We start from the raw sequence: 72,089 nt of genomic DNA, 5'->3' as shown, positions 1-72,089 counted from the left end.
TATATCAGCGCTGGCACATACAGAAACTGTAAAAGTTTTCAGTTTATTAGGAACAGCTGGTTAAAACTAACAGTCTAATGAAACTATCCTGCAAGAACTACCTGTAAAGGTTTAGTTTTTGCTGAACTGAGACAGGTGCTGATTCATCATTGTTTCGCAAGAATTCTGAAGACCACACTTTGAGGTGCTGTTGACCTGTGTTGCAGTTAACAGCTGTTTAGTTAATCTATCCGTATTTACCTGTTAACAAGTAAAGTGGAAACACGCTATAAATCAATGCTTAAATTTAAATGGAGTTGTACTGATATAGAGCTTTCCTAATGACACTTCTCTATACACACTTCTTGGTCATTTCGAAATCTAGAGGTGCACCTGTGGTGTGTGCAAAAACACACGCCACAGGTGCTCAAAATCATGCTCAAATCATGCATGATTCATTCAGTGCTCTTCCACGTGTGACCTGCTAAAAGACGCCTTGAAGGAGTTTTCAGTTGAGTCTGTATATGTTCCCTCAAATACAGGATTTTTTTTAATGACACTAAAATAGAATTAGATGTTTTGCAGCTGCAGTCTGGCCGCAGAGAGACCTTTGTTCTCGCGTGCTGTCACATGACGATATTGGACCGTGAGATCCTGCGTTAGATATGTGGAGAGAGTTGCAGTGGTTTCAACATAACAGCACCATTGTGTGTTCGAAACGCAACTTGGAGCAAACCTGTTCAGAGTCGAGCCACATTTTGTCCTTTTCAAAACGTGAGCTTTTTCATATTCAGAAAACTGCATATTCACAAATCTGAAGGAAGTTTTGTCTGATCCTGACAAAAGCAATTTCTTCATAAAATTATAGCTTACTTTGCAAGCTGGACTGTCGCCTGGAATTGGTTAGCTTATAGTTAAAGATTAATGGCCTCTCAGTGAGTCAGCAAAAAGGCAGCCTAAGGGGAAAAAATCCAGTCATCGGTGAAAGAGGCTCGAGTGTCTTAAAAAGCAGCAAAAGAGGGGAAAAAATAAATAAATGTGAAGCAGAAAATCTGAGCTGTTTCAGAAATGCTCTCATAAAGTTAACATCATGTGATGTTAAGAGAGCAGGTCTGAAAGATGCTACTCTGACCTTTATTATAAATACACAGCACCATGCTTAAAGTACATGTGCCTTCTGCTGTCACAGGGCAACACTTCCTTTAAAAAACGTGTGCAGTAGTGAGCTTTAGTCCACCCCTCCCACGCTGCTTTCAGGTTCCTCTCTTAATCTAGATAACCGTTGATTACACATTCAGCTTAAAAGAGTAAAGTGTACATCGGTGTTCGAGTAAAAGATGAAATACTATGAAATCTTGGTTCTGTTTTATATAGCTGCTTTTTCTTCTTTACTAATATATCTTTTAAGCGCGCAAATGTACGATTTCAATTAAAAAAAAAAGACAAAACTATGGGGCTGATGAGAATGAAAGAAAGAAACAAGATGAGGAAACAAGCGTGACTGATTTAGAAGGAAGAGATATAAGGTGGAATAAGACCTTCCTTATTTGGTATTTGCCTTTCCTGTCTCTCTGGTCACGTCCTTCCCGTTCCGTTCTGAGTCATCTTGTCCCTTTAAAATGCTGCGTTCAGGTACGCAATAAAGCAACCTGGGGCTTCTAGATATTTCCAGCACGGATGCACTGGTGTCTGTTTGGTAAAACTGTGTTGATTAAATGTTGTTAAAAGAAATGTTCACTTCTTTGTTAGATGTAAATTCATGGGAGAACTTTATGAATCAATGTCTGAACATTTATGGCATCTAAAAGAGAAAGAATTGTCCATAAAATAGCATAATGTTTGGCACCTTTAATGTCCTCTTACTTCACATTATGCGGTAGGACGCCACAACACTAATGCTGAAAGTACTCATAAGTTACTTTGAGTAGAGGCAACAGGTATATTGCTGATTTGCCAATAATCTAGTCTGAGTATTATTGACACTTTTTTTCTTTTATAGAGACACAGTGCTGTTCCAAAGCTCTACTGTAGAATTTTGCTTGTCACCATCTTGGTTTTTGGGAACCAGAATCGGCCCAGAGGAGAGACTGGTGGATCTGAAACTGAATATTAAGTAGGTCACGTGTTGCAGAAACAAAAACAGACCACATGTATGTTAGTTAAATTTAGCCTTGAATCAAACTTTCACTTAATAGTTGCTATTACATTAATGTATGCCTTAAAACCAGGACCTAAAACCTGGGTAATGCAAGTAACTAGACACGTGGAGTAAAAGTAGTTTTGACAATATGAAAAAATAATGGATGGTACAGAAAAAAGGTGACTTCTTGGATTTTCTGTTAGTGCAACCAAATGCTGAACAGAATCCTTTCAGGTGACCTAAATAAACAAATAAGTAAAATAAAAGTTAGAATTAAAATTAATTAAAAACAACACAGTACCACAGATAAGCTTTGCCATTGCCATATCCTGACTAAATGCCATGGGCTATATGCATTGTGCTGTACTCAAGAGGACTGAAGACTAGCAGTAAACCCATTCTGAGTGATTACTGGGGTAATAAATCAACTGAGAAGTAGGGTCACTTTGTCACACACTTCTCAACAAGTCACTTCTTGCTTTATGTCAACAACTATAAAGTCAGTGCAAGAAAAATCGAGCTAAAGTAACACTACTTAAACTGGACAATATATATAACTGTACTTAAACAGAAAATTTATGCAGATAGTTAATGCGTGAAAAAAAATAATTAAAGTTCCAAAAATACGTCAAACGGAAAAAGACAAACAAGTTTAAAGGGTTAATACTTAAGTCCACCATGGTCAATAACAGCAGTGGTTACGCTCTATCAGTGATTTCATATTTAAAAACATGCTCAGCTTTTATTATTTACCGCTTACTGGACAAAACAAGCCCATGTCCTGATAAATTCTTTTTCCACCGATCATAAAGGCCATTATCGCCGCTCACGTGTATTTCGTGTGCTTCGACATGATTTCCAACTGTTACGAGGTGTTCTTAAACGCAGCGCCAGATCGCTGTCGGAACAAACGACCTCACACTCGCTGCCCCGTGAGTGGCGGAGGCGGAGGTTTGATCGTCGGGTGAACGGACCAATCCCGTGCGCCGGTGAGCTCCCGTGCCCCTCCCCCCTCCTCCGCAGCTCCGCCGCCTTCCCCCAGCTGCTGCGAGCGGACAGTACATTCCTCACACTTCGGCCGTCTACAGCTCAGGAACGGGACACTGAAACGAAACCAGCCGAAGACTCGACGGATTCATACCTCCCATGACACTTCCCAAGGGCACGTGAGGTTGGTTTTTCTGTCGTCTTCATGTCATTCTCTTAAATTGAACTCAAGTTTGCCCTTTAAACTTGGTTCAAATTGGATCTTAACGTTCCCGCTGAAGTACGGGAACCGTCACGGGGTTAAGGGGTGTTCTCGGGGGTCCTGAGCTAAATAAGTAGTGTAGAGTGACCATATGATCGTAGTTAGCGATTTAAAAAGACTGATTTTTGCTAACATGTTTATTATCCGCGTATTTTACTTTGTTGAGGCTTCTACCGACATATTAAATTAGACCAAGCAGCTTTAATCTCTCCGACGAGGGTCAAACTCACCAAATGGGGCTTCGTGTGTCCTCTTTACTTTTGTAAAAGGATCAGAGAGAAAGTGATCCATGGCGCTACCCATCCCTGTATGGATGAGTAAAGTCTGTCAAGCCTGCTGGGGTGTCTAACAGTGAGTCATAGTTGGTAAAATGCGCTCTTTCAAATGTCTTAACTCAGGGGAGAAAAAAAAATCGACTATGTAAAGGTGCATAATATATTCAGTATCTGCAGCTTTATGCTTTATGTGTTTTCTCCTGATTTGAAAAGGCTCTGTGCCTGACAGTGTCTCTGAAACTAAGCATGCTCGCTTGCTTTGTGCTCTTACATAAATTGAATGCAAGGTTTATTGCCATGCCGCCAGATCAGAGATCCAAGCCCTAAAAAAATAAAATAAAGAAAGAATAGACACACCATCTCAGCAACTGCTGTCAAAGGTTTGTGTCTCATTTTCTTTCACTTCAACAGGAGGAAATGCTCCGATTGGTGACTTTAAAAAAGACAAATGTTTAAGACCAACAGTCAGTTCAAGCCCTGGGAAACTAGCCTCTCTACCTAATTTAGTTTTGCAGAACTATTTGTTGTGTTTTGCCATGTAAATGTAACTCTTCATTACACGTTGTACCTTATTGCAACCTAACAAATGGGCTCTTTATCCCCTGATGCAGGCCAATGTTGGGTCGAGGTGTGAAGCGGAAGTGGAGCTGCTTGGAGGAGCTGGAGGCTGAGGTGGTCGCGGAAGCCACTATTACGGAGGAAAAGGAGCAGAGTGGAAAGGATGGCCAGGAAGACGAGGCCGGGCTTCTCATTGACCCGTCCAAATCGGTCATGAGCCACCTGCAGCAGCGTCAGCGGGTGCTCGGCCTCTGCTTGGAGAAGCTCCAGCGTTATCAGGCGGGGATGGAGCTCAGCCTGCGCCGCTCCGTGCTGCTCATCAATACTCTCAGGCAGATTCAGGAGGAAATACGGAGTGACGGCGTGGGAACCTGCACCTCAGATTCACGTCTCAGCATCAGCGGCGTTCATGCAGATGACTCCTGTCTACTCAGGGACGATTTCAGAGAGGACGTGCCTGTTACGTGCCCTGGGTGTGCCGAAGGAGATGGGGAAAGCCTGTCTCTGTCTCCCCCACTGTCTCCCGAATTCCCCTCTCAGGAGGCAATTGACTTCCCCGACCAGCAGAAATCTCTGCCCGCTGCAGCCATCAGTACTTTCAGCGATGCAGTAAATGCCATGGGCTACCTCAGCGACCTCGCCCTGGATGATATCTTTGAGGACATTGACACATCGATGTATGAGACTTCAGATCTGCCGTCGGCCTGGGCGACAGGGTCTCTGTGGCCAGTCAGCGTGTCGCTATGGCCGGACGAGGACGTGAAATTACGTTCTTCCAGCCATTCCTCAACCGGGAGCCTCCAGTCTTGTCTCGTGGACCTGAATGACCTGGACCACATCATGGAGATCCTGGTAAAGTCCTGATCACCGAGATGAACTTCTGAACATTTCCTGTCTTTTTTTTAGGAGCTGCTCCGGCTGAATTAGGGCTGACAAACTCTTTCTGATGAACTCTGTCTTTTTTTTTTCTTTTTCTTTTAACGGTCTATCTGATAGTTTGGCTGAAATTTTTTCTCAAGGTTGAGCCAGTTTAAGGTGGAATGAAACACTAATTCTAATATGCACATGCCTCTTATGAGGACCTAGTTATGCACCTATGCTTGTGCCTCAAGAGATATGAAATATTTATTGTAACAGATGAAGAATAACATTCAGAGCGTCTTATAAAGTTAGACATCCATGGTACAACTCTTTTGCACTGTTTTTAATAGTTATCAGTCCAAAACTGCTATTGACAGGAAAAGTGAAGATCGAAAACTTGACACAATTTGTCAGTTGAGCAAAAATGGAAAGAAATTATTTCTGTCTTTGTATTTTATTTAAATTTTTTTTAGTATTTTTATGCTGGGGTTTTGGGCTGTCAGAAAAGTAGCAATTGAAGAGCTAATTTATGACATTTTACTGGCAAACAAAACAAAAATGCAAAAAAAGATGTACCTTTTATTTGTGTAACCAATCAATATTAATCAAAGAATTTTATTTTTAGCTGAAACTTGGTATATAACAATGCTACAATCAGAAAGGCATTTTAGAAGGGACAGGAAGACCTGGAATCAAACCGGGCAGCGCTTTAGCTTTCCAGCTGGTTGTATTATGAGTAGGAGGTGAATAATCTCTACTAAGAGTAGATCAGACATGTTTAGACAAAGTTGGCACACCAAAAGTATATTGCAAAACTTGCAAGAGAAGTGTTGCAATGGGTGGTACTGGACATGAAAAACTGATGGCATACGGCAGTGTTTAAGGTGAATTTTCCTGGACGTGGATCCTCACGTTTCCAAGTATTTGTCACTTTGCTCTCCTGCTTCTGTAACTGCAGCAGTCGTCAGAAGAAACCTGAGCTGCCGTGCTTCGTGCGGCACTCTGACTGTTAGATCAGGTCTGGGTTGATTATTAATTGAAATCCCTTCAATTACTTAAGAGGGCGTGCTTCTGCCAGCCAGGAGAGCCCAGGCCCGAGTTTCTTTTTTTCAGTTGTAGGACCGAGCAACTCCTGTTGAGGAAAGATGAAAGTCTTTGTGGCCGTACAGCAGTCAGAGCATGGACTATTTATCTATCTGTATATTTATTTCCTTAGTAGAAAGGAGAATGCAGCCGCTTGTGAGCACTATATTGAAGTTGTATAGAAAGTGTGTGTGTGTGTGTGTGTGCGTGCGTGGGGTGGGGGGTGTAGAGAGGACATCTCAATGCTCCAGTATAGAAAGGGTAAATTGTTTTTCTTGTTGCCTTTTTATCTAATTGTATTTTTTATTTGTGAATGACAACTGAACAGCAAACCATATTACTGTTCTTTCTACATAGAGTCTATAGGTTAGGTGTGAGTGTAACTTATAAATTAAGGTTCTTTCTAATCTCGGACTGTCAGTGTTGATGCACTTTGTGACACAAAATGGGACAAACAGTCAGCACCTGTATGACAAATAAGAGTTTTTCCTTCTTGGCAGCTTTTTTTTTTCTTAGTATAGTAAATCCAACATGTCATTAACTCAGCATACAATATGTATTTTTAAATGGTAATGTAATCCCAGTCTGGTTCTGACTGAGGAGCCAATCACATCAAGTCAATGGTCAGGGCACCTTTGCCGTGTCTCAGAGTTTAACCTGAAAACAGAAGCCTTTGTATTTTGATGGGTTTTTTGTTTATTTCAATTTTTACACGCAATGTGGGAGTTGAGCAGTTTTATACGCGTTTCTACCTGAAACCAATTTCCTGTCTAGTAGAAGAAATCCAGTGAGTGAAAGGTCACAGGGAATCTGACGCCTGACCTTCGCTGTTTGTGGTTTACTCCTGTTCTACCTCCTGATGTCTGTCTGTCTGCCGGTTTACCTGGAACACTCCTGTTTTCACCCAGAGAGCTGTCGTGTGTTTGTCGCTGATCGAAACGGTGTGGTTTATCATTTTAATTGTGCTGAGAATCTAATGCTCTCCTGTCAGACCAAAGTGATCCGTCCTCATCTCCATCTCATTTCATGTTGACAACGTGCCTTACTACTGATTCTAATTTTCAACTGCGCTGAGGTGTTGTGTCTGTGTGAGCTCGAGCTTCATTGATATTTTTTGTTTTTTGTTCTGTTTTTTGTAAACCAAAGGACTGCAGAAAGGTGTTACCTAAAGCACTCAGAAGCCACGGCTGTCATGGTTTCTTCCCTTTACTTGGCCTTTTTCTGTGCTCGCTGAACACTACAGGCATATGAGCTTAATGTATCCTGACGGGCTGACAGTGAACTAGCTGAGGGAGGAGGTGGCAGCCAGAGCCAGAAGGGGGAAAATAAGAGGAGGAGGATGAGGACGTGGAGGAGGGTGGGAGGAAGCAGATTGCGTCACATGTTCAGTAGGAGGGGTTTGGAGCTTGTTTTGCCCAGACTAAGACTACAGACCAATCACATGAGATGTACGAGCAGCGCACTGCTGCTCCAACAACAACTTGTTTTTGCTCCTGATGCCTCTGCACAGACACAGTGTGAATTGGCTGTTCTTCAGCCGGTGAAATAAAACCACTTTTCTGTTTTTTATAAAATAATTTTACATAATCTGTCTGACAGGATCGAATATAATAAGCAGGAGGTTGCAGTGTTATTTATAATTGTGTGAAAGCACAGAGTGTCAGTAGGTTTTGCAAAGCACAAAGTGTATGTTGTCAATGCTGAACATGAAAAACAACCCCCCCCCCCCCTCCAATGTAACTGAAGGAAGACTTTGTTCAGTGAAAAGATGATCGTTCATAATGTATTGTATTTGTTTTTGGAATATTTTATAGATTTTATCCAACAATAAAGAGAAAATACTCGAACCGCTTTGTGTGAGTCTTTTAATCTTTCATTGCAAAACATCATGCAGACCTGACTGTGTCTTTGGCACAAAGACACAAACGTCACATCTCTATTACAAAAACTGAACATGAAGTATTTACTATACAGACATTCCTGCCGACCTCTGCACACCAACCACGTACACACAACAGGACATTACTCAATACGCAACTGACTGCATGTGGTCTGTGGACCTGCAGGAGTATCTTGTCTTGTGTGTTGCCTCCAAGGCAACAGTCCCTTTTGAGCTCAGCCAAAATCCTTCTAACCTTTAACTGCTTAACCTCAGTTATAGTATACATGTATAAGCTAAAGCATGTCAATGATACATCATGCAAAAGGGCATTGCAGCCTGGAAAGCAGGGCTGAGGGCAAAATTTCCCTCAGCCCATATATGTATATGTGTATATGTGTATATATATATATATATATATATATATATATATATGTGTATATGTGTGTGTGTGTGTGTGTGTGTATATATATATATATATATATATATATATATGTATGTGTATGTATATATATGTGTGTATATATATATATATATATATATGTATATGTATATATGTATATATATTTTTCCCAAATGTGTCTAGAGAGTTAAATGGAAGCCAACACTTCCCTCTGGTGGTCATTTGATAGAAAAGCAGGTGTTTGTTTATGATGAGAAAGACAATGCACATTCAAAAAGATCGGTCCTGCAGTGTTTGTTGGTGTTGTAATCAGGTGTTTCTGCAGCTTCATCACTAAAACTTGGTGTCATTTTCAGAAAACCTGACCCGGCAATGAAGCCAGTACAGTAAGTATCAGTGTTTCTCACAGCAGGGGACTAAACTTCCTGTGAATCTCACTCAATTCACTGGCAACTCTCTTAGTCATGGAAATTCTGGACAGAGGTTTAATCTCATGTTTCACCTTTACCTCTGCAAATGCAGTGTAGATCTCTATAAAGCATATGCAACATTACAGATCAATACTGGTGTAAAAAAAAGGAAAACCTTGAAAGCCTTTTATTTATGTAAAAGCAGCAATATTATACCAGAAAAATATCATCAAAAGCACTGCTCTTCTCCTCTGCCTTCTCTTTCCCCTCCCTCACCCTCAACTAGGTTGCGTGGAGGAAGAGCTCCTGTTAAAAAGGAGATCTTCCTTCCCACTGTCGCAAAGTGCTATCAAATAGTGAATCAATGGGCTTCTCTATAATCTATAGCAGGGTCTTCACCTTACATTGTACAGATCCTTGAGAAGACTTCAAACATCAAAACTTTTTCAATTTCAATTTTCAATGAAAAATTAGTTGCATTATTTTTATTAGATATTTTCAAGAGAAGAAAAGCTAAAATGACTGGAACCGAAAAGTCTCACAAATGAGAAACAATTACACAGCCTGTCATTCCATTAAACCTGAATATGAGTACTTTACTATAAAGCGAGTTCTCAGCCTCCTTTGTTCCCTGTCAGAGAAGCATCTTTTTGCTTGGGATCAAATATAATTACGCATCACTCCATGAAGTGCCCCTTTAATGGCTTGTTGATTTATTACGTTCGGTATTCATCTGTTTCCATATTAGTTGAACTATAACGACAGAAGACAACACATGGAAAAAAAGAAAAGCAACATATGTTCTATATATGGCAACAGACTCAAGCTTAATTTTAGCCTCTAGCCCTGGATGGGATCGAAGGACAAAACATCACGGCATACAAACGGATAAAACCCACGATGTGTCAGATTAAAATGCAGCACAGTATGGATATTCTGCTACATTCTTCCCTCTCTCAGCAAAATTATGGGTTTGATCTCAACCCAGGAGAGAAAGCAGTAGAGTAGATGTTGTGAGTGAGAGGCCTCTGGTGCAGGAATTCAGGGAGTGGCCACACACAAGGAGGAGCAACACGTGCACCACTGCACACAGCCACAGCCAATACTACCATTTTAACACACCAGAACTGCACATCCATCCATCCATCTATCTATCTATCTGTCGGTCTGTCCACCAAACCAAAGATTTTGTGAAAGTATAACTGTGTATCTATGGCCCAGCAGAGTGCTGTGGTGTGTCAGTCTGGGTTTACTGTTTCTCTGCAGGCAGGCATCAGTCTGCTACGGTGCAGTAAAGCCAGGCTTTGGCTCAGAAAGCCTCGGTGTACCAGGCTGACTCAGCACAAACGCACACACACTTACACACATTTGCACAATAAACCGCCTGTTCTGCTACAAAACAATGGGATGGACCAAAGAGCGATGGGCAGATAGAGCCAGTAGCACTTCATAATCTATTTTATTTTCTTTAATGCAAAAAAAAATAAATAAATAAATAAAAAATAAATCAACAATTTATGTGAGGTATGAGGTGCACAGTGGGACTGCATCTACAGTCTTCTCTTTTATTCTCCGCGCTTAAAATGCATAATGGAAAATGACTCAACCAGCAAAAGGCTGTAAGTTGTCCAAAAAGCTGTTAATGCTTGTATGTTAATTAGTTTATACTATCAACACAGCAAAACAGTAAGCTAATAAATAATTATTATTCAGTGACATTCAGATATTTTTTCAGAAAGAATGCGGTGTCTAGCGGTACATTCCTCATATTGTAATTTTACAGACGTATTAGTCCTATATGTTTTCACTGACTGCACATGCTCACTCTAGCAGAATATTATTATGAAGCTAACTGACTGCTATTTTTACATCAAAGCTCATACACCAGATGATAACTTCAAAAGAAAAAAGTTCTCTATTCTACTTTGTGAATTATACTTTGTATCTAATATGTGAAAAAAGCTTTATTTTTCTCCAGGAGTCACATGGATCAGGACAATTTCAAATCATTTTATTTATACAGCACCCAATCACAACAACAGTCAAAGTGCTTTATATTGTAAGATAGACCCTACAATAATACGTACATAGAAAAACTCAACAATTATATGACCCCCTATGAGCAAGCACTTTGGTGACAGTGGGAAGGAAAAACTCCCCTTTAACAGGAAAAAGCCTCCAGCAGAACCAGGCTCAGGTTCAGACAATATAGTAAACATAAAAATGAAATTTAACTCTTTACAGAAGAAATGTAGGCTATCAGTTCTAAATGACATAAGCTGTGAAACAAAAACACGTGTGCCTTGCATATAATTTGGCCCCAAAATTCTCATCAACCACACGTTCCCTCTGGGAATAAGTGAAATAACTAGCACGTATGCTGCATCAGTCCTCTGCACTCTTGTGCACCGTCACGTTCTTTTGCCTTCTCCTTGCTACACCACCGCACATGGTTATTCCCCTTACTCTTCCATCAGCAGACCACTCTTCCAGTTTTGGGGTTACACTTCCTCCTGCTGCTGTGACTACTGGGATCACTGGGACCGCCCACCTCTGCTTTTCTATTTTCTTGTGCTCCTTCTAACTAATGTTGGTATTCCCTGGGGTCTTCCTTGTCAACCACCACTATGTCTGGTTTGTTGGCCAGCAGCTGCTTGTTTGTCTGGAACTCTCTCATTGTGTCTCCCATTGGTACTTGGGACCTTCTAGTCTATTTCTACCACAGATGCACCTGTGCACTACCTCAGCCACTTGGTTGGTTCTTTTAGTGTGTACAGTCCTAGCTTGTATCTTACATCCTACTACTTTGTACTGCATAGTCTCTGGGGCACCAACTTGGGTCCTGTTGGCTGTGGTAGACTCCTGTCTCTATGGATCTGGGGCTTACGGCCTGTTCTTGTGCTTTCATGATCAGAGTCTCTGTGCTGTCCTTTATACTGGCCTCTAGCAACTTCCTATATCTGTTAAATGTACATCCCATGCAGGGGCTTGGTCATAATGATAATTCTTTAAGCTTCCGTGTTCTTGGAGGAGCTCATTTTGGTGGGGGGGGGGGGATCTGTTAATATTTTCTTGATAAATTTATTGTTTAAAGCATAAAATGCCAGGAAGCAGTGAAAACACTTTGTTTTGACTAATAAACATTCGTAAATCACGTAACTGAAAGCAAAACAGCTAACTCTTAAGAATGGATAATGGAAAATGGATAGTTCTTTTGTTTGCAAAGTGACTTAAACATCCATACACATATTCAAAGACACACAATATGCATGCTTACACATAACACTGCATATTCTTAAACATATTTTTATTTTGGGTAGGAATGTGGGGGATCAGAGTAAATAAGTGATTCGTGTGCTCTGCTTGAGCAATACTTGTTTTGATTCAGCCTTAGTATTCAGCAGAAGGGACAGACCCAAGTAAGTAAAGTAGTTACACAGGCTAAAGACCAGCCTGCTAAAACTGTATCAAAAAGCTCTTTTATTCAGCTCTAAGGATGTAAAGTAGGTTTGTTAGTCAAAGAAAATATTAGTACAATATTACTACAGCAATTGTTAGCAACTATTAACATTTAGCTACAAGCACCATTGTGCTTACAAAATCAGAGATGTGTGTTACATTGTTAAACCCATTAATAATTATCTCTAAGCAGTTTCAGAGAGTCGGTACTGTTGAACTAACGACTACCTTTTTTCAATAAGACCTTGATTTGGCTCAATACTTAAAGGGATACAGCTGCACATTACACATCTCTACTGCTCAGTCTAATCAGTGCAATGTATTCCACTGAGCAGGAAATGAATTATTTCTTAATGCACACGACATGACTTCATTCTCCAAACACATAAAATCTTAACTGTGGAAAGAAACATGGTCAAACTCCTGCTGTGTCATGCATGATATGGATTGGTATGGCGGTGAAAAAAAGTCAGATGGTTTCCTTTAAGTATTGTTATTTATAATATGGTTTGTAATTAATTAGCAAATAGGATTTCTAGTATCTCAAAATATTATATATTGTCCTAATTTAGTATAATAATCAATGATTTAAAGTTCTATAATAGACTTTTAGCCAAGTCAACATTTTTATCTGTATCAAAGGTGAGCTGGCCACGACCATTTTATACAGATTTGCATTCTGAGAGCAGCATCTTAACTTTTCTAAAAGGAAAACAGTGACTGACATCTTTTTACTTGCCATTACCTCTGCAGGCGATTTGAAAAGGTTAAGCATTTTATGCCGTTATTGTTGACTGCATTCAGGTTTTATTGACAAAGAAAGCTAGACAGGTGCACAGAAAATGGTCCAAATAACTCTTTAACCGCCCCCTAAAGGGTGTAATGACTTCATTTTAACGAGTATAGTCTGAAAAATACTCAACCTGCAGTCACTTTTGTCACCATCTCTCACGTGCCTACTTTATGTTGGTCGGTGACACATGCTGGTAAAAACCCCCAAACATCTGTTATTTGAATGTGTCTCATCTACATGCGACCACTGGCAGACATGGTAATAGCTTCTAGTCTGCCTTTAATTACCCACATTTATAATTCATTTGCAGCTAATTAAATTGAACTGAGTAGCGAGTAGCAGGCATGCATGCAGCACAGTATCACTCTTGTTCATAGACTTTGGTTGGTTTCCAGTCAAGACCTTCCATCTTCATCATTATTACTGTCATCATGTGAAAACCATGTAACTTGATTCTTATGGATTCTTATGTTGTAAATTTGAGAAATCCTACAGCTGTTGGTTTAATTAAAATTAAAATATCACAAGTTAAGCGGAAAACAAGTCAATTTAGAGCAAATAATCAAATAAGCGAGTCGCTGACTGAAAGAACATTAACTGGAAACTATTTAATTAACCCTTGAAAATACATCTTCAAACAAAATTACCCCAAATTTGCTTGATAATTTGATTTTTATTTTATTATTTTATAATTAAAAATGAAATAAAACAGCTGACTTGTGAGTTTGTAGTCTTGTAATCATGTTTGAACCTCAGGGCTTTCATGTTGTAGCAACAGTATTGATCAGGGCTTAAAGTAGTTTATGTTGGTTTATATTAACTAACCTCAAAAGGACTTCTGTCCGTGCTATTAACACAAAACTAATGAGATCTTTTACCTAGATCGTGGTAACAGTATGTCAAGTTTAATTTACTTCATTGTGAGTGTAAGTCATACATTTAAAAAAAAAAGTCAAACATAATTATACTTAATGACACAACTCTTAAAAAATATAAATGTACACAATATCCAGTTACTACAACCAATACAGTTAGTAGAGACAAAAAGCAAATATTTCCATTTTAACCCTGGAGAACCCATGGGGTCAGATCCGACCCCATGGGTTCTCCAGGGTTAAATGTAAAACAAGTATAAGTATAATCACCTACAATTAACGTAAATAGTTGGGTAAATGTAAAACATCATAAACTGAAAATCCAACAATAAAGCTGTATTTCTTGATTTTTGTTTGTCGAAATGTAAATACTTTCTGGCAGGAGTCTTAGTGACTGACCGGGTCACTAACTTCTCCTTATTTCCCGCTTTTCAATTAGCTGGTCCACATGGTCTGAGGTCAAAAGCTTTCCAAAAATGCCCTGTTACAAATCACCACAATCTGTGCTCTGTCTTACAGTCAGTATGTACTGGTAGTCTAGAAAAACAACATACCAGCAGCTAATTTGTTTCCCCGTGAAAAATGAATGGGGGTCTATTTATTGGGACGATACCCTTTCAAATGAATTTCTACTTAAACAGGAAAGGTCATGTTGCATCTTGGGCCTATGCTTGAATCAGCGCACTGTCCAGAGGACCTTGGCGAATAAGCAAACAAAGCGGAGTTTATCCTTCAGGGACATGAGGTTTGTGGACACATTCACATCGGTCTTCATCTGGAAAGAAGTCAAAAGTGAGGCATTACCAAGCGGGTCACAAGATTTCCGCTGTCACATACGGATACACTTGTTTCATCTCAGACTGGTCACCTGATTAGGTTTTAATGCTTTCCTGTTTTTGATTTTCTGTGATCGTTCAGTGAGTCGCTTCATTCATGTCACATTTGAAACCTTATGTATGTGTGTAAATGGATTTAAACCACATTTAAAAAAGAAAGTGGAGGAACGTTTCTTGAACAATGCATTTCAAAGGTACAGGTGCAAATAAAGGACAACGGGATGAAAACATCTGGAAAACTATTAGTCAATCAACAAACTAAAAGCAAACAAACAAACAAACTACTACATGTGATGCTGGCTTTCTCTGGTATCATCAGGTCTGCATTTCACACTAGCAACATGTTCTTCTCTGGGAACTGAAATGCACTCAGCTTTTCACAAAATTGCTCATTAACTGCATCAAATCCATAAGCACGGCTTCAAAACAAGAATTTGGCATCTTGAATGTGTCATGAGCCCAACAGAATGTGCTATTTTTATTTGTTTTAAATGTTTAAGATTCTAAAGTTGGTACATTTTCAACATTATCGCTTGAGTTTACTTGGAAATACTCTTTTAACTTGCACTTTAAAGCAGCCACAGTCATCAGCATATTAAGCTTATACTATACAAACAAATTTTGGGCCACTGTAACAAGGGCGGCTTTTTACGGCAGGATTTACAGTGAGGCATTTATTTGCCCATATAACTCTACAGCTATGACAATGACTCACACGTCAAGCCTTCTCACAGCACAAACAATCACTCCTTCTAATGACAATTGGCAGCCTTAAATACTCTCAGCTGTTAAGGACTAACCCATTATTTTACTGTCAGGTGAGTTCACCAAATTCTAACCTTCCACCAACATTCTACATCACACCATTTTATTAAATAAATATATACATGCACTTGACCATTTTCATATGATTAAATATTTTACATTTAAACTTACACCTTAACAATTATTTTAAAAACACCAACAACCCCATGCACAGAGATTCCCCCACACTCCCTTAACCCGTGGTTCTCCTGGAACCTTTAAATGGTGTCTGGATCCCTGGGGGGAAGCATTTGCCCAAACACCCTGGAGAGGGCACAGAAACAACAGGTGAGTAATCACATTTCAACGGCCACTTCTTTGCACCACCTTTACCTCTCGACTTTGCACACTTTCTCCCTAATGGTAAACCTTATTTGCTCCCAGTGTGGAGGTAAGCATCAACGACACAGCTCTCAGTTCTCACTCCTTCTTTATTCGTCTCCAACATCAACTGCGCATATCGCGCCACAAAACACAGGAACACACTTCCTCTACACTGGGTGTGAGTGGAGCCCTCTAGTGGTCCACCACACATGCCCCCCCCCCCCCCGAACACCCAGCAGAACTAGTCCAGGACCCGGGGCTTAAGCAAACGGCCGGAGCGGCTGAACTGGGAGGGTGGGAAACTGACAGAGGGCAACCCAGCCCGGGAGCGAGGCTGGCACTGGCGGTCAGAAAAAGCTGAAGACGACTCGGACTCCGTTGATTTTGGGTCGCTCCTGGGGGAAAAAACAGAATCCATCAGCCCGGTGGCAGGTGGGCGGCCGCGGCGAGGGGCCTGGGCCGGGACCACCTGATCCTCTTGCATAACATGTGCAGGCTTAAGTCTGTCAACAGAGACAACTTCCTGCCGACCGCCAAAGTCCAAAACGAAATGTTTGTTGCCTGGTTTAAGAACCCTGTATGGCCCGTCATATGGTGGACGCAGCGGAGTCCTATGGGCATCGTGCCTGACGAAAACGAAACGAGCAGAGTCCAATGAACTCGGAACAAAGGTGTCAGGCAGGCAGTGGTGCACAGGACCAGGAACAGGAAATGAGTTTCTTGGGGGGCGAAAAGGCAACAAAGAGGTGTCGAAACATGGGGGAGGGCTCTCAGGTAAGAATTCCCCGGGGACCCGGAGAGGCTGGCCGAGGACCAGTTCAGCCGGGGAAACCCCGAGGTCTTCTTTAACCGCGCTACGCAAACCCAGCAAAACCCACGGAAGACGGTCGACCCAGTCGCCACTTGTCAAGGAAGCACGGAGCGCGGCCTTAAGTGACCGGTGAAACCGTTCGCACATCCCATTAGCTTGCGGGTGGTATGCTGTGGTGCGGTGGACCTTGACTCCCAGGCCGTCAGCCATAGCAGACCAAAGCTCGGAAACAAACTGGGGCCCCTGTCCGAGGTAATGTCAGCAGGGGGGCCGAAACGTGAAACCCACGTTGACAAAAATGCCCTGGCCACCGTCGCCGCTGTCGTGGACGCCAGGGGTACCGCCTCCGGCCACCTGGTTGTGCGGTCCACCACAGTCAAAAGGTGCGTGAAACCCTGTGACTGCGGCAAGGGACCAACCAGGTCCACATGAACGTGATCGAAACGCCTACCCGGGACACGGAAAGGTTCGAGGGGTGCCTGTGTGTGCCGGTGGATTTTCAAGCGTTGGCATGGGATACAAACTGCCGCCCATTCTTTCACCGTCTTGCGAAGGCCCGGCCAAACAAACCTGGCGCTGACCAGCTTGACCGAGGCCCGGACGCCGGGATGAGAGAGGGCATGCACCGAGTCAAAAACACGACGACGCCACGAAAGGGGAACCACCGGGCGGGGGCGGCCGGTGGAAACGTCGCAAAGAAGGTGCGGACCGCCGTCCCACACAGGGGTGTCCTCCAGCACGAGGCCCGTTTTTGTTGACTGAAGGGCAAGGACGTCCGGGTCAGCACGTTGCTCGGCGGCCATGGCAGCGTAGTCGATGCCGACATACACCGGAGAAACCAACACACGTGAGAGACAGTCAGCGACGTGATTGGACTTACCAGCCACATGCTGAATGTCTGTGGTAAACTCTGAAATGGCCGCCAACTGGCGCTGCTGGCGTGCGCTCCATGGGTCAGAGACCTTGGACATCGCAAACGTCAAAGGTTTGTGGTCAACGTACGCAGCAAAGTTGCGACCCTCGAGGAAAAAACGAAAATGTCGTGTCGCGAGGTGCAGGGCCAGCAACTCCCTGTCAAAAACACTGTACTTGCGTTCAGCATCCCGGAGCGTACGACTGAAAAAGGCGAGCGGTTGCCAGAGACCTGAAACCCGCTGTTCCAACACTCCGCCCACTGCCACGTCCGAGGCGTCGGTGGTCAACGCGATCTCCGCCGACGGAAGCGGGTGGGCCAGCAGGGCGGCGTCAGCCAGCGCAGACTTGGCTGCGGAAAACGCACGGACGCGTTCAGGCAGCCAGTCAACCGGATCTTTGGCTGTTTTACCTTTTAAGGCAGCATAGAGTGGCTGTAGCAGGTGGGCAGCTCTGGGGAGAAAGCGGTTGTAAAAATTTATCATCCCCAAGAACTCCTGCAACGCTTTAACCGACGTGGGACGCGGGAAAGCCGAAACGGCCTGGACTCTGTCGGGCAACGGAACCACACCTTCAGCGGAAATGCGGTGCCCGAGGAAATCCAGAACAGGCAACCCAAACTGGCACTTGGAAGGGTTGATGATCAGGCCGTGCGCTTCCAAACGCTGGAAAACCTGGCGCAGATGGGACTCGTGCTGGCTCGCTGAGCAGCTGGCCACCAATATATCGTCCAGATAAACAAAAACGAACGGCAGCCCACGCAAAACGGAGTCCATCAGCCGCTGAAAGGTCTGGGCGGCACCTTTCAGGCCAAACGGCATGCGCAAAAACTCGAACAAGCCGAAGGGGGTAATGACAGCAGTTTTAGGAACGTCTTCGGGGCGCACGGGAACCTGGTGATACCCCCGCACCAAGTCAATTTTAGAAAAAATCGACGTTCCGGCGAGATTGGCAGAAAAATCCTGAATGTGGGGGATGGGGTAACGGTCATTCTCCGTGGCATTATTTAAACGGCGGAAATCTCCGCATGGCCGCCACCGACCGTCCGATTTGGGCACCATGTGAAGCGGAGAGGCCCATGCACTGTTCGAACGCTGTACAATGCCAAGGCGCTCCATGGCTGCAAACTCTTCCCGAGCGACGGACAGTTTCGCGGGGTCGAGGCGGCGCGCGCGCGCGCAAACACCGGGGGCCCGACCGTGGGAATATAATGCTCAACCCCATGCTTCGTTACCGTGCTAGAGAAATTAGGGACAGACAGCGATGGAAACTCTAAAAGCAAACGCTGAAAAGCATCCCCGGAGGTCACTACATTAGCCCGAATCAGGAGCTCGGCGGGCCGAGTAAAACAGGGTAGCGAAGAAAACGAGAGAGCATCGATTAAACGTCTGTTAGCGACATCGACAAGTAGTCCATGAGCACACAGGAAATCAGCACCCAAAATAGGTACAGAGCTAGCAGCAACAACAAAGTTCCACTGGAAATCCCGGCCATGAAAACAAACAGTCACCAACCTTTCCCCAAACGTTTTGATGGGAGAGCCGTTAGCTGCAATGAGCTGCGGCCCACAGTTCGCTGCTAGTCCATCGGCAGCGGTAGGGGGAAGGAGGCTCTTCTGGGAGCCGGAGTCCACGAGAAAACGTCTCCCGGAGCGCGAGTCCTCTATGAAGAGCAGCCTTTCTGTATTGCCAGCGGTCGCGGCTGCTACGGCGCGCTGGCGGGTCCGTTTCCCTGGGCCGTGAAAGCGCAAGGCGGCAGGCAGCAACGCGCTCTGTCGCCAAAACGCTGATGGTAGAAACAGATGCTCTTTCCGCGGTGCCGGCGTGTAGCAATCCCTGCCGTCAGCAAGGGGGCGGATGCTCCGGGGGAGGCAGGTGGAGGCGTGGAAGGTGCCGCCGGCGTGTCCGTAGCCAGGGCGTGAACGTCGAAAGTGCGGCTAGCCAGGAGAATGCGATCCGCTTCTTCAGCCAGGGAGCGATAATCCTTCGCAGGCAGAAGCGGAGAGTTCGCGAGGACAGCTCTCACGGCGGCCGGTAGTTGGCGAAGGAAGAGGTGCACGAAGAGGAAACCACCGTCATCCGGCCCGAGCAACGATAGCATGTTCTCCATGAGCTCGAGCGCGGTACCGCCACCCAAGCCTGACAGGTTGAGGAGCTTTTCGGCTCGTTCGGCGTCAGAGAGGGCATAGCGCCGAAGAAGCAGCTCTTTGAGGGCGGCGTATTTCCCTTGGGTGGGTGGGTCCCGGAGGAGCGCCATCGCGCCACGGGTGGCCAGCGGGTCGAGCGAGGCCACCACATGGTGATACTTCGTGTCGTCAGCCGAGATGCCGCGAAGGGCGAACTGAGCCTCCACGTGTACGAACCATGACGGGGGGTCATGGAGCCAAAAGTCCGGCAGTTTCAGCGCCACAGCGAACGTAGCTGCAACAGGAGGCGGAGGTCCGGCGGCCGCTGATGCATCCATAGCGGAGTGTGCGTTATCTACGGCCCGTTGCATGCTCGAGTCAGGGGTCACCAATGTGGAGGCTTGTTAGGTATTTTAGTACCATGGTAGCATTTACTGGATATTGTTTTATAGTGACATTATGCAGGAAAACTCTGTCATTCAATAAGGCCCCTTTGTTTTAGTTATTTTTCTCTTTGACCCAAGAATTGATGTGTGAGAATCACAGGCTGGTACAAGGTTGAAATACCACAGAGATCACTCCCTCAGCTACATTAGTTTCTTAATCTTTTAGACGCCTGTTGAAGGCCAAATGGTTTGTTTCAGATTTCACTAATGAAAGAACTCTTCGTTTTGTGCCTTGAAAATATGTCGCTGAGATAATCACAATTGTAGCTGAACTAATAAACTACACAAAGGATGCTTCTTCACCCAAGGGCAGGAAGACGCTGCCTTATCTTGGTCTGTACTGGTTTAAACTGATAATCTGCTGTCTCATGAATTTTACCCTCTATATAAACTGTTGTACTTGTGAATAAAGTTGAGTCACTTTGGGAAGACAATCTAAAGCAGTCTCTGTTTTCTTGTTCTCCCAAGCTGCTCCCGAGCTGCTCGTACTAACACGCTGAATGGCATGCTTGAATATTACTTGAGAATATATTTGACTGTGTTACAGACTAAGGGACATTCTCTGCTGATAGGTGAAGGTACATTCTCTGCTGATAGACGTCCACGCCTCGGAGGAAGCCGATCCACGGAGTAGGCCCTGGAAACAGTTTCCTTCAAGGCTCAGTTCAGTTAACAATTCTTTCCTCCTCTCAGATGACCACCACATTTCTTGATGAGGAGCACCTGTGCAGGAACTGGAACTAAAGGCTACTTCCTAATTATTAAAATACTCAATAAATATGCAATAAACAATTAAACCTCTAGTGTGCAAATATTATTGATGTGCAAATCTATGCTTAAAGTGCAATGCTAAATAAGTGCTAGTTAAAGTGCTTTTAATAAAGTGCAAAGGTGCTCCTAAAGTGCTGTATAAGTTATAATACAAATAATAGTAGGTAAGGGAGTCCTCTTCCTTACATCACCTGCACATTACACCTGTGGGATCTGATTGGCCATGGAAACCCACACTATGAAGCTCCTGGTGCAGAGTTTTTGTGCTCTTCTGACACCATAGCTCCAAACTCTGACATTAACATCGTCAGAGTTTGGAGCTATGGTGTCAGAAGAGCATTGGTGACTCTGCCCACTATGCGCCTCAGCACTCGGTGATCATGCTCTGTAACTTTACGTGGTCTGTCACTTTGTGGCTCAGTTGCTGTGGTTCCTAAACACTTTAACATTCAGTAACACTACTTCAGTAAAACGTCTTATAAACACTCATCATGTCTTTTTTTTTTTTTTTTACAACTTAAGTATTTTTTTTTGTAATATATAAAATACAGTATTTACATTATGTGATTGACCAGTAGCACCTAGACTGCTTATAGGTGTAAATGTGTCTCTCTACGTTTGAGTGACATCATGTCAGAATGCATCTCTTGTTAAAATGTAAGTTCCAGCTTTAACCACGACCTTCTAAAGGATAAGCAGGTGTTTATGTACGGATGACTACAAAATAAACCATCAAACTGCAGATTTATATTTCATTTTTGTCATTTGTGAACAAGGACTGGTAGTTTAGAGATGTCCCAGTAAATGTAATTTGTTTTGCTTTTTTAAATGTATTTTTGCTGACCTACAGCTTCAGGCTGTTTACATAAAATCAATACTGAGTGTGAATGCTGAAGAGATTTCCAATAAAGTTGAATACTACAATCTGAGTGGTTCATCAGGTAGGGGTTCCTGCAGTTTGCCTGAACAGACAGTTAAACTGTACAGTGCGTAACAAATTTATTAGACTATAATCCAATAAAGCCACAGCTGCCCCAAATTAGCAGCACTGATAATTAGCAAAACCATGTTTATGCTTCTGTGATTATTAGTCCAGCAGTATGCATAAGGACTAAAATATATTCAGTGCTAAAGTATAACCATTGTTGTAATGCACTTATTTTAATAATAATAATAATGATAGTCATGACATTTACTTGCAGTCTTGAACGGGAAAAATAGTTTTAGTGGTCGGGCGTTATGGTTGATTAATTTATGACCAGTGTTGGTCAAGTTACTTGAAAAAAGTAATCAGTAACTAATTACTGATTACTTGAAAAAAGTAATCAGTAACTAATTACTGATTACTTCCCCCAAAAGTAATCCCGTTACTTTACTGATTACTTATTTTCAAAAGTAATTAATTACTTAGTTACTTAGTTACTTTTAAAAACACGATTTACAACCTGAGCAGGTGATAAAGCGATAGATCTTTCAGCCCAATTCTACTTTTTCTACATAATCCATCATACAAAATGTAATCAAATGGAAAAGTCTCTTTTTAAAACTTGTTTTATTAGTTTTAATCTTTTAACTTTATGCATCAAGCAAAAATTTAATTATATGCAACATTCTCTGAGTTGAATAAATTAGTTTAACATTTAAACCTATTTTCTGCACATTCCAGCACATAAAATAAAATATTTTTTGTCTTTACACTCACTCTTTCAAATAGATGCAAGTAAAACACAGCAGAAAATAAATAAAGTCAAAGACTCAGCGGTCCTGTTGCTCTATTTTCACCTGTAAAGCAGGAGTGGGGTAGGCGGAGGTTTACCCTGGTGCAGGTGTGCCGCGGTCAGTTGAAGAATCCGCGAGTTTCTCTGTGAGTTTCCCATTACGTCCTTGCGCACTCGGTGCTTGTTTGGAAGTTTAGGGTTTTTTTCGCTGTAAAAAGAAGTTTTCTTCCCACACACGATGGACGCTAATGTTTTTGTCACTTTTTATGGAATCAAACTCAAAGTAAGGTCAGTACTTCCACGCTTTAAACGCTGCACGCTCATACTCTCTCCCACAATCGATATATGATCCATTGTTGATCTGCACACAGCTGTTGTCACTAACGTCGCACTCGCTTACGTCACTGTCGTGAGACATTCTCACAAAAAATCACGGTTTTAGTAACATGGTAACGCAGCGTTCCTACGGGAAAGTAACGGTAATCTAATTACCGTTTTTGCAATAGTAATCCCTTACTTTACTCGTTACTCGAAAAAAGTAATCAGATTACGCGTTACTGCCCATCTCTGTTGTTGACTAATTTATCGTTCCGTCTTTTGCTGCTAAAACCTGGCTGTCCTGTTGACCCCTGAAGATGTGCTGTGGTATCAACACCAAGATGCTAGCAACAGATCCTTTAAGTCCTGTAAGTTGTGAGATGAGCCTCCGTGGATCAGACTTGTTTGTCCAGCACGTCCCACAGATGCTTGCTTGGACTGAGATTTGGGGAATTCAGAGACCAAGTCAACACCGTGATTCATCAGACCAGACAATGGTCTGATCCCCTTATATTGGGAGTCAGCTGAAAAAAATGCAACACAAAAAATCAGCTGGACCAGGAATCAATGAGTCCCCTTGTACATTATAATGTTATGCTTAAAATAAGAATTGGGATGAATTGTAAAGGTGATTACCTGATGTGTTATGTAAAAAATGACATGGTCTGACTCTCATCTTTATGTCTCATGTAGCATACTTGAGATGTATACTAATACATATCTAGAAAATAGACAATAATCCTGAATGTGGGGGCTCATTTTCTTGGAAATGACAAAGAAGACTGCAGCTGTTTAGCTTGTGGTGAAGTTTTTTTTTCATCTTCTCTGCAACCAGAAATTGATTTAGGTTTGGAAATGTTTTTTTGAACCTGAGCCAAAGCTAAATGCTGTGTCATTTTGGCTGCTCATAGCCAAGAACACAGAAAAGAGATGCAGAAAGATTATTCCTCTGTCTGAACTTGCCCTGACTCGACTGTAGATTCAGATTTAAAGAATAAAAAAAAAGATAAAATGATGAAATAAAAAGAAACCTAAGCTACAATCAGGAAAGGGGAACTGTATCAGATACTTCCCTATTAAATTAGTTTTAGTGACCAGTGCTAAGTGGGATAAATTAATGGCAATTATTGTTGCTCAATCGATTCATTGCCATGTGAAGTAAATGCTTTCAAAGTGAGCAAAGATTAAGTCTGCACCTAAAAATATTTGTCCTGATACCTGATATCTTTGTTCCTTTGCTGGAGGAGACATGCCTATCCAGACCTGTAGACACTGGAAGCATGATCTGGAAAAATTACTGCAGTCTTCGTTTTCTACTTGTTTTTTCAAACTATTCCTTTTCAGCTATTTTGCACATATGTAAAGCTGAGTTCTTTGGCAATGCACATGAAAAATCACATATCTGACACAGGACCCGGACAACCTAAGAAACCTGATACCTGCACTGCCAGTCACACAATAGTGCTGCCTTGCATTTCTGTAATATTGATCTGACTGCTTGTTCCAACAAGGCTAATGCACCACTACCTTCACTCTCAGGTCCAAATGTCACTTAGTGTTGACGATCAAGCACAAAAGCACCCAAGCAAGGGGTAAACGCAGAAGTCCTTTGGTCATATTTGTATGATACTGGCCAGCAGGCAGGTGAAACGTCCAAAGAGTCCTCGTAAAAACCTGATGCTGACACAGGGGATGTGTGCAAATTGAGGGATGTCAACCTCTGACGCACTACCTGGGAAAATATATGACCACATTAGCAACAACCTCCTTCTCCTAAGGGTAAGGGTTTCTAGACAGCAGCCATGTCTTAATTGCCTCGTTTTAAAAAGCTCTTAACCTGTGTCTTCTACTGATGTAATATCTCAATCTCAGTCACAAAAGGGACTCCTGTTTCAGTCTATATCAGGGTGCGACTTTGTGCTCTAATGGTTAACTGAACATCTGTCCTATGCTACAACCCCTCCCCAAAACAATGCAACACTAGCAAAAAACCAGGAAGTGTTTCTGCTATCTGATTTGTTCTATACAGTGGATAAGTGACATTAAATAACATCTTCAATAGTTATTAATCTGGTGATTGTTTTCCAAATTTAATGACATAAGATGGTATGAAAAAGTGATAATGCCAAACTTTCCTTCAGCCTAAGGTGATTTATTACAACCTGCTATGAGCCACCAATCCAACATTTTTCACCTCAAAAAATGAATTATACCAGCGATAAAAATGCCATGATAGCATAACATCACAAAGTTGTTTAATAGCAACTGTGGACAAAGTAAGCAACTTAAAATTCAAACTACAGTTAGTTTTGTAAGAGTGAGATGTTTTTATATTGTCATTGATGCTTAGAAACATATAATCATGAGGGTCTAGTATAAAACGCTGCAATTGAAAAAAGAGAAGGGAGGGAGAGCTTTGCCGTGCTTACAAGATTACTACTACGCCGCACAACTGAAGCCCCTGGTAAACTGGTGTTCCCCAAACTATGAAGCTAAATGGAAAAATATGGAAATTACACAATTAGACTTCCCATTACAGTCTCTTTTAGGAAATAAGAACCAAGCTGAAAAATTTTACAAAGATTTGAACCATTTGACCCGGTTCACCCTGAAACTATGGTTCAGGGTTGTGGGGAAACTACAAATAGAAAAGCAGGCTAAGACCTTGAATTGGATAGCTTATGACCCGGAGTTTGTACCTGCCAGGCTGGATGGGACCTTTAAACAGTGGACTCTGAGAGGAATTACTTCTTTTTGTTCACTAGCAACAAATGGGGGATTCCAAAGCTATAAAACCATCTCAGATACATACGGATTGGCAAAGCACGACTTCTTTAGATACTTGCAGGTCAGAGACTATTACAACAAGACGTTGCTAATCAGAGATGAAAACGAATACAACCTAATTCATATCTTTCAAGAGGCATACAAGAGAAATGACTCTAAAATGATGGTCTCGAAAATATATGGTAGTATACAAACCATTTTCATGTCTTCTGGGCCTGCCCAAGGATTCAGCCATATTGGGGGGAGGTGGCCCTTGAGATAAACAAAATAATTGGGATTAAAATAGACTATTCATTTGATACGTTGTATCTTGGCAAATTGCCTACGGCACTCCCACATAAAGATATTTATTTATTGAAAATACTTTTGGCTGGCTGCATGAAGGCCATAACCCGTAGGTGGCTAAAGGCAGACCCTCCAACTCAGGCCCAATGGCGTGGGATAGTGGAAGAAATTTTTGGAATGGAAAGGCTTACCTTTGTCCTTAGACTCGAGCTCGAGAAATTTAAGAAGCTCTGGGAAAAATGGGTTGTGTACTCCCCTTTGTACTGAATAAATGAATATTACCATGATGTAAGTAGATGCTATTACTGGAACTGTGAATGTCTCCCATGCTGACCTTAAGTTTTGTATTCCCATACTGTAAAATGATAAATAAAAAGTTATAAAAAAAAGAAAAAAGAAACATATAATCATTGATGCTTAGAAACATAGAATCATTGATGCTTAGAAATATATAATCATCTGTATGCTGATAAAAAATCATATCCTTATTAGGTCTGATAAGATTCTGTGTGCACTTGTGTACCATGAGGTGAGAGGAAGCAGCCTCGACGTTATAATTTCCATTATAGCTTTAGGAAATACACTGCTCTGTTCTAAAAGCGCAGTTTCACAACATTAAATGTTCGACTGAGACATGACCTATTGCAAGTTCCTGTTCTTATCATTTAGCGAGACGCTTACTTCTGGTTTTCTGCATACCTCATACACACAGTTTAAGTTCATTGAAAGGTTGTATGTCTATGTATGGTATAGCTGGAAATACACACACACACATGCACCTGCACACACACCCCCGCACACAGAATATAGACACTGATGTTGTTCAGATATGCCTGCTTAAGAATGTCACATGTATTTGTAATTGCATATTGATGAATGATTGCTTGCTGACAATAAAAAGGGCTGTAGCGTAGGAATCAGTCGAAGTTGGCTAAGTACAGGTGAAGGCCTGGGCTGACTTCCCTCACGAGCCACAAAGCTCTTTGTCTTTGTGGCTCGCGAGGGAAGTCAGCCCGTGCAGTTATTGAGTGTCTCGTGTTCCAGTGGGGTTTGTGCCTAGATAAACCCAACAAGTTTCCTTCCTAATTTATGTAATTCTCATGCTTTTGCACTGTCATCCTTATAATTAATAACATGACAAATGATAAAGGGGGGCTTTATATTTCCAGAGCTCACATTTTTCAATCTTAAAACATTTTAGAAACATCAATCAGAGGATGCTCAAAGTCCTCCAAGAACAAGTTTTACATTGGTAGTTATTTTGAAGCATGAACCTCATTAGGTGCAATTCCAGTAGTCACCAGGACATAAGCGCTGCATGTATAGCATCACCAGTCTGATAAGAACTGGTTCAAAGGTTTGCCAGTTTGGCTCAAGATAAGGTTTTAAAAAGGATTTTCTCCTTTCACTCTGCTTTTGTTTCCATGCATTTCAATTCCAGATTCTTACAGCCACATCTCATTCCTATCATTTCTGGAATGTGTGCTTAGTTATTATTATAAGTTGACTAGGGACTCGATGTTGTACAAAAATAAAATACAGAAAAGGTCTTGAGCCAATCCTTATTTATTTTCTAGAAAAATGGGAAACAGATGCAGCAGTTTATTGAAACGTGAAAATATACATGCAAATACAGTATGAAAGGCAAAAACAGAGTTTGTGAAATTCTAACGATCATGAAAGTGAATATTAGGTATGAGCAGCTTTATTTTTAGGCAGCTTTCTTGTCATTTCTTCTCATTTTCTTTTCAGCATGATACTTTTTTGCATTCATGATTTCATAAATTTTGACAAGATCCCAAACACCAAAATTTCAAGTTTGGATTTATCACTCCATAAGACCCGTTGTCACTGGTTTTCAGTGATTTACAGTTCTTGTATAATTTTGCATACCTTAGCCTTTTCTCAGTGTTTCCCTTCCTTTAAGACTGGCCTCATTTGAAGCTACACTTCAACTGAGGCCATTTCTGATGAGGCTTTAGTAAACAGTGGCTCGATCAACTACAGGTCCTGTGTCAGTGCTTTCCTGGATTTCTTTCCTTATATTGTTTTTCTAGGTGTCCTCTGTTTTTCTAGATTCCTCAGGACACACTGCACATAATGCCAAGTTTCCAGCTAATAGCTTTTTGGGAAAACTGTGTTACCTTTGATATCCTTCACAGATTCTACTAAAGAAATGGGAACAAATTGTGTTTTTATGACAGGCTGCAAGTAACAAAGTGTTTAAAGATACAATTTAAAATTGTTTCTTTGCTAAGTTGTCTGGCTAAAGGAGTGAGCCGAACAACAAGGAGTGCCATTAGGTGCCAGTTTTTATGCTCGAATGACTCATGGGTCAGTGCTAAGTGGCTTAATAAAAAAAATCCCCAAAACATTAATCTGAAAATAGTCAGTTACAAAAACTGATGAGTGAAAAATGAGTGGAAAGTATTTATAAAACCTTGAAAAAGATCAGAGAACTATTACTCAAGACCAGTGGAAAATATAAGAAATAAATTTAGACGTTTTTTATAATCGCTTTGTTGTTTGAATCAATTAAAGTCACACTACACAAACCAAGCCTCCGTATTTATTTGTGTTTGGATGTTCTGAGCAGACAGCTGGGACTTCCACTCAGCCTGACCCCTAGTGGTTGAACGATTTCTCAAGACCACTTTTAAAAAATAAGAAATAAAGTCTGTCTCCTTATAAGCAAAATATAAAGAAATGAGGTTTGACTCAGTGCTTTTGCACAATATTATACTAAGAAATCACAAGAAAAAAATAGCAGCTGCACAGCTAGTGATTGAATTTGTCTCATATTCAATTCTTAATTGAATTTATCACTTGAATAATCAGTCCTGTAAATGTCTCCTGTGATCTATTTACAGCTTGTTCCGACCTCTCATCCACAGTTTATCAGCCTGGCAGACCAACATGACAGACTTTGGCTACATGCTACTATGTTCTGCTTTAAACTCTACAGTTTCCTGTCCACAAAAAGGGGTTTTAATTCAGTTATGGCTCCCTGGCAACTGTATGACCCCCCCTGTTATTGCTGGAACCAGAAACTAACATCGTGATGGTCCTTGTCAGATTAGGCCAATCAATGACACACTGACCAGAGGACAGCGGAAAAAGAGAAAGAGGAAGAGGAGGAGTAGAAGGAGAAGGAGAACCGAGGGATGCGCGTGGATGTGTGTTTGTTGAGGGAGGGGGGCAGCTCCTCCCATAATTAAGTTAGTGTGCTGCGCTGGAGGTCCATGTTTACGGGGCAGACGAAGTAGTTTCCTTCACTCTGTGGAGACTGCAGGAGAAGCTCTCTCACTCTCTTCTGTCTCTGGTTATTTCTGCAACTCATCCCTCACTGCGCTGCGACTGGCTGACCTACACGAGGACAAGACGGGGGGTGAAGAAGCAGCAGCAACACCTGCCTAATCCTTCACTGCTGCCGCCATCCCTCCGTCCGTTCCCGCTTCCTGCCCAGTCTTGGACCTCGTCTCCGCCGATCTCTCCGCCACCCCCGCTGCCATCATGTGCGACTGTTTCCACCTGGCCTTTCCCAACTGGCACGCTGCCTCCTCTGGGACGAGTGGGTATCGTTATCTTTACGCTCTCTGCTCTCCTCCCCCCCTTGTTTTTTCTCCGTATGACTTAGCCCGTTCTCCCCAGAGCAATTCGCCGATTGAGCAGCAGGGTTCAGTAGTGCAGTGGGAGAGATTTTGTTTGCGTGCGTGCGTGTGATGGAGAGAGGCAGTGAGCGAGTGTAAGGCGGTTGGTGCTGATGCTGAGCTGTGTTGCTGGGTGTGTCTGCAGAGCGCAGGGGAGTGTTTGAAGATGTCATCATCGAGAGGATGTCAGGCAGCTCTGCGTTTCTCTCCTGCTCTGTTTGAAGCGCAGCCTGAAAGGCAAACAGACCTGATATTTTTACCGTGGCAGTTCAGCAAATCAGGGTTAAAAATAGAAACATGACAACTTAGACTGAAATAAAAAAACGAACAAACACTGAAATGTCTACAAAAAACATGCCCAAAATTCCCAGGAATATCTGTGATGAAAAATGAATCCAACAGCTCTGTATAATTTAATCTTGCATCCTTTTTCCTACTAACTTTGTTACCATTTGGAGTTTAAATGAACCAGATATAAATTTGTTTGGGTCAGGGTTAGTGGGCTTGGACCATATATAGTTTATGTGCACATGTGAAATATTTTTAAATTAACATTTTGTAGGAAATAACCCTGTTACACATTTGCAACATGTATGAGTCATTCTGTGTTTTGAGTTGAGTGGATGTTTTCTGGTGCACGGACTTTCTTCTTAAAATGTGCCTTACAAGCATAATTAGGGAAGGTGTTCTTACCAAGGCTGCAAAAAGTCAAACAGTGTAATGAGTTTCAGCAACATAAAAGGCTGATCAGATATTCAGGGTCAGGAGAAAACGATAAGCACGCTTATCTGAAGTTTCTATCGGCCTAATTATGAAAAATGTGTTCATAATAAACAGGAAATCTGTGTTTTTCATTAGTGGACATCCACGATTACACGGTGAAGACATTCCTTACTGTCTTGAAAAATGATGAGTTAAGGGCTCAGCTGATGCTTGCTGTAAAAAGGAGCATGAAACATCACATTACTGCTCCCCCTTTCTATTTCCCACAGTTCTCCTCATTTACTTCCATCTCTACTCTGAATTAAATCTCCCTCAAAATGATGCGAGGTTTGTTTTGCTTTGAGAAGCTTCAGGCAACGCTCAAGGTCAAAGAGAGAGAGAAATAAAAAAAGAGAGACAGGGAGGAAGTTATCCGGATAAGTGGCTGATCAACAAGACACTGGAAGCCAAAACGAACAATCCTGATCCATTATGGAGTATCACGCCTGAGTTGGACAAATTCATTTTTAATATGTGTGGACTGTTCCCATGTTTATTTTTGTTTAACAGCATGTCGTGGGAACACGGGCAGATTAGGATGCAAATTCCAGAGCTGTGACGAAACTCGCTGTAAGTTTGAAGCAGATTAATAGATTGAAAGCATGCGCTTTGGAGTCTCATGTTAATATAATCCATGCAGAAAATCTAATTCAGCTTTTTTTCCCTCCCTTGACTAAAATCCTATTATATTTTGGATCCCAGCAAACTGCTTCCAACTAAAAGGAGCTTGTGTCTGACTGTTGCACAGGAAAAAAACAAACAAAAACGGAGAGGAATCCAAATCCAGGAGCACAAATAATGAGCTGTATTACTTTATATTAGTTTAGTGAAGACTTCAGGGAGCTTTTAAAACAGGAAACACAAAGTAGAGCAGAGGGTGGTTATGTAAGAGATGAGCTGAGGACAATACAACACGATACAGTTAGGATTTGCAATGCAATTCTACAGTTTAGATTTTTGTTTACGATCTTATTTGAATCTTTACCCACATAAACAAGAATATGTAGGTTTATATGCCATTGCATTGCATTATTTAGTTTAAGTGCTCACACATCAGTGTTGCTTGAAAGCAGACACGCCGGCCTGAGCCCGCAGAGATCAGCCACACCCAAATCCAGCACCAAATCATGCAGGTTCTGCACCACAAACGGCTTACTCATCTATGGAGGGTGCTTTGAATCTGAAAAATATAATAGAAAGTCAGATTGAAACATTAGGCTTTGCTTTCCTCTAACTTCTGATAAGTCAAACAAAAAATAAAAACTGTGCTCTCTGATTTTATTTTGACATGTTTAGTTGCAAATGTTCGGTGAATATGTGGGAAAGGAGTTTCTAAGAGTGCAGTGCCCGTAGCAGAGGCGGGAATAAAGAACATCCACCTTAAGTGGTGAATAACATAAGGAATGTATCAATCTGTTATTTCAGTCCCCCCGTAGTGTACAATGCACAAACACATCGCACACCATCCACAGTGAGTTACAGTTTTAACTGTGGATGAAAATCCAGATCAAATACTCCACAACACCATCACTGTGTTTCTGTATAATAACAGCACCAGGGTCTAGCCATGCTGGCACCTAAAGGCTGTATATTAAGGATGTAAGTTAAGGATGTGTATAAAGCTTACTTCTAGTGTAACACATGATGCTCACAAAGACAATTAGATGATGATGCTAAGCAAGCATCCTCTGTTTACCATCCCAGTTTTACATGTTTGTGTGCTATCATCTGTTGATTAGCACTACAATCAAACTGCAGTCAAGGTTAAAAGGCAGTCCTTCTATTAGCTGTTCAGAAAGTATCAGACCTAAACTGGTTGCCCGATGATGGATGGCACTAGATGGAAACTTCAGGTACTGCAAAACTTAAAATTAGCTGTGCCACAGCAATGGGAGCTCTTTTATGTCTTTACCCAAAAATCTGTTTACAGAGGCTTCAGTGATTAATGGATCTTTAATGTGTTTGTGCTTAGGTTTGTTTACAGAAAAGACTCAATAAGAACTTATCAAGAATCTACTTAGTAACTCTTTTAACTACTTTAACTAATTCTTCTGATTTGTCAGTTTTTTTTTAACCCACAGCTCTGACCAAACTGAACTTACACCTTGCAGTTTAATACTTATCACTGTTATTAATTTATTTACAATTTCTACCTGCGTAATGTGCTCTTACATATTTACAGAATTGTGATTTTTTTGTATACATCATGCAGTGTCAATAAACAAATCTTAATCTTCAGGATCTATTTCGTAGCTCTTCGATGATTAGCAATGAAACGTAAATTAAGTTTATTAAAGTACAAATGGTCTACATAGAGTTAGTGCATTACATATTCTCAAAATCTCCTTTTTTCTCTGAGTAACATGCAAAGAGTTAAATCTCTGAACCAAAGTTGTCTTGGGGGTTCTTGGAAAACAATATAGAGTGACACAACTTGAGGAAAGGTGTGACTGCGACCTTAAAGTGTCCCGCCTCCTTTGTCCGTCTTAGGCTGAAGAAATCATTTTATCCACTTCAGCAGCCACACTCACACCAGGAATGGTTAAGAGCAGTTTGGAGCTTTTCTTACTGACACAGTTTACGTTCAGGAGTTCAGCAAACAGCAGCTTAAGGTAGGTCAGCTGCTTGCTGTAACATCATGGGAAAATCTTTACTATTTTTGCCAGTCAGACCTGGTCTGAAAGAGAAGGATGTTGATGAGTGCATGAGAAGGATTCTTCTCTTTCACTCGCTATTTCAGGTAATGGTGTAGGCGGCTGTAAGGACTCTCACATTTTTATGTTTTTTAACATGTCTAGACTGTGTTGTGCTCACTCACTGAGTTCACAGAGAAAATCTTTTGAGATGAATAGATATATGTTGATAAATGTCCTCTTATGCTATTTCTAATCACATGAATCCACAATGACTTTATCAGACGTGAAAAAAAGCTGAGCTGGATTGTCTTTTCATTGCTCTTAAACTGTCTTGAAGGCTTAACCTTGAGGCAGCAACACATCCTGATGCAGTAAGAGGTTTTTAAACCATCACTCTCTTGCCCGAACTTTCTTCTAATGCACTTACACAGGCTGTGAGAGCTCTTCACATGACATACATTACTGTAATGCAGCGGGTGGGGTGTCAGTGTGATGGTGAGTTGAGAAACTATATGGATCTACCATATACACAGGCCAAATGTTGCACATATTTCTGTTATTTTAAGTCATTCTGTTTTTCATTGATGGCTTTAAAAGAAAACTTACTACAATAATTTGTTTTTGCTTCAAATAAGACTTTTGCTTGTAAATTACGATGCGGTGTTTGCACTAATGAAGTTGACACTTTCATTATGGTTTTTTGAGCTCCAAATTTAGCCACAGTTTAGTGTTTTTTGAGGTTTTGTCCTGCAACATATCAGCTATGCCCAAATAAAACACCTAAAGCACCTAGACCAGCGTTATTCCTGCAATGAAAATGATTTGTTTGTCCATGTAGCATTAATTTATTCAACTTTAAGTTCTACTGACAGTACTTTTTTTTTATCAGTACTTATATTTTTTAGTCAACAATACTATAAAACTACAGAAATCATACTGTATGCCTGTGTAATTCTCCACTCGACAAGCCTTGTTTTAAATGTACAACATCCCTGAAACAAAGGAACTCTCAAAATAACGTTAACGAATGGTTTATTTAAAAAGGAATTAACTTGAATAGAGCAGGTAATAATTATAATCTGGTAACTTGATTAATTTGGAGTCAGACTTTCCCTTTTTGGCAGCCTTGATGGGCTAAGCTGAGAGGTTGCAAAGTCCAATCTGTGGGTCAATACAGTGGATCACTTAACAGAGGCAGCAGCTCCCTGGAGGGAATTATTGCCAGGAAGAACTCTAAATAGTCTAATCATCGGCTCCAGAGTCTCCGAGCCTCAAAACAACTGCCAGGGGTCAGACTGGGTGGAAGTCTTATGCTTTGTCTTTGTGCAAATCATTTCTGTATTTTTTTTTATTCATACAACAAAAGGATTATAAAACACAAGTGTGAGCTACTTTTACATGGTGTCGTTTTCATACGAATAGAGGACAGAGGACAAAGGACAGTGATCCCTCTTGAATCATCCCTATTTTTTTATATTTTTCATTTTTATGTTTTTATATCTGAACATTTTCAGGGGCGTGTCTTTTAATTGTCTTTTAACATGTCTTTTAAAGCCACTTAACACTGACCTATGACTTATTCAATTATGAAAAGGGACCCAACTCAAGAGATGAACCAGTGTCTTGATACTTAGCAAAGAATCAGTTCTTTAGGCACTTTGTTACAAAAACACATCATGTTTTTCTGACACCTGTCAGAGGATATTTCAAGCTATGTTTAAGAGTAAAGGTGGTCATCCCAAATATTCATATGCATTAGGATTGTACACACATCTGTTTTTTCCTTTTATACTGTATTTCCAATATATGTTTATACAAGTTTCAATGGATCTCTGCAGCTATTTCACATGTTCCTATCAAAATGTAAAGAAATGAAAGGTGGCTCAAGACTTTTGCACATTACTGTATAATCTGCTACAATTAAATAAATTTCAATATTATGAATCGTGTTCAGTGCATTTTATTTGCTGTTTTTGTAAACGGAGGAGTGTGATTTTTTTGCCAGGTGCCTTTTTGCATGACATATTTGAGGTTTTGTAGTAACAGGACAGACTTTGTTTAGCTGCTGTGTGACAGGACTAAAATCACTTAATGCGATTTTCTATTTATTTAGGGGTTAATATGCAAAATATTTACGCAATAAACTTGTGCATGCAGAAAATGAAGCATTAGAGGTCAACAGTTTACGTTTAAAGTATTGCAATACACAGATGTCATATCAGATACTATGTTGTTGTGGGTTTTTTTTTTTCTGAACAGGACCTGGGCGACGGTTGCAAGGCCCAGAGCCTGCCACAGAGGACTCAGTAAGTGAATTTACTGTGACACAAAGTGACATGCTTGTTTTTTCTTCATTTCATTTCTTTGTTAGTTACTGTAAGTTTTGTGCTGTGACTTCATTTCATTCATTATTAATTTGAGCCATCTGCAGCTGGTGATATTGTCCACTTTAGTGCAGCTTTATATAATGATGTTGATTTTTTCAACATGAATACCGACATCTTTCCATGTGTCAGTATTCCTTCAAATTTTTGAAACCGGAGGGAAAAACTGTCACAACATAACATAACATAACATAACATAACATAACATAACATAACATGAGGGCATTATATTGTGTAAGTAAATGTGTCACTGTGAATGAGTGACAAGGGAGTAGGTGGTCCTACTGGGTCATCAACACTGTGGAATAATAACATTAAAGCTGTTAAATCAATAGTTCATATACTTCAGACTATAAAATTTTACATTTACAGATGTGTGTATTATGTCCTTACTGTTTTTGTCCTGTTTTTATATTTTTCTTTTCATTTTAATCCCCCTTTTCCATATTTAGCACATTTTCACCAACAAACAGCTGAAATGTTTCATTCCATAGAAGGAAATCTACTGTACGTTCTCAACGTTGTCATATGTTTTTAGGATTTTGTATTATACAGTGACAACAGACTGTATGAAGTAACGCGTCTAGATCACCAAAGTGATCAACAGTTCAGTTTCTGTTTGAAGGCGGTCACATATTCCTGTGCCTTAAAACTGGATCCACCATGTTTGATTGATAGATTATGATGTTGATGTTGGAGTCTGAGCTAATAAATACTGAACAACAGTTATTTTAACTTTACAGCAAAGCAAATAGAGACAAGACTTAGTGCTAATGGAGACTTTGCACAGATAGGCAAATAACAACAACCCATTACAACTTACACTTTTTATCAGAGAAGAAATTTGTACAAATCAGTGTATAGTATTTATACAGATTGGCTGACTAATATTTGTGCTGCACTGAAAAATGATCACATCAGTCTAATATAAACAAGGCTGTCACCGATCATGGGCTAGCAGCTGAAAAACAACAACTTTTGGTTAATTCTGGTTTGGATGATGGATGATGAAAATGAGAATCTACACTTCATTCTCACACACACACACACACACACACACACACACACACACACACACACACACACACACACACACACACACACACACACACACACACACACACAAAGTACACATGCACACAGTATTTTGCTCAAAGTGTTGGCCTGACAGACTAGCCAACGCTGCCATCTCAGGAAACACACCAATAATGTGACAGTTTTTAAATGCCAAATAGCTAAACACCCAGTCAGTGATGCTTTTGGCTAAACAAGGTGCTATCGCACTATCTGGGATCCAATTTTCCTCCATATCTTTTTTTTTTGTTGTTTATGCTGCAGGTGCAGCTGCATGAGTTTTAATAAGAAAACATTTTATATGCAGCTCAAGAAAATAGATGCTTTCTAGGCTTGATAATATCCAAATGAAATGATATGAAATTTCTTAGGGGTGATGATGAAAACAGGTTTGTTTTCATGTTTACTGACCTTATGTCCATGCAGATGTGTGATGAGCCATCTCAGTTCGCAGAGAGTGAGAGACCACGCCCACAAGGGTCATCTCCAGTTGAGGAGTATCCTGAGACTGAAAAATACAGTGACAGTGATAAAGAGGTACAGAGAAACACCACACATATTTTAAGTTACGTGTGCGCTTCATGTTTTAAGGTCCTACAACATCACTCGATCCCATATGAGTAAGCACTTGGCATGAACCAAGCTCAGCCCCCCCCCCCCCCAAACTTTTAGCTTGTTTAGTCTTGAAAATCCAGTTAAGACAATAGAACAGAACATTGTTTACAATACAACCATGTCCAAAAAAATCAGGCTTCTCTGGCAGAAATAACTGGCTTTCTTTTAATTCTTCACCTCAGCTGGGAAATTATAACGCTGCTACTTCACTGCATGTAAACTCACAGTTATTGAATAGTCTGCGTGTAAGTCAACGGTCTATTTTTCAGGCCAAAAAATAAATGAAGTTAGAAAAACAAACTTGTGACTGAAAGAAAGAAGTTTGTGTATTCGACTCAGTTATACTCACACGGCTGCATGTCCTGAAATGACAAAAAAAAAAGGTGAAACTGAAGAAGACTGTTTCTGGACAGCATCCACATGAAAATGTAGAAACTGTGAAAGATAACATTGTGTTTTTATTAGTTGTTCTATTACTTACTTTCTATTACTTATTTCTCTTTACAGATTTGTGTGCTAATGTGTGGTCCAAGATGAGCTCTGCATTGTATAATATTGCAATAACTTGGCTACTCCCCTGTATAAATGAATGTACCCTCCTGATCTGAGTATTATAAGATTACTTTTTAAACCCCTTTGCTCCTCTTAAACTCCTTTTAGTGTGAAGCAGAGCATGACCCACGCCACAAAAGTGGGACTGGAAAGAAAGCTAAAAAGTCTGGGCTTGGGTCCATGTTTGAAAAGCGCTCTACTCCAAAGATGAGTAAACTCAAGGTGAGACATTTCTAGCTTTTCCTCTGTGTACTGCATTTGTAAATCCTTTCAAGCTATGCAACTGCAGAAAAAAAAAATCAGTGCTAAAGGTAAAATGACTGTCCTTTTTTTGCACTGGCAGGAAGCTGAGAGCCCTGAATCTGAGGTGATAGTGAAAACGGCCAAAGATGGATGTGCAGAGGGTCTCATTTATGGTGGAGGGGGAAAAGAAGGGATTTTCATTAAGGAAGTAGTGCCAGAGTCACCAGCCTCCAAAAATCTAAAACTGAAAGAAGGTAAACCTGCGGCTAAAAATTTGTCTCATTAAAATTATTATAGGTTTAAAGTCTCTATATTATTACATTACATTACTATGTATTATTACATTCTGTATTCTACTTGATTTTATGTTATGCTATTGTAGAATTTTTAATTTGCAATATTCAATTGACAATTACACTGCTCAAAAAATTAAAGGAACACTTTTAATAAGAGTAAAACATCAAGTCAGTCAAACTGCTGGGATACTGACGTGGTCAGATATGTAGCAGAGGGGCTTGCTAATCAGTTTCAGCTGCTTTGGTGCTAATGAAATCAACAACAGGTACACTAGAAGGGCAATGGTGCGACAAAACAGGAATGTTTTACAGGTTGAGGCAACCGAGATCCTGGGTTCCTCCTTGTAGGCAATGGTACCTGGAGGATGAATGAATTGATACCATTGACTGGTTCCTACACTCATCTGACCTAAATTCAACAGAACACCTCTGGGATGTTATGTTTCGGTCCATACAATGCTACCCCGTTGTAGGAACCTGGTAATGCCTTGGTCCAGATTTGGAAGGAGATCCCCCAGGACACCATCTGTTGTCTCACTGGAAGCATTGCCTGAATTTGTCATGCATGAATTCAAGCACAAAATGACACCCAACTACAACTGGCTGTCATTTTGAGCTGCTGCAATGAAATTTTGGCAAAATGGACTAGTCTGCTTTTTGAATTCAGCCCCTTGTAAGTTGATAATTTTTATTTCAATCAAATGATGAGGCCATTCATTCCTAACACATTACCCAGTTCTTATCAGCGTCGATATCCAGCATGATTTTTTTCCTCCCATTGAGATCTTATGTGTTTTCAAAGTGTTACTATAATTTTTTTAGCACTGTACGTTGAACACAAGCAAATGTTAATGTTATTCTTTATTTGATTTTTTTATTGAACACTTCAATTTTTATCAACTAAAAATGGGACTTAAAAGTCTGCTCATCAAAGTCCTTTTGAAATATTTTGTCTTGTCTACACAGGTGATCAGATTTTGAGTGCCACTGTGTATTTTGACAACATGTCATATGAGGATGCCATTCAGATTCTGGAGCATGCTCAGGCATATAAACTGAAGCTTTGCTTGAAGCGCAAGCCAGAGATCACAGAGACCGAACCAGCCATCGAATCTGACGTTATACCTGTAACTATTCTCAAAGTTGTCTGCTCAAACTCTTTGTTAGTTATTTTTATTTGTTAGTAACGACTTACCTTTAATTTTTATGCTTCTTAACAGGAAGAAGACCTCCACACTCCACAGATGAGAGAACAAGGAAAAACTAAAAGACGCGGAGAAGCTCGCATTTCGTGGCCCAAGTTTTCATCCTTTGGAAAAGGGCGAAAATCACGTTTTACAAGGTCTCACAGTTCCTCAGAGGCTGAGGAACAAAGAAAGCTTGAACTCAGCCCAACAACAAGCGACACAGAGTCACCAATAAAAACTCAGGATGCTCTCAAATACAAGAAAAAGCATAAAATAAAACTACCTGGTCTGACAAAGAGAGGCCGGATAAGTTCATCTGAGGAGCAGGACACAGATGTGCAAACTGGACAGATCAGTGGTGACACTCACCACACACAAGAATCTGATATGCTTTCACCTGAGTGCCTTGAAAGCCCCTCAGGAGAAATGCCTGAAGCCTATGTGAAAAAAGATCTGAAAGTAATGAAAGATGTGCAACTTGAAGAAACCAATCTAACGGTCCGTGAAGCTCAACCTATTCAACATAAGGTGGAACTTATCAGTATAGATAGCACTTTGAAAACAGCAGATTTAACTGTGGCTCTAGCAGATCAAGAAAGCCCCTCTCTTATCAAGTCCCCTGAGGGGAAAAAAAAGAAGAAAGAAAGGTCTGAATTAAAAATGAAAATTCTGGGGAAGGATAAATCACACAAGAAAGAAGCAAAAGCAAAATCGTCACCAAAAAGGCTAAAAACACTAGGGGCAAGTTTTGACTTAGCTGATCATCCTGAAAATGAAAAATCTGACTTAATCCCAAACTTTGAGTCACACACAGAAGATCCTCGTCTTTATGCTAAGGTGGAACATGATTTATCTGATGTTGCAGTTTCACAAAAAAATCCACAGAAAAGTGAAGCAAAAAGGCAGAAAGGCAAAGAAATCCAAGAAAAACACGAAGACAGAAGAACAGGGGAAACTGTCAAACTGACGAAACTCAGTTTGGGTGACGTTGGTGCTGAGGAAATCACAGATGATCCTTATAAGAGACTGGCAAAAAGCAGTGATTTCAGAACCCAACTTCCCAAACGGGAAGAGATTGAGATACCAGGTATGGAGGATAAGTCTGTGAAGACGAGAGCAAAAAGAATTAAAGAACCTAAGGTAAATTATACAGGACAGAATGGAGAATTTCAAGCGGAAACTGTGCAACTGTCAATTGATGTTGACAGTGTGAAAGAGGCAGTTTCTAAATTGCCTGGCTATAAGCTGCCTAAAGTTGATACATCTGGCATGCCTATTCCAGAAGAAATTACTGTGATAGATGCAAATGCTCAAAGAATATCAGTGAAAACGCCTACAAAAGTGGTAGACACCAAAACAAAGCATGGAGCAAGTCTTACAAAGTTTGACACAACTTCTTCTCTAGAAATTTCCAAGACTACAGTTAAGCTGTCACAGATCACAACCGGGCAATTAACCTCAGAGGATCTTTTAACTGAAACAACAGTAAAAACTTATAAGGAACATGAAACTAAGAAAAAACAAAGCAGCAAAGAGATTAAAACTGGGACCTATAAAAGAGAAGATATTATAATACCAGGAAAGGAAAGTTTAGAGAAAGTATCTAGTCTTCAGGCACATGTGGCTGATGAAACACGAGGAACAGAGGGTATCAACTCTGAATATGAATCAGATAAGAAATCAAAGAAGGCAAAGATGACAGTGCCTAGCTTTGGGATAGCAATGCCAGACATAAGAATCCCTAATATTGGAATTGTCTTGCCAAAACAAAATATCTTTCAGCAAAAAGGGGACACAACAAAAGGAGAAAAAGCTGAATTCCTCCGAGAAGTAACGACATCAAAAGATGAAATTAAAAAAGAAAAGGGGCAGAGTGAAGGAGTTGTATGTGAGGTTGTGATTCCTGAACTCGATAGCATTGAATACATTGACTCAGTAGATGGTTCACCAGCCAAAAAGGACAATGGCATTAGGCTTACAGGTTTTGATGTAAATCTTGAGTCAAAAACAAACGTGGATATTTCCCTGGCAAAAAGTGCAGAAACTGAAGAGCATGCAGTTAAATTGCCTCAATTTGGAGCTATTACTACATACATCAGTGTAAATGTGCCCGATGGAGATAAGCCTATAAACACTGATGAAGCTGAGACAAAAACTCTTGAAAGAGAGGGAAAGGGTAGCAAGTTTAAAGTGCCAAATGTTGGTATCTCCATGCCAAGGGCGAAAGGAATAAAAACGGATTCAAGTCTATCAAAGAAAGGTGTAGCTGTGACACCACCGCCTGAGACCGACGTTACACTTGGAAGTGTAGATGTTTGTATTGCAGAACGAATAATGGAGGCAGAAAAATATGACCAGGAAATAAAACATCCTCGGGCAGAAGGTGATTTTGATAGGCAAGGAGGCAAGTTCAAGATGCCAAAGTTAGGAATTGCAATGCCGAAAATAAAAGGGTCTGAATTTGACTTCAGTGCATCAGAGAAAAATGAAGATATGAAACTGTCAGAAACAAAACGGAAGGTGAAACCCTCTGATGCCGAAATTAGAGCTCCTGAAATGAAAGTTGTAGAAAAGTATGTAGACGAATCACCATCAAAATTTAAGATGCCAACGTTCAAGCTACCTAAATTTGGATCTCCTGTGGCCAACACCAGTCATGAAGTACATGATAAATTAAAAGACATTGAAATTTGTGAAACACAGCTGAAATCAACTGAAGGTGTCAATGTTAACATTCCAACACCAAATACTGATATTGTGGGATCATCTATTGATGTGAAAACAGTTGATGTCAAACCACAGACTGGAATTAAAACTAAAATCAATGTAAGTCTTGGGAGTGCAGAAGCTTTCTTTCCCCAGGAAAAGACTGGAGATGAAACTGAAGTACATGAAAGCAAGTTCAAATTGCCAAAATTTGGAATAACAATGCCAAAAGTAAAAGGACCAGAAGTTGATTTTAACTTATTGAAGAGAGATGTAGATGAAACACTTGAAGAAGCCAAAACTGATGCTGAACGTAAAAAACCCTCTGCTCAAATGGAAACCGAAGATCCTGATATTGAAGATCTGACAAAGGACAATGAGAACTCACTTTCAAAATTTAAGATGCCCACATTCAAACTACCAAAATTTGGAGTTGGTATCCCAAGTGCCACAACAGAAATACCTGATTTGGACACAGGTATCAAAACAGAAGGTGCTGATATTGGTATCCCTGAACAGGTTCTTGAAGTGAACATAGCAGCACCCAGCATTGAATTAAAAGAACATGAAGGCAAAGGAAGTAAGTTCAAATTGCCAAGTCTTGGATTTTCTGTCCCTCAAACAAAAGGACCGGACTTTGATTTAAATTCTTCAAAGAAAAGCATAGATATTACTCTTCCAGAAGCTGAAGTCAAACTCCCTGATGTTGAAGTTGAAAAAAATTCTGCTGAGGTTGAAATGAAAATTGAGACTAAGGAAAAAAAAGAATCACTATCAAAGGTTAAGATGCCAACATTCCACTTACCAAAACTTGGCATTGGTATCACAAGTGCAACAGCAAAAGTACCGGATATGGACAAATGTATCAAAATAGATGGTGCTGATATTAGTATCCCCGAAGAGGTTCTTGAAGTTAACATAGCAGCACCCAGCACTGAATTGAAAGAGCCTTCAATCTCCTTGAAAACCAGTGGATATGAACATGAAGTAAAAGGAAGTAAGTTCAAACTGCCAAGTCTTGGATTTTCTGTCCATCAAGACAAAGCGCCTGACATTGATTTAAGCTCATCAAAGCAAGACGTACATATTACACTTCCAGAAGCTACAGCTGAAGTCAAGCTCCATGATGTTGAAGTAGAGAAACCTTCTGTTGAAACTGAAATTGAAGCTCCTGAGTTCAAAGTTGAGACAAAAGACAAGAAAGGATCACCATCAAAGTTTAAGATGCCTCCATTCCAATTACCCAAATTTGGCATTGGTATCACAAGTGCAACAGCAGAGGTACCGGATATGGAGAAAGGTATCAAAATAGAAGGTGCTGATATTGAGATTCCTGAAGAGGTTCTTGAAGTTAACATTGCAGCACCCAGCACTGAATTGAAAGAACTTCCAATCTCCTTGGAAACCAGTGAATCTGAATATGATGGAAAAGGAAGTAAGTTCAAGCTGCCAAGTCTTGGATTGTCTGTCCCAAAAAGAAAAGGACCTGACACTGATTTAAGCTTATCAAAGAAAGATGTAGATGTTACACTTCCAGAAGCTAAAGCTAAAGTCACACTCCCTGATATGGAAGTGGAAACTGAAGCTCCTGAGTTCAAAGTTGAGACAAAAGACAAAAAAGGATCACCATCAAAGTTTAAGATGCCAACATTCAAATTACCCAAATTTGGTGCCCGTGACACAAGTGCAACAGCAGAGGTACCGGATATGGACAAAGGCATAAAAATAGATGGTGGTGATATTAGTATCCCTGAAGAGGTTCTTGAAGTTAACATAGCAGCACCCAGCACTGAATTCAAAGAACCTTCACTCACCCTGAAAACTACAGGAGCTGAACGTGAAGGCAAAGGAAGTAAGTTCAAACTGCCAAGTCTTGGATTGTCTGTCCCTCAAGCCAAGGGACCTGACATTGATTTAAGTTTATCAGAGAAAGACGTAGAAGTTACACTTCCAGAAGCCAACGCTGAAGTCAAACTCCGTGATGTTGAAGTAGAGAAACCTTCTGTTGAAGTGGAAATTGAAGCTCCTGAGTTCAAAGTTGAGACAAAAGATAAAAAAGGATCACCATCAAAATTTAAGATGCCTACATTCAAATTACCCAGATTTGGCATTGGTATCCCAAGTGCCACAGCAAAAGTACCTGATTTGGACACAGATGTTAAAGTAGATGGTGGTGATATTAGTATCCCTGAGGAGGTTCTTGAAGTCAACATTGCAGCACCCAGCACTGAATTCAAAGAACCTTCACTCACCCTGAAAACTGCAGGAGCTGAACATGAAGGCAAAGGAAGTAAGTTCAAACTGCCAAGTCTTGGATTGTCTGTCCCTCAAGCCAAGGGACCTGACATTGATTTAAGTTTATCAGAGAAAGACGTAGAAGTTACACTTCCAGAAGCCAACGCTGAAGTCAAACTCCGTGATGTTGAAATTGAAAAATCTTCTGTTGAAGTGGAAATTGAAGCTCCTGAGATAAAGATTGAAACAAAGGGAAAGAAAGGATCACCATCAAAGTTTAAGATGCCAACATTCCAACTGCCAAAATTTGGAGTGGGTATCACAAGTACAACAGCAGAGGTACCGGATATGGAGAAAGGCATAAAAATAGATGGTGCTGATATTGAGATTCCTGAAGAGGTTCTTGAAGTTAACATAGCAGCACCCAGCACTGAATTCAAAGAACCTTCACTCACCCTGAAAACTGCAGGAGCTGAACATGAAGGAAAAGGAAGTAAGTTCAAACTGCCAAGTCTTGGATTGTCTGTCCCAAAAACAAAAGGGTCTGACATTGATTTAAGCTTATCGAAGAAAGACGTAAAAGTTACACTTCAAGAAGATAAAGCTGAAGTCAAACTCCCTGATGTTGAAGTAGAGAAACCTTCTGTTGAAGTGGAAATTGAAGCTCCTGAGATAAAGATTGAAACAAAGGGAAAGAAAGGATCACCATCAAAGTTTAAGATGCCAACATTCCAAATTCCAAAATTTGGAGTGGGTGTCACAAGTGCAACAGCAGAGGTACCGGATATGGACAAAGGCATAAAAATAGATGGTGCTGATATTAAGATTCCTGAAGAGGTTCTTGAAGTTGGCGTTGCAGCACCCAGCACTGAATTAAAAGAACCTTCAATCTCCTTGAAAACCAGTGGATATGAACATGAAGGAAAAGGAAGTAAGTTCACACTGCCAAGTCTTGGATTGTCTGTCCCAAAAACCAAAGGGCCTGACATTGATTTAAGCTTATCGAAGAAAGACGTGCATGTTACACTTCCAGAAGCTAAAGCTGAAATCAAACTCCCTGATGTTGAAGTAGAGAAACCTTCTGTTGAAGTGGAAATTGAAGCTCCTGAGTTCAAAGTTGAGACAAAAGATAAAAAAGGATCACCATCAAAATTTAAGATGCCTACATTCAAATTACCCAGATTTGGCATTGGTATCCCAAGTGGTACAGCAAAAGTACCTGATTTGGACACAGATGTTAAAGTAGAAGGAGCTGATATTAGTATACCTAAAGAGGTTCTTGAAGTTAACATAGCAGCACCCAGCACTGAATTCAAAGAACCTTCACTCACCCTGAAAACTACAGGAGCTGAACATGAAGGAAAAGGAAGTAAGTTCAAACTGCCAGGTCTTGGATTGTCTGTCCCTCAAGCCAAAGGACCAGATATCGATTTAAGTTTATCAAAGAAAGATGTAGATATTACACTTCCAGAAGCCAAAGCTGAAGTCAAGCTCCCTGATGTTGAAGTTGAAAAACCTTCTGTTGAAGTGGAAATTGAAGCTCCTGAGATAAAGATTGAAACAAAGGGAAAGAAAGGATCACCATCAAAGTTTAAGATGCCAACATTCCAATTGCCAAAATTTGGAGTGGGTGTCACAAGTGCAACAGCAGAGGTACCGGATATGGAGAAAGGCATAAAAATAGATGGTGCTGATATTGAGATTCCTGAAGAGGTTCTTGAAGTTAACATTGCAGCACCCAGCACTGAATTAAAAGAACCTTCAATCTCCTTGAAAACCAGTGGATCTGAACATGAAGGAAAAGGAAGTAAGTTCAAACTGCCAAGTCTTGGATTGTCTGTCCCTCAAACCAAAGGGCCTGACATTGATTTAAGCTTATCAAAGAAAGATGTAGATGCTGCACTTCCAGAAGCTAAAGCTGAAGTCAAACTCCCTGATGTTGAAGTAGAGAAACCTTCTGTTGAAGTGGAAATTGAAGCTCCTGAGATAAAGATTGAAACAAAGGGAAAGAAAGGATCACCATCAAAGTTTAAGATGCCAACATTCCAAATTCCAAAATTTGGAGTGGGTGTCACAAGTGCAACAGCAGAGGTACCGGATATGGACAAAGGCATAAAAATAGATGGTGCTGATATTAAGATTCCTGAAGAGGTTCTTGAAGTTGGCGTTGCAGCACCCAGCACTGAATTAAAAGAACCTTCAATCTCCTTGAAAACCAGTGGATCTGAACATGAAGGAAAAGGAAGTAAGTTCACACTGCCAAGTCTTGGATTGTCTGTCGCAAAAACCAAAGGGCCTGACATTGATTTAAGCTTAACGAAGAAAGATGTAGATGCTGCACTTCCAGAAGCTAAAGCTGAAGTCAAACTCCCTGATGTTGAAGTAGAGAAACCTTCTGTTGAAGTGGAAATTGAAGCTCCTGAGTTCAAAGTTGAGACAAAAGATAAAAAAGGATCACCATCAAAGTTTAAGATGCCTACATTCAAATTACCTAGATTTGGCATTGGTATCCCAAGTGCCACAGCAAAAGTACCTGATTTGGACACGGATGTTAAAGTAGATGGTGGTGATATGAGTATCCCTGAAGAGGTTCTTAAAGTTAACATAGCAGCACCCAGCACTGAATTCAAAGAACCTTCACTCACCCTGAAAACTACAGGAGCTGAACATGAAGGAAAAGGAAGTAAGTTCAAACTGCCAAGTCTTGGATTGTCTGTCCCTCAAGCCAAAGGACCAGATATCAATTTAAGTTTATCAAAGAAAGATGTTGATGTTACACTTCCAGAAGCCAAAGCTGAAGTCAAACTCCGTGATGTTGAAATTGAAAAACCTTCTGTTGAAGTGGAAATTGAAGCTCCTGAGATAAAGATTGAAACAAAGGGAAAGAAAGGATCACCATCAAAGTTTAAGATGCCAACATTCCAAATTCCAAAATTTGGAGTGGGTGTCACAAGTGCAACAGCAGAGGTACCGGATATGGACAAAGGCATAAAAATAGATGGTGCTGATATTGAGATTCCTGAAGAGGTTCTTGAAGTTGGCGTTGCAGCACCCAGCACTGAATTAAAAGAACCTTCAATCTCCTTGAAAACCAGTGGATCTGAACATGAAGGAAAAGGAAGTAAGTTCAAACTGCCAAGTCTTGGATTGTCTGTCGCAAAAACCAAAGGGCCTGACATTGATTTAAGCTTAACGAAGAAAGATGTAGATGCTGCACTTCCAGAAGCTAAAGCTGAAGTCAAACTCCCTGATGTTGAAGTAGAGAAACCTTCTGTTGAAATTGAAGCTCCTGAGTTCAAAGTTGAGACAAAAGATAAAAAAGGATCACCATCAAAATTTAAGATGCCTACATTCAAATTACCCAGATTTGGCATTGGTATCCCAAGTGGTACAGCAAAAGTACCTGATTTGGACACAGATGTTAAAGTAGATGGTGGTGATATTAGTATCCCTGAAGAGGTTCTTGAAGTCAACATAGCAGCACCCAGCACTGAATTCAAAGAACCTTCACTCACCCTGAAAACTGCAGGAGCTGAACATGAAGGAAAAGGAAGTAAGTTCAAACTGCCAAGTCTTGGATTGTCTGTCCCTCAAGCCAAAGGACCAGATATCGATTTAAGTTTATCGAAGAAAGATGTTGATGTTACACTTCCAGAAGCCAAAGCTGAAGTCAAACTCCGTGATGTTGAAATTGAAAAACCTTGTGTTGAAGTGGAAATTGAAGCTCCTGAGATAAAGACAGAAACAAAGGGAAAGAAAGGATCACCATCAAAGTTTAAGATGCCAACATTCCAAATTCCAAAATTTGGAGTGGGTGTCACAAATGCAACAGCAGAGGTACCGGATATGGACAAAGGCATAAAAATAGATGGTGCTGATATTAAGATTCCTGAAGAGGTTCTTGAAGTTGGCGTTGCAGCACCCAGCACTGAATTAAAAGAACCTTCAATCTCCTTGAAAACCAGTGGATCTGAACATGAAGGAAAAGGAAGTAAGTTCACACTGCCAAGTCTTGGATTGTCTGTCCTAAAAACCAAAGGGCCTGACATTGATTTAAGCTTATCGAAGAAAGATGTGCATGTTACACTTCCAGAAGCCAAAGCTGAAGTCAAACTCCCTGATGTTGAAGTAGAGAAACCTTCTGTTGAAGTGGAAATTGAAGCTCCTGAGTTCAAAGTTGAGACAAAAGATAAAAAAGGATCACCATCAAAATTTAAGATGCCTACATTCAAATTACCCAGATTTGGCATTGGTATCCCAAGTGGTACAGCAAAAGTACCTGATTTGGACACGGATGTTAAAGTAGATGGTGGTGATATTAGTATCCCTGAAGAGGTTCTTGAAGTTAACATAGCAGCACCCAGCACTGAATTCAAAGAACCTTCACTCACCCTGAAAACTGCAGGAGCTGAACATGAAGGCAAAGGAAGTAAGTTCAAACTGCCAAGTCTTGGATTGTCTGTCCCTCAAGCCAAAGGACCAGATATCGATTTAAGTTTATCAAAGAAAGATGTAGATGTTACACTTCCAGAAGCCAAAGCTGAAGTCAAACTCCCTGATGTTGAAATTGAAAAACCTTCTGTTGAAGTTGGAATTGAACCTCCTGAGATAAAGATTGAAACAAAGGGAAAGAAAGGATCACCATCAAAGTTTAAGATGCCAACATTCCAACTGCCAAAATTTGGAGTTGGTGTCACAAGTTCAACAGCAGAGGCACCGGATATGAGGAATGGTATGAAAATAGATGGTGTTGATATTGAGATTCCTGAAGAGGTTCTTGAAGTTAACATTGCAGCACCCAGCACTGAATTAAAAGAACCTTCAATCTCCTTGAAGACCAGTGGATCTGAACATGAAGGAAAAGGAAGTAAGTTCAAACTGCCAAGTCTTGGATTGTCTGTCCCTCAAACCAAAGGGCCTGACATTGATTTAAGCTTATCGAAGACAGACGTAGATGTTACACTTCCAGAAGCTAAAGCTGAAATCAAACTCCCTGATGTTGAAGTAGAGAAACCTTCTGTTGAAGTGGAAATTGAAGCTCCTGAGTTCAAAGTTGAGACAAAAGATAAAAAAGGATCACCATCAAAATTTAAGATGCCTACATTCAAATTACCCAAATTTGGCATTGGTATCCCAAGTGCCACAGCAAAAGTACCTGATTTGGACACAGATGTTAAAGTAGATGGTGGTGATATTAGTATCCCTGAGGAGGTTCTTGAAGTCAACATTGCAGCACCCAGCACTGAATTCAAAGAACCTTCACTCACCCTGAAAACTGCAGGAGCTGAACATGAAGGAAAAGGAAGTAAGTTCAAACTGCCAAGTCTTGGATTGTCTGTCCCTCAAACAAAAGGGCCTGACATTGATTTAAGTTTATCAAAGAAAGATGTAGATGTTACACTTCCAGAAGCCAAAGCTGAAGTCAAGCTCCCTGATGTTGAAATTGAAAAACCTTCTGTTGAAGTTGGAATTGAACCTCCTGAGATAAAGATTGAAACAAAGGGAAAGAAAGGATCACCATCAAAGTTTAAGATGCCAACATTCCAAATTCCAAAATTTGGAGTTGGTGTCACAAGTTCAACAGCAGAGGCACCGGATATGGACAAAGGTATGAAAATAGATGGTGCTGATATTGAGATTCCTGAAGAGGTTCTTGAAGTTGGCGTTGCAGTACCCAGCACTGAATTAAAAGAACCTTCAATCTCCTTGAAAACCAGTGGATATGAACATGAAGTAAAAGGAAGTAAGTTCAAACTGCCAAGTCTTGGATTGTCTTTCCCTCAAACAAAAGGGCCTGACATTGATTTAAGCTTATCGAAGAAAGATGTAGATGTTACAGTTCCAAAAGCCAAAGCTGACAAAGCTGGTAAGGCCCCTGAGGAAGACATCAGCATTGATGTTCCCGGAGTTGATGTCATACTACCAGAAGTCAAAACAGATGTACATCTTCCAGATACCGACCTTAAAGAATCCTCACATATTATCATAGAGGGGGGAACCGATACAAACCTTGAGGCTAAATTGAAAAAGCCAAGATTTTCATTGCCAAAATTTTCATTTTCCAAGCAAAGTGTAAAAGACCCTGAAGTCGATATCAGTCTCCCAAAAACTGATGTTATTTTTCTGCAAGGTGATATAGTCAAACAACCTGACAATGAGTTCAGTATGGAAGTAAGTGATGTGAATAAAGGAATTAAAATTGATGCAGCACCCGGCATTGACTCTGAAGGTTTAGCTGTAGATGTGAAAGCTAAAGGAGGTGAGATATCTGGAAGCAAGTTTAAAATGCCAAATCTGGCCATCTCAATGACCAAAGTTAAAAGTCCTGAAACAGATTTAAGTTTATCAAAGAAAGATGTTGATATTTCCTTACCAGAGGTAACAGCTGACATCAAACTACTCCATATTGAAGGCAAAGAAACTGAGGGTTCTACTTCATTACCGGAAACACCTACAATTGAGGCCGAAGTCAAGTCAAAACGACCAAGTTGGACATTTCCAAAATTTTCCTTTTCAAGGACAGCCGATAAGGCCCCAGCTATTGATGTCAAAATTGAAACACCCAAAGCTGAGATTATATCAAGCAAAACAGAAGTCTGTCTAGCAGAAGCTGAAATCAAAGGACCTTCAATGGAAGAACCACCTGCTGAAGAAACTGAAACAAACTTGAAAAAACCTAAATTTTCACTTCCGAGATTTTCTTTTTCAAAGTCAAGTATTAAAGAATCGGAGTTAAGTGATGAGCTTCCACAAGCTGATGTTTCTGTTTCAGAGGGAGAAATAAAAGTTAAACAACCTGAAATGGAAATTAAAGCTCCTGAGAAAGAAGCTGGGCAAGGAAGCCCATTTAAGTTCCCAAATTTAGGCATTGTACAAACAAAACCAAAAGGACCTGAAGTGGATTTAAAATCATCAATAAACAATGTTGACAGCAAACGGCCAGAAATAAAAGCAGAGGTCAAAATCTCAGAAGAAGTCAAACAATCTTCATCTAGTTTGGGAATCAAGTCTTCTGAGACAAAAGCAAAATCAAAAGATGCTGAAGGATCCCCTTTAAAAGAAAAAATTTCACCACTGAAAATGCCAAAATTTAGCAGTGCTTCCTTTGACGTTACCATGGAAGCACCCAAAACAGGAAAAGTAATTGACATTCATGGATCTAAACCTAAGGAGGATATTTCTGTCACCGACAAAGATTCGATTGTTAATATTAAAATGGATTATTCCAAAGGTATAATATCAGAATCCGAAACACCCAAGACTGAGACTGATGTTGTGGGTCTTCCATCACCAAGTAAATTCAAACTACCATCTTTTAAAATGCCCAGGCTTAGCTTCTCAAAGTCTAAACCTGAAGAGGAACAGCTTCCTGCTGAAATAGAAGATAAAGAAGCTCAACTGGAAATGGAAGTTGAAACAAAAGGAGAAAGTAAATCACCAAAAATGATTCTGACATCATTTGGTGAGATCCTAAAGACTATTGATGTTGAATTTGATGTTCCAAAAGCAGACCAAGTTGAAGAAAATCTTGTAGTCTCAAAAGAAGTTCAAGAAATAGGCGAACATGCTGGAAAGCAATTAGAAGCAAAGGAAAAAGGAGCAAGTACCATACAAGATATTTCCAAGAGTCCCGAGAGGACAGGTTGGTTTAAATTTCCTAAGTTTGGCCTGTCTTCCCCTTCAGAAGCCCCCAGTGCTCCTGAGAAATGTGAACAAAAGGATGAAAAGAGTCCAGTAGGGGGAATGGGGGACGAGGAAATTAGCCCCACCTTTTCTGTCCAATCATCGGATGCCTTCGCTGATATAAGTTCTGCAGTCACAAGTGAGCATGTTGGCCCATCCATATCTTCCCCAACAAAGGTAACTGTCAAATATTCTGATCCAAATGTTGCTACTGAGCTTGAAGAGACACACAGTAACATCTTTACTTCGGCCACGAGGACTGAACTGATCTCAGTTCAGCCTAACTTACCGGAGAAAATCACTATTCTGTCCTCTGGAATATCATCGTCATCAGAAGACACGTGCAGATTGGAATCGGGAAAACTACACGTCATTACAACAAATATACAAGCAACCCCAGAAGCACAGCATGCCCAGTTACTAACTGATATTGAAGCTGAATTAGCTGAAGGCCTTCCCTTAAAATCAGAAGCTAATGAAACTACATCATGGACTGTGGAAGGCTCAGACAGTGGCAACAGAGCGGTGTTTGAGAGGCACTTAGTGACGAAAACCTCAACTGAAAGAAGTGAAAGCAGAGAGACAATTGTTATAACCAAACAAATTACTCATGTATTTGACTCTTCTGAGCCCATCTCTGGTGAGACAGCGTCATCTATACAGCGACTGAGAGACTCTGTGCACTCTGAGAAAATGAGGTTCTTTGACGATGCTGAGAAGTGAGGCAACTGGAAATAATTCATGTGTAAAGATACTATTTCTCTTTGCCTAGACCTGAATGTCAGAGGAGACAAGTGAATGAAAACATGCTGGAAACTGGGAAAGGAAGTTAGCATGTTTAACTTACCGATCACAGAGAACAATCTGTCAGTGTTCAGGCATTACAACATGATGGTGATGTGCTGTGCTATGATGCTGACCTACAAAAGAAATATGCATTCCTGTAATTCACGCTGACAGTCTGTTGAAGATACTAACAATGTGTATAACTGTGTCCTTACTTCAAATTGTAGCAAGGCCTTAGCAAATATCCTTGCTCAAGATGCAGAATGTTTGACTTTTGCTTACCAAAATCTCTAAAACTCATTTTGCAGTTTTTCACTATTGACTAATTTACTTGTGTGTGTACTTTACAAAATGATAATCACCAGTGCCGTCAACTAAAATTTCTGACTGTTTGAGACTGATGCAAAAATCAATTTATTTTACTGACATTCCAAATTGTGTTTACAGTAATTTCACTATAACGCTTACAGTATATACAAACTACAATAGCATAATGCAGTTAAGATAGAACAAAGAATATGTACGTATTGCACCAAGATACTGTTGTCGCTGTAGCTAAAATGTAAAGAGACAATAGCAATGCAAAGCTGAAATGAAAAGCATATGATCAAACAGAGCAAATGTACTGCTAAAACTATATTTTTTATTAATACTTTGCTACTTTGAACCTAATTTGCCACACTAGAAATCTGTCTGGACTCTGTTTTCTTTCCATATCTCTGTACAAAGTGGGGCTATTGAACCGGCTATATAAATAGCTTTTAATGACCTTTGAAATTTTATTGGATAACTGCTCGTGTTTGTATTCTGATAGGCTTTAACTTAACTTGTTTGCAAAGTTATAGACAATAAATGCTATTATATCCAAAACTATGTTTGTGTGTGTGTTTGTGTGTCTATAGTGAAATTAATAAAAAGCACAGTTTTCAATCTGTAGTCAATATGTTTGCACACTAGATGGAGACAAAGTTCATAACTATGGTAACATATCATCACGAATATGCTTCATGTTATATACAGATAATTCACAGTTTACTGTGTGAATAAGTCCCTGTGCACAGTGTGAAACTTCTGTGTTAGCTTAACTACAGATTTCCTTGTTATGGCCTTTTTTACAGCAATTGAAATTCCTTCACAAACCTCATTTAAATATCATGAAATATACAGAACAAGAAAAAAAAGCTTCTTCCACTCCAACTTTGAAAATGTAAAACGTATCAGTATACCTTACAATTACACCATAGCGTGCCAACTATCAAGCACTCACTCGTTGTCTACGCTCACCGAATTGTTATGTGCTGCCTTCAAGAGCGTCCCGTCACTTCCTTCTTTCTTCCGGAAACGATGTTAAAATTATTGCTGGTGCAGGTTTCTCGCGTCCTGTGTTTCACAGAGAAACTGCATGTGTATAAAATTAGACCCTAATCACACATTGGCCATAAATGTGTCTCACAGCATCAAAATATTCATCAACTCTAATTAAAACATAGTTTGTCAAATGGAAATATCCAACAGACTCTTGTAGGAAATTTGAAACGAATGTGTCTTGCAAGTCGTTTTTCTTTGTCATCTAAGAAACATCAACTACACGTATGTGGACATGTGTATCAATAATATGTACATCATAAAGTTGTTTCCAAATTTATTTTAAAACCATGTTCTTTTAAAAGAACTTACTGGTGTCTATCTTTCATCTAGACACTGAACCTATTTGCAGTGACTATTTAAGTCTCAGAAACATTAAACCATCTACATCAGGAATGCCAAACTTATTTTATATCCTGGGTGTCTCAAACATAATAAATATAGCAGAGAGTAAAAAAGGGTAAAAACCCTTTCTGCTATTTTATCTAATATTTAACTACTACGGCAATGCATGGCGATGGGGGACATCTGCATCAATAGGAAAAGCTGTTAAACTATAATACAGTTAAGTTCAATCTCTTTGACATTTTCCAAAAGCTTTCCAGTTGCTTGGATTGGAGTCTTTCCCTGGCTGATTCTGGCCCGTGGGCCTTATGTTTGGCATCCCTAATTTTGATTACCCCCCCCCCCCATCCCCACCAAAAAACAAAACAAAAACAAAAAGCTACACATTCTGTGGAATAATACTAATTTTGGGTATTTTAAAAGTTATTATTATCATTATTATTATTATTATTACTTAGATACAGTAGTTATTTATTGCTATTCAGTTATTTTCAGGAATGTAATAACCAAAAAATAGAAACATAAAATGTAAAGCAGAGGTGCCCACGTACTTTTTGACATACAGTCTTGAACGAGATTCTCTCGATAGCCCGCCTTTTCCCGACAGGCTTTGAAGGCAGCACTAGCTCCGCTTCAATGCGCAGGCTCTGAACACTTGACTGCGAGTGGTAACTTTACCACAGAGCCTTGCGTGCCCCTCCGCCTGTCGCCCACAACAGTCAGCATCATCATCGTCATCATCATCATCACCATCACCATCATCATCATCAGCAGCAGCATCAGGAGCAATATCAGTGTGATGAGGCAGCTGAGGACGGAGAGCCTCCTGCTCTGAGACACTGGATCAGCCTGCAGACAGGTACGAAGCTTTCATCCGCATTTTAGCCAACTTGGACGCGTTAAGCCCCATTCATTCTTTATTTCCTTACTAGAAGTAGCTTAATTCACTTTTCCTAAAAGTAACTAAATTACTGTTTATGTAACTAATCTAAAGTGCACCTCGGAGGTTTAGGAAAATCACAAAACCTGTTTTGCAGAGACTTTCTGAACTGGAGTTTGGGGTTGCGGGCAGAAAAGCGCAAATCAGCCCGTTTCCGTGTAGGACGAGCTGTTTTAATCGTGTAAATCTACTACCTACCTGTTGTATATCATGCAGATGAACCTCTGCTCCAATACAGCACAATGTGTATATTTTAAATACCAGTTTTATTTAAATAATAATAATAATAATAATAATATTAATAACAATAATTAAAGCATCAGCTGAGTGCGCCTTAAAAACTAGAACAGGAAATGTGAATTAGGGCAGCAAACACTGGAGAAATCACATTGATTTCCAACTGAAACTGAGCAGTGGAGTGTTTTTAGTAAGCTGTATGAGAGAGAGAGAGAGAGAGAGAGAGAGAGAGAGAGAGCATCACTATTTTTGACCGCGGGTTGGATTTTTCCTCTTTCCTTGGGTTGTGAAAACTTGCTGGATTTCTGCAGCAAACCTGCATTTGAGGAGGTGCTGCTGCTTCTGGCTCTGATTTAATAGCAGAAATGGAAAAGGTGTTTGAAGTGAAGCTGGCGCGATGAGAGAGGAGAGCGCGGAGAAGCCATTCCACCTTAATACACCTTTATATCTGCAAAAATGAAATTGTGGAGTTCAAGTGACTGCTGCTGAACAGCCTCTGGGAAAAGACAGTTTGGACAGTCTTCACCACGATGAATCTACTGATGGACATGAGCGAGAGGAATTTTTATCCCTGACATCAGACGTATCCGTTTCACCCAAAACGTAAATGGAAATGATAAAACAGGAGACAGTGGCTCTTGTCTTTCTTAAGATGTTGGGTCTAGTCCACATTGAAATCAGGCATTTAAAATATACTAGGAGGTGGGAACATCAGGCTCCAAACCTTATTCTGTTATTTTAACGCTAATGAAGAGGATTTCTTTCTGGAGTAGAGGCTCACTGAGCCTTCCAAGTGACGAAATCTACATAACTGCTACATGAAATGCAGCATCCTACCCAATGTGGTGACGGTGAGGTAGAGCCAGCCGGTAGGAGATTGAGCCATTATTAGTAGAGAATAGTAAAAAATCCTGAAACTGAGAACAAACGCGAGACTTGGGGAAAATTACAAAATTATCCTTTTTTTAATGCAGTCTGTTGCTTTACATTTCTTTTACGGTTGTATTCATGTGCACTGGTAACAATTGTGGCAATAGTCATTATGTAATGGGGTTGTCATCCATCCATACCTGTATCCATCCATCTTTTCCCATTTTTTGTCTTGAAAGCCATAAAGGAATCTTTATTTGCGACCACCCCTATGTGCACTTACCTGATGAAAATTTGGTGGTCAGAGGTTTTTTTTAACCTTACAAAATATATTTTTCATATAAGTAACAGCAACGAAATTTCACACTGACTGACTGAGAGTGTAAAACAAAGTGACATTTTACATCCAAAAGGTCAAAGGTCAATTCTGAACAGAGACAGATGAAAACTGCATCTTGACTTTTTGGTGGAAGTACACAACCATCATGTAGTAATGATACTGTTGATGCCGCCTGCAGAATGGTGCCATTTTTACTTGACAGAATTGCAATAGCTGGTAGTGACTTTGCAAATCCAGATTTTTCTAAATCCATCCATTCATCTATTTTCTGCTGCTCATCTGAGTCTGGGATGAGGGGGCAGGAGTCTAAGGAGAGAAACCCTGACCTCCCTCTCACCAGTCACCTCCTCCAGCTCATGCAGAGGAAGTCACTGAGATGTTCCCAAGCCAACCAAGGGGTATAAAATCTTCAGTGTGTCCCTAGGTCTGCCCTGGAGCCTCTTCCTGGAGAGGTCATGCTGGAACACCTTGTGTAGGAGGCATCCAAGAGGCATCCTAGTCAGATGTGCTAACCCACCTCAACTGGCTCCTTTTGATGTGGAACAGTAGCATCTCTACTCTTGAGTCCCTTCAGAATGAACTCCTCACCCTATCGCTAAAGGATAGCCTAGCCAGCTTTCGGAGGAAACTGTTCCACTTGTATGCACTTGTATCTACAGTTTCATTCTTTGAGTCACGACCCAGAGCTCTTGACCGTAGTTGAGAGTAGGAACGTAGATCGACTGGTAAATCGAACTTTCTTTTCACGCTAAGCTCTCACTTCACCACAACGAAGCGGTCCATCGCCTACATTGATTGAGACATGGCACAATGACACTCATGAACAAGACCCACCTGGGGTAGCAACTTATTCTTGACCCAGAGTGGATGGTCCACCCTTTTCCTACTAAAATTCATGGCTTCAGACTCTGAAGTGCTAATTCTTATTCTTGTTGCAGCAAACTACACCAGTGTGTTTGCTGCAACAAACACACTGGTGTTTGTTGCAATTTGAAATGACATTTGTCAGCCCTTTTATAATAATTGACCATACAGAAAATAGTTTATACAGAATTTATACAGAAAAAACAGAAACTGTTTTTTCTGTATAAAGGCAGCAGAGTCACATCATCTGCAAAAAGTAGAAAAGAGATCCTGCAACCACCAAAGGGGAGACCCTCTCTTACATGGCCTAGAAACTTTGTCTATAAATATTATGAACAGAATCAGTGACAAAGGGCAGCTCTGGAGGAGTCCAACACAAACAAGAATGATCCTGAACTGTTGTTGCCAATATGGACCAAACTCTCACTGTGGTTGTACAGCAACCTAATGGGCTGTAACAATGGGTCAGATACCCCATCCTTCCAAAGTAGCCCCACAGGATCCCCAGGAGAATTCGCTCTCCAAGTCCACAATGTGCATGTAGACTGGTTAGGCAAATTCCCATCAACCTTTAATATCCTACAGAAGATAAAGAGCTGGTAAAAGATTTTTCTACACCTAGGAAATTCTGGACTAATTCCTTTAAGTAAATGATCTGGATAAATCTTAGACCTTTATGATTTTTGTGGCAAGAATTAAACTTGCACCCCACTCAAGACAATTATTATTTCCAGTAATGACGTAATAGTAAAAAAATACCTTAATTCTTTCATTTAAACAGTCTAACCAGCTATCCAGAAACATTTAGATTTACTGTCATCTATGATGAGGAAATGCACTAAATAGATTTTTTGCTTGACTCGTGATAATAGTGACTTTTTTGCATAATCAAAAGTTTTTCTTATATTTCTGTTTATTAGTAAGGCAACATATCACTGCAGCTCCATCTCCAACAGAGGCAGTAAAATCAGAACATATTAATACTGCTTAATTTTATAGATTAAAACTTTCTTGTATTTAAATAATGTAAATCACATCAAATATTTAGAAATAAACTTTAATTTTAGCCCTAATTGTTTCTTAATACTTGTTTTTTTCTTTTGTTGCATAAATTGAAAAGCATCTTAACAGTTCATGTCTCTGCTGAGGCAGAAGTGAGGTAGCTTCCTGTGAACAAAGACATTAACACATGGATAATCCTGTTCAGACCTAATGACTCAAATAAGAAATAATTATTCCGCTACCAAAAAAACAGGCATGACTGAAGCGTCACGCCTGGCAGCAACATTTAAATTCTTGTGTCTGTTACGCTTCACATCCCTGCAGAGTGAGTGCACTTCTCGAAACAAGATCAGACTGAAATCATGCGCAGAGCTCCACAGGCCTCTCCAGTTGATACCTAGAGAGCAACACAGCTTTTTTTTTTGGTTTTTTAACATAAGACTGACTGGAGTGACCGCACAGATTCCCTCCAGAGGAACAATAGGAGCCTCAGAGGAGGAATAAAGGCTGCATTGTCTCTTCACGGAAACGATGATGAAGGGCAGCAGCAATTCCAGGTTTAACAGAGAAGTCTCACAAACTGCACAACCCCGTCCTGATGGTGGTAATTGCTGCATATCGGCACACATGAATACCCCCAAATCAGCCCTCAGCCTTGTGTGCAAAGTGCACTACTCAGACAATCAGAGGAATAAAATCTCAATCGCTCGTCCCCATGGCAACAGGAACTGCCGGTCTGATTGTATGGAAAGTGGTGTTTCTGATAACTTATCACACGTAAAGTCTGCCCTTCACCACCAACCAGAACGCTGTACTTGGATGTTATTAAATGGATAAGGAGTGATGTCTTAATATCTCCATAAAAACAGAATCAGGCTTGCATTATAGTCTGTAATCAGGTGTTTCAACTTAACAAAATCATAGATGCGGCAGAGGTGAAGGGTGGTATAATTTTGCATTGTGGTCTGCTGCTCATAACAGCGGTTAAACCAGATATAACATATGTATAAGTATCAAATTCCAGCTTTCGGAGCTTGATTGTAAGTTTTAGCTCATTGCTCGTCTGGCTACAGCTTTTCTGGTTTGGTTCATGCTCACTGCACTCAAAGCACCAATTTTGCTGTGGCCTTTGCCATCCTGGTGTTTTGAAACTAGAAGTATTGAGCGAGGGGTGGATCTGACTCAGTAACCAGGTGACACTGCGCACTCTTATGTTATTGACTTTTCAAGGTAGCCTAACCTGCTTTGCCATCTGTTCTGTTCTAAATGGGGCCATTAAAACAAAGAGAGCATCATATTCTGGTAAGAAAGAACTGAACACATGAAAACATGTTGGTAGCTGGTTGACGCAGTTATAAGTAGTAGTGTTGAAGCGGTGTGTGGTGAATACTAAACATCAGTCTTCATTTCTCCTGTTTTTGGACCATACCTCCAAAAGGTTCTGCTGAAGCCGTCGTTAACCTCCTAACATCCTAACGTTTTATTGAGAAGACGACGAGATGGGAAGTCATTTTTTTGTTGAACCCTTGCAGGGGAAGAAAATACTTCTTTTACACCCCTCTTACAAAATAAGGAACTAACTGTGCTATCTTGAAATAGTTTACACCGCTGAATCATAAGGCTTACATTCAAACTATGCCACTGTAGCAGAACTTTCACTCGTAGTGTTTTTGGCCCAACAGTTGTGAAGTATTGGTAGGCCAAAATATTTATAATGGAATATATTGGGTAGTTTCTTGCAGTAGAGTTACTAATACTTGCAATATTGCAAGTATAAAAACAGGTATACTCTAAACAAACCTGGCTTATCAGAGTTATTACTCCTTGACTCCATGACAGTGAAGAAAAAGAAACTCACCTCAGGGTTAGGGGAGAGAGCTAGTTTAATGAACTGGTAAAGTACACTGGATAAATATTAAACACCTGCTTTTCAGAGCTACCTTTTCCTTCACTTAAACACATTATTTATTGTTTTTAAATAATAGATGTTTATCTTGTGTTCTATTAATTGAAGCAGAATAGCTGTACCATGTTATTATGGGGAGCATATTACAATTTTATCATCATACTTATATTACAAGTTACTCCTACACCTGGTGTCCTAGTGTTAATCAAATTTAATTAGACACACTATATAGATAAAAGTACTTGGCCACCTACATATTAAACTTACAAGAGCTGCACAGTGATGGAAACCCATGTCATGAAGCTCCCAGCACACAGTTTTTGTGCTGATGTTAATGTCAGAGGAGGTTTGGAATACTCTGAAGTGCTGTCAGCCTTCGAGTGTTGAGATGACAGAGTGTTGGCAACTGTTACATATTAAGCACCTCTGTGACTTTACATGGTCTGACATGAGTCGCTGAGGTTCCTAAACACCTGCACTTTGCAATAATACCACTAAGAGCTGATTGTAGAATATCTGGGAGGGGAAACAATTATTAACTGACCCAGAAATGTAACTTTGTTCATCTAGTCGAGAAACATTTCCTCACTCATCCAAGTGACTTCTTCATACTTAGCTGACTGCACCTTTACCCACCTTATCAGCAGTAAATTTGCATAATGACCAAAACTAGCATGATGGGCTGTGACGTCAGTGACTTGATCAGTTATATAAAAATTGTCATGACTATAGATTAATGGCCATTAGTGCCATTAAAAGAGAGTCAGGGAATGGCTGCAGTCACAGCACTGTAAGACGGTAAAAGATGTATCCTTAGGTTCCCGGCTCTGTTCAGAGACGATCTTTCCCTTTTCACATGAATGGATCCCTTGACCTCCTGCTCGAACTGGGAACTGGTCTTTAGGTATAAATAGAGTCGTTGCCTGACAAGGTATCTCTTCTGTGTTGTGCCATCTGCTTAGCCAGAGTTTGTTTAATCCTCCAATCCCCCTAGCACTTGACAGCATACATTATATTACTGTTTGTACCCCGGGAACCCAATCCTTGGGGTGCACATATTTTTGGTGTTTCTGTTTTAGGGTTAGAAAGCCACAGAGATGCGTTGTATTGAAAAAAGTGCATCTCAGCTTTTCTAATATGCCTGACTCATAAGTGGTCACTAAAGGCTTTTGTTTAGGTGGCAACAGTTGTCCTTGTTCTCTTCTGGCTTGCCTGGAACATTCTTTAGGTGCCTTGCCAGCTTTGACGACTACCCAGCTGGGATACCCACATTTACAAAGGGCCTTTTTGATATGATGCTCTTTCGCTTCCTTGGCTTCCGTTTGTGTGGCGATGGTGTTTGCTCTGTTTTGTTGTGTCCTGATGAAACCCAGTTTGCTCTTCGGTGGATTACGAGAGTCAAACCCTAACTCCTAATACAGTTACATTCGTTCACGGCACACATCAACTTTCAAATATCCTGCAATAGTGATGGGAACTTCACAGTCTAAGAAAGCTAACCTTTTATTTTCTTATCCTCCTTCATATATACTAAGTCAAGTTCCTGGTGAACTTGAAGTGTTAATCAGTGAATTGTGGTTAGGGAATGATGCTAGTTTTGGTCATTATTCAAATGTACTGTTTATAAAGCTGGAGAAAGCTGCAGTCAGTTGAAACTGAGGAAGTCATTTGCATGCGTGACGAAATGCCACTGAAAACGCTACATGAAACCTCCATAGCCGTTGTTTTAGAAATAAAACATGTTGGTCCTAGTTTACCAGAAGTACGGAAAGTACATCAGACTGTATTGGATAGTGTTATACATGTTACACATCGAGTTGCTAGTCAGCCGTTGCTGTCAGCCTTCATTGTTGAGCATTTGTTAATCACCACTGCCTGACTTTTTTTTAGTGTTTGTGACCATTAACACTAATTGCCCATTACTGTTAGCCAGTTAGTGCCAGAAATAGGGGTGAATCAACCTAGAACAAACTTCTGTATTACCAGAAACACTGTTAGTCCTATTAGTCCTATAAATAATCTCCTAAGCTAAAATTCGACATAAGTAACTATCGTGAAAAATGCCGTTTTAACGCAGAGGGTGCAAGTAAAATCAGAGAACCTTGAACAGACAGTGTGTCACATAACCCAGCTTAAGACAAAAAAAGGAAGGAAAGAGCAGAGAAACAAAGTGAAGACAGTTTATTGACTTGTGATTTTCTCCAGGATGACTGAGGTGATGAACTCTCTGGAGCCGGGGACAGAGGACTTCAGCGGGGGAGGAGCAGGAGGAGATCAGGCCACAGTATCCTTTGCTTTGTGTGTGCGAATATGTGCAATTAGACAATTTCAAACCAGTCTCGTTTCATTTGAGCAGAAAGCAGAAAGCAGAAAGCATACAGCGGTGAGTCACAGAAGTGATGAGCAACCATAAAATGCTGGTTGATATGACAAAGGTCATTAGCTGGACTCAGTGCTGCTTTGAACAAATGGTAAATGGCGTATCCAACAAATGGACAGCTAAATTATTGACTGTATAATATCAACAGTTTAAATAACATATTTTGTCATAATGTGTTTCATTAACTATTACTTGTGGTTAGATTTATGGCTGAGTCAGTGAATACATGTTATTAGCTCCTCCCTGTGTTATTTAAATTACTAGCCATATTAGCAGCATAGCTAATAACAATGTTTGTTTGATCCACATTGAAATATCTGAAAAGTAATACATGAAGTCCCACGAAGAAGTTACACACTAAATATGAACATTACACCCTTTCAAATACCTAGAGAATGGCTAATTTATTCCACTGGAAATAAAATTAAAAAAAAAAAAGAGGCGCCACCTTTTTTGTTTCAAGTTCAGACGCTGTCATCAAGACGTCACCTTTTGGTTTGTTGACCATTTTGGAACCACGTTGTTTTTGTATGTAGATGTTTTTCTTTTTGATCTTTTTATTTTTAAGTTAAGTCATAGGAGAGGTTAGACCTGAGAAGTTGTCATTTAAGGCCAGCACTAGCTAACTAGCTGTGTTAGCTAGCTAGAGCAATATTAAACGGCATGCTGACAATGGATAAATAAAGCATGTTTAAAATTATCAACTCTTTAGACTGTCTTTTAGCAAAACTCAACTGAACAAGAAAAAACAACATCCATACCCCTAATTATTCATCACTTTAGGCCTTAATATCATTTAAATGCATTTAATTGTCAGAAAGGGGGGAGATTAGCTGTAAACCCGTTTCAGACATCTCCGTTAATCTGATGATGAATGTGTCGAGTTCACGTGTGGATGAGCACCCTGGTCAGCTTTCCATTCTGGACCTGCAAACATTAATCCTTCACTTTCCGCACAACACAAGCCTGAATGAACGCTGTTAAGTTTGAGGTTAGGTGGTTAGGTGCAAACAGGATTGCAACTGCACATGTTGCATTCTTTCTGAATTTCTATAAATTGCCCAGATCGCTAGAAGACTGACTGTCTTTGAAGCCTTTTGAAATAAAAAAAGAAACAACAATTTTTTTGGCAGAAGATACCTGCTGTGCTAGTTGTGGTTAAAAATAAACTAAACAGTTTATAAGTTATAGCTTAATAATTTTGTCTGATGCATTTCCTAAGAACTCTCTAAGTATAGGATTAAAGTATCAAGAGTAGATCAAGTAAAATACAGCCATGACACATTTATGTAAAAAATAGCCTGTATCTGAATGACTGAAGGCCAACACTTGAATAGACTAACAGCTGTTCAGTGGCATTTGAGAAACTGCAGTTTTGGCAGTTTTGCATTGCAAGTGGAAGAAAACCTCAAAGACCTGCTGGCTCTTTAGAAGAACCAGTGTTACAATGTTACAGGGTTGCTTTTCTATTCGTGCATTGGCGTTACCAGGTAACCAATTCCTTGTTTTCTCTAAGCCAGACGACCAGTCAGAGCAGACTGACCTTCATCTACCATTTACCATTCATCATGTTTTTTATGTTAAATCCAAGCATGTACCTATGAAACTTCAACTGAGTGTCATGCAAAGACTTTACACGAAGTCTGTCTCAAATCTTCCATCTGATGCAGACAGTTTCTGTTTTTTTAATCCAATTTTTACCGCATTATTGTTCTTTCACATGTGGTACCCACAGTGACCTTTTCATCCCCACAAATATGAAGCCCTCGTTTTAACCTTACATAAACTTTAAACAGATCTTCCCAGATACCCATGAAAGGTATCCAAAGTTGTCCAAGAGGCTTCCCTCTATAGTCGTGGAGCCAACAGACGGAAGTGAGGTGGAGAGTGGAGAACTCCGCTGGCCCCCGGATGATCCGAGCTCTGCAGACGCCCAGACTGAGAGAAAGCGTACGGATGAGCAAACTGAAGGTGAAAAGGAAAGAGAAACTAACATTGCCTTGGCTTTTTGGCACAGTTAGATTCGAAGTGGTCTGATAAGAAGTTGTGTAAATAAAAGTCACATGCACGTAATTAGAAGACCAGAAGGTATTTGGCTGTTGGCAAAAGTGTACATATACTGAAACTTCACTTAAAGAAAAGTACCACTATAACAAATTGAAATGACTCCAAGTCAAAATGAAAGTTGTCATTTAATATCCTACTCAGGTCAATCATAGTGTGACAGCAGTATTTTTACACCTTACTGAGGTGCCAAAAGTACAAATACACCAAATATATATAAGTTAAAGATTCTTCAACTTATATATAGCACTGAAGGGCATATAGCCCTACAAGCAGCTGAGACATGTGAGTTATTTGCATAGTTTCCCCTGACTTGCCTTAAGAAATGAACATCAGTTGCTTATAGCATCACTATAAAAGGTTACTTCCTGTAATGGCTTCCTGTCATTGGTTCTTTATGCTAAGTGTACACTTTGCAGTCATTCCTACTTCATGAGCAGAACAAAAATGAGGAAACACTCAAGAGCAGACATGCAGTGATATGCGCCACCATAATATCGTGATTATATGCATCAGTGAGGTGAAAAACGAATGCCGTTATCGACTCTGTCTTATCAGCTGGCTCCTGGACAAAGCACGAAGTCATACAATTCAGGATAACAGCACATTTTTTCCACTTACAGCGAGTCATTTGAAGGGATAGTTTTTTACCTCAGTTTATGCCACTGAGTATGGACCTACCTCTGGTTGGTTACCTCTTGTCAGTAGCACTTGATGTTGTAAAATGAAAGCAGAAGAGCAGCATTAAACCTCATGGCGATGACAAGACTACATGTGTTCCAGGCTGCTGGCGAGCGCACCATAGCGATAGTAATCCTCTCATCTAATTCTATCTTAAACCTTTAGCTTCAAATGCACAGAAACACAGAAATGAAAGTAGCCTGTTAGAAAAACTGATGAAAAATCCTCTATGTGTTTTTTTTTCCAGATGAGGAGCAGTCCAGTGAAGGTGGAGCTGAAGAAGCTTCAGGAGTGGAAATGCAGGACTCCAACTGAACAAACTCGCTTCCTGTGATATAAACTGTTACTATGAGTGTATCCAGACTTGGAATGAATGAAAACGAGTCAGATAGAGGAGTGCAATGTGCGGATAGAAAGATCAGAGAGACAGAGTAGGAAGGGTAGAAAACAGATTCCCAAACCCCAGCTCACGGGCTTGGAGCCAGTTACTTCAGCACCTTAAGAATAAAGACGCCGAAGGCGCTTTTTTGTTTTTTTGTTTTTCCCCAAATCTGTATCTTTCCATTACATCTGTAATGATGGAGCTTGTTTTGACATGTGTAAACTAAGATTTATGGGGACAAAGATGGCATGTTGAAGCATTTTTCAAGAAAAAAAAGTTTTGGCAATAGGTTTTAATTTGAGAATTCCCAGGTCTAAAATGACTGTTTTGACATTTCCAGCTTTGTAAATATAGATTTTGAATTAAGTTAACAAATTTCCTCTCTCTGGCTCCAAGCCCTCACCATCCAGATGCCCACGGAATCATCTGCACATGTGATCTGGACAGATGTTTCTAAATGCTGTATTAAGTATTTAGCTCATGTGTGCCATACTACTACTAATAAAGGTAGCTACTGTATTTACATTTAGGTGCAGATTACATCACTGTTTGTTCGGTGCCGACTGCTGTAGTTTGGGTGATCTTGGTCTCACTATTAACTTTGTAATATTAGCTTTGAGTATTTGAGAATTTCACAACAGATCCATTGCTTTATTAGATGTTACAATATTCATTAAAATATTAAAGTATGTAATCACTGTCTTCTTAGTTTTAAAGGGAATGTAACTGTTGTTTTATTTAAGATATTGGAGCAATATGGTCCCAAGAAATCAAAGGCAGTCCATTTTGTTACAGACTACAGAAGTAAAAAGAACCAGTGTATTTTAGATGTGTGTTGCTTGTCACAGGCATATTTTTTAAAAATACTGGAAGCCTAAATTATTGCACAAGTAATAAACCTTTTGAAATGTTCTTTAATTTGTGGTCCCAGTGGTTTTACTGCTTATGGGGAAAGTGAAGTTTACGTTACTTTCTCAAAAATATTTATGCATTTTTGAAATGTAAGATGTTTTTGATAGATCTAGATGACCTTTTGCATCCCTGCACAAAGTCTCTCAGCTCAAAGTTAAATTGATGGAAAGAGGAAAGTAGAAGGAGGAAAAAGCACAAAAGGTTTCAACAGATATAATTGGTTGTCAGATTCAACTCTCCATCTCTCTGTGTGGATATGATGCAGGTCTCCCAAAACGAGCGAATTGCTGCTCCTTGGACTCTTGCTGTCTGGATTTTCCCCACTACATTAGTGGAGACTGCAAGCTGGCAGATGCTCTTGTAACATGGTTTACAGTCAAAAACACCTGTGAGTCTGGGCCCAACTCCCTATCAGATGACTGTATACCCATTACCTCTTCCTATTTCCACTTTATGCTCGCTGTTTTTATTTAGAACTGGCAATACTTAAAGTTCAACTAAATCCCACTTAAGGGGATACAGTTGTTTTATAGAATTGAAGTTTTTTGTTGGTTGAGCAGCCCTAGGAAGTACACTATTAATAGTGCAGACTTACACTGGATACATTGTTACAAGAATACATTTTTGGTCATACTCATAAAAAACGGAACAACCAGCAAACAAGAGCAGTCCCAAGACTGTGTGTCTTGAGCAAGGCTAAAAATTCTCTCTGGATCATGCAGGAACTGACACACTGGATCAAGAAGGATAACCGGATTCTGCATAGTTTGTGATACTTTTGTGGGATACAGTGTCTCTCTTTTTTATTGTCAGTTTGAGATGTATTTCTGAAAGAAATGACCATGACCATAAATCAAAGTAAAATATGAGCATACTAGCTAGTCATTCTATCCAAAACGGTACTAGGCATGCAACAACATCAAAGCAACAAGGTGTGCAGTTCCCTGGGGACTTCCTCAGTCAATACTTACCCGGAGGTAGTCTCCAGAAATGTTCTTTTGTGTTCTACATTACTGCTGAAAAAGTCTCTAGTGCCTCAAGACAATTTAGGATCCAAAAGTGCTACCTGCAGCACAACAAAAACCATTTAAATGGTAGGTAGAAGACATGAAAAATCCCCTCTAAAGATAGGTTTAAGTTTATGTAAACCCTGATTTAATGCCTTCGTCATGACACATACCGTGGAGAGGGAAAACTGTGGTAAATCCAGTTGCCCTCTTGCTTGATGTTGCACACATTTCTCTCTTGTGTATTTCTTTGTGGGCCTCTGCTTCCCTTTTGCAAGACGTGGCAAAACCCAAAGCAAGATCAAAAAGACCTTTGCAGTGTTGGATTTACAAAGGCTTCCTTTGACTGTGCTTTTTTGACACAGAGCGTTCGATGCCTGTCAGCAATTTCAGTGTTGTTCAAAACTGTGAAGCAATAAACTGGTAGGTGAAAGCCTCACATTTCTGTTTCTCAAGAAACCAGAGTGTCAAACTCTGCGAAGAACAACACCATCAAGGCTTTGCAGGTACATTGTACTTATGCCCCAGTTCATCTGAACACAATAATAAAGGAGGCAAAACTAAGATAAACAAGAAGGAGAGGTGCCAAACCACAATGTGACTAAAAATGATTAAATTAAAACAGGAAATCAACAGAAACCCAACATCATGACGATATTTCACTAAGGTGCAAAAGTACGTGAATGTCAAGGATTAGCAGTAAATATGAACGTGTTAAATTCAGATGAAGGTTTAGGTCGTATATAAAAAATTCACAAGAAGGAAGAATATTTTTTTGGCACCTGTATGTGCAGATGGGTATGGTGATTGGGATTCGGTCAGTCAGAATTTATCCAGCTCCTTATTTTCCAAAGAAATAGAAAGCAGAGGTGAATAGCGCAAATTTAGTAAGAACAGCTGCATTAGTAGCCAGAATGCCACTTTGAGACACCACTGTGGGCTCTGCTGTGGACATTTTGTTGCTTTTTGCTGATTAAGAAAATGCATTATTCCAAATATTAAATGAATTTTATTGCAGCTCTAAAAATCTCAATCTTGAGAGTGACTTGGAAAAAACAGTAGCTATAAAACTGCACATTGACTTTATTAAGTCATAGAAAGTTTTTGTGTAGCTCTGCAGTGTTTATTCTCTTTTTTACAGTGAAAGAAGCTCAGGTGTGTTTATTCTTCCTTGGAGCTGGAGGCTGTTCCATGAATACCCCGTTCTCATTTTAGGATCTGATTTATGTTTCTTGCCTCATAGTTATTCAAAGAATGTAGACTCAACAACTACCTTACCCGCTGCTGCATTTCACATCCAGAACAGGATGCTGTTTTCATGTATTACTTATGGGACTACATCCAGTCCAAAAAATTCTGATAAAAGTCAACAGCTAACAAATAGCACGGCTCACCTTTAGACATTAAACTTTTTCAGTGCATCTCACAGGATTGTAAAGAAAGGTTGTTTATACGTTTTAATGATAGGGAAGTTTGTTTTACTGCTTACACCTTTACAGCAATGTGACCCAACAGCAGTCAGCACCTTGCTCTGACAGTGTGACAGAACACAAAAACTATTATCTTATGCCATCATAAAGGGCATAAAATATGTAATTAGAAATGTGTTAGATACATGTGTAGTTTTTTGCGTGTGAGCCATTGAGGATTAGACAAGGACATAAATGATAGCTCTGTCCTTTTTAAATTTTTTGAAACAAATTCCCGCAGTGAAACCTTTTCGCTGTCAGTTTCACAGAGTAAACAGATGAGACGTGTTAAATGAACCCCTGTGTGCTGTTTCTCATGTTTATCAAAAGTAAAAAGATGCGATTTATCATCGTTTTAACCACAGACTCCTCAGCTTTCACCGATTTTGTGTGAAGGACGTATAAAATAACACATTTTCAGTGGCTTCACACTATAACCCACTCCCACACTTTCATTTCACACATGTGGTGTTCGTGTCCCCTGGACCCACAGGTCATAAAAGTGTGGAGGTGCCGTGTCCCCACTCTGTCCTCCTCTTACATGGCCTGCTGTTAGTGTGTGTGTATGTATTGTCTTTTTGCCCCTTGTTTTCCTGCAGAAGGTTCCAGCACTGTTACATTTAAAGCACCTACGCCTGCCTGCTTCCACATTACTGCACATTTGACCCACATTTGTCTTTTAGTAACTGTTCTATATTATCTGCAAACCAGCGGTAGAACAAACATCAATAGCCTATCCAGTGCGGCTGCTTATACAATACAATACAATACAACTTTATTTATATAGCACATTTAAAACCGAAGGTACACCAGAGTGCCGACATAAGATATAAGATAAAAGGCTATAACAGATTATAGATCTAGATGGCGAAAAGATTCTTTGCTCAGTGATTTTAAAAGAGGTAGATGACAAGATCTCAGAACATGAGTCCTTATTGGATGGAGGAGGGTGGAGGGATAGTTAGGGAGAAGGCCACACAGGAAATGGTCCGGTTCAAGCTATTGTCATCTATGCATCTGATGTGAATTCTGTTCTCTAGGACCTGTAAAAATAAAAAGAAGAGCTGCAGTTTGTGTGGAGGCTAGAAAGATGTGATAGATGTGTTTCAAGTGCAAGTAATACATATGCAACATACACAGGAAAACACATGGTATATGCTGACAACAGCCTCAACAGGGCTCTTTTGCACATTTGCAATAGCAATGTTATTTTTGTGTGTGTGATGGAGACATTATCAACACTTTTTGGTTAATTTAAGAATCAAAGAAAATAATCAGAGGAAAAGTTAATAACCCGATAATTTATTTAAATATAGTAAATGCACTGGTTCTTATATAGTGCTTTTCTACTCAAGCACTCAAAGCACTTTATACAACATGCTCATTCACCCATTCACACAAGCACTTTTTTCCACGCTGAAATGCTTTCTGCCTGCTCAGCATCCTGAGTTACGGCCATCACAATCTTAGTCTGTCCAGATTCTCAGTTTGTGAGGATTTACTGGTTTTATATGAGTGCTGACTGGAGATTTTGGGCTCGTGATCAGACTCATAAAGCAATTTGAAGATGTCACCTGTGGCTCCTAAAAGCTGTGATTGCCATTTATTGTACAGTAACTTAAAGGTGTTTTCAGCCGCTCCCTTTTTTCTCAAGGGGTTGCCATAGTAGATGGATCCACACATTTCACAGATGCCTTTCCTGAAACAACCCTCATGTTTATCCATTTATTAGCTTTGTTGTGAACTCTAATAATTTCATGCTGTTGTCCAACAACTCGATTCAGCCGGAGGATAAGATTTGCATATATTTACTTTTATGAAAATTCACATGACAGCCAAGTTCTAATCACGCGTTGTTGAACATCAGAAGCGCTGTCATTAAAAAGCTTTCTGAGTATCTGTTTCTCTTTCTTTTTGTCTTGTATACACACTCAGGCGAACAGGCAACACGAGCAGCACTCCCACATGCACTTTGACAGCTTGTTGAAGCTGATATAATGTTAAAGGTCAGGCTGGTGTCTTGATCCAGACAGCGAGATGGATGACGGGATCTCCATCTTATTTCTTCTACGGCCCCTTCTCTCTCCAGACCTGACCTTTTGGATGACAACCTCGTGAAGAGCACTTCACGGGAGCGCGCCGGGTCACTCCTGGGAAAATGAAGGGCTACAGGGAAAGAGGCTGTGAGGGCTGGAAAAAAAATGCAGCGTCAATTATCTCTCAAATGTCACAAGCTGCTTTTCAGAGGAGGGAAAACTTGCACTTTCGTCTGCTCTTAAGGATGGCTTGCACTCACAGATTGTGCCATATTTTACATATAATTCACACAAAGGTGGAAGCTTTTAACACTCGCTTTCTTTTTTATTACAAATCGGCACAAACAAGATTTGCTGATGCAACATTTACATGCCACTT

At 40.3% G+C, this 72,089-nt stretch overlaps 3 protein-coding genes across 3 annotated transcripts; all 3 read left to right on the top strand.

Moving 5' to 3' along the window:
- The first annotated feature begins 2,946 nt into the window (after window positions 1–2,946).
- On the top strand, window positions 2,947–6,192 carry LOC308390035 (cell division cycle-associated protein 4-like). The gene is made up of 2 exons (XM_080871712.1): window positions 2,947–3,290; window positions 4,255–6,192. Exon 2 carries the CDS (start codon window positions 4,259–4,261, stop codon window positions 5,063–5,065), a length of 807 nt encoding a protein of 268 aa, XP_080727838.1. The 5' UTR covers window positions 2,947–3,290; window positions 4,255–4,258; the 3' UTR covers window positions 5,066–6,192.
- A 21,858-nt stretch (window positions 6,193–28,050) lies between these two features.
- LOC308389101 (uncharacterized protein) lies at window positions 28,051–53,361 on the top strand. The gene is made up of 7 exons (XM_080870254.1): window positions 28,051–29,672; window positions 35,409–35,455; window positions 37,034–37,144; window positions 37,883–37,996; window positions 38,118–38,271; window positions 39,280–39,440; window positions 39,534–53,361. The coding sequence occupies exons 1-7, from the start codon at window positions 29,615–29,617 to the stop codon at window positions 52,845–52,847; spliced, it is 13,959 nt and encodes a 4,652-aa protein (XP_080726380.1). The 5' UTR covers window positions 28,051–29,614; the 3' UTR covers window positions 52,848–53,361.
- Window positions 53,362–55,319: 1,958 nt separating this feature from the next.
- Window positions 55,320–67,163, top strand: LOC308389775 (protein LBH-like). The gene is made up of 4 exons (XM_080871301.1): window positions 55,320–55,479; window positions 62,985–63,063; window positions 64,956–65,130; window positions 66,152–67,163. Exons 2-4 carry the CDS (start codon window positions 62,986–62,988, stop codon window positions 66,217–66,219), a joined length of 321 nt encoding a protein of 106 aa, XP_080727427.1. The 5' UTR covers window positions 55,320–55,479; window position 62,985; the 3' UTR covers window positions 66,220–67,163.
- Window positions 67,164–72,089: the final 4,926 nt, after the last annotated feature.

Source organism: Rhamphochromis sp. 'chilingali', assembly GCF_963969265.1.
Source record: "Rhamphochromis sp. 'chilingali' genome assembly, chromosome: 21".
Classification (NCBI taxonomy): domain Eukaryota; kingdom Metazoa; phylum Chordata; class Actinopteri; order Cichliformes; family Cichlidae; genus Rhamphochromis; species Rhamphochromis sp. 'chilingali'.
The sequence above is the reverse complement of the archived record's forward strand: the minus strand, read 5'-3'. Positions and strand labels throughout refer to the sequence as shown.

What these genes read in the sequence shown, in the direction of transcription:
- LOC308389775 (XM_080871301.1), top strand. Translation starts at nt 62,986, where the DNA reads ATGACTGAGGTGATGAACTCTCTGGAGCCGGGGACAGAGGACTTCAGC. An exon ending in CAGGAGGAGATCAGGCCACA is followed by an intron (nt 63,064 to 64,955) that starts GTATCCTTTGCT and finishes AACTTTAAACAG; the next exon opens with ATCTTCCCAGATACCCATGA. An exon ending in TACGGATGAGCAAACTGAAG is followed by an intron (nt 65,131 to 66,151) that starts GTGAAAAGGAAA and finishes TTTTTTTTCCAG; the next exon opens with ATGAGGAGCAGTCCAGTGAA.
- LOC308390035 (XM_080871712.1), top strand. Translation starts at nt 4,259, where the DNA reads ATGTTGGGTCGAGGTGTGAAGCGGAAGTGGAGCTGCTTGGAGGAGCTG.
- LOC308389101 (XM_080870254.1), top strand. Translation starts at nt 29,615, where the DNA reads ATGTGCGACTGTTTCCACCTGGCCTTTCCCAACTGGCACGCTGCCTCC. An exon ending in CAAAGATGAGTAAACTCAAG is followed by an intron (nt 37,997 to 38,117) that starts GTGAGACATTTC and finishes TTGCACTGGCAG; the next exon opens with GAAGCTGAGAGCCCTGAATC. An exon ending in AAATCTAAAACTGAAAGAAG is followed by an intron (nt 38,272 to 39,279) that starts GTAAACCTGCGG and finishes TTGTCTACACAG; the next exon opens with GTGATCAGATTTTGAGTGCC.